The 66,746-nt window shown below is 37.4% G+C and overlaps 7 protein-coding genes and 3 long non-coding RNA genes across 16 annotated transcripts; 3 read left to right on the top strand and 7 right to left on the bottom strand.

The window, feature by feature from the left end:
* Window positions 1-1,568: 1,568 nt before the first annotated feature.
* On the bottom strand, window positions 1,569-7,474 carry LOC125477331 (ABC transporter B family member 11-like). The gene is made up of 12 exons (XM_048584302.1): window positions 7,166-7,474; window positions 6,826-6,880; window positions 6,570-6,745; window positions 6,256-6,477; window positions 5,943-6,181; window positions 5,073-5,598; window positions 4,674-4,947; window positions 3,754-4,583; window positions 3,344-3,610; window positions 2,922-3,185; window positions 2,525-2,818; window positions 1,569-2,102 (listed from the first exon to the last, which is right to left on the bottom strand). The coding sequence occupies exons 1-12, from the start codon at window positions 7,472-7,474 to the stop codon at window positions 1,749-1,751; spliced, it is 3,810 nt and encodes a 1,269-aa protein (XP_048440259.1). The 3' UTR covers window positions 1,569-1,748.
* Window positions 7,475-11,312: 3,838 nt separating this feature from the next.
* On the bottom strand, window positions 11,313-17,978 carry LOC103950333 (ABC transporter B family member 11-like). Of its 2 annotated transcripts, none has more exons than XM_048584301.1 (14): window positions 17,758-17,978; window positions 17,609-17,637; window positions 16,743-17,179; window positions 16,310-16,364; window positions 16,044-16,219; window positions 15,741-15,962; window positions 15,419-15,657; window positions 14,691-15,216; window positions 14,300-14,573; window positions 13,283-14,175; window positions 12,875-13,141; window positions 12,517-12,780; window positions 12,097-12,390; window positions 11,313-11,836 (listed from the first exon to the last, which is right to left on the bottom strand). In XM_048584301.1, the coding sequence occupies exons 3-14, from the start codon at window positions 17,061-17,063 to the stop codon at window positions 11,483-11,485; spliced, it is 3,885 nt and encodes a 1,294-aa protein (XP_048440258.1). In that variant the 5' UTR covers window positions 17,064-17,179; window positions 17,609-17,637; window positions 17,758-17,978; the 3' UTR covers window positions 11,313-11,482. The 2 variants fall into 2 exon arrangements, with proteins under 2 accessions (XP_048440258.1, XP_009359803.2); XM_009361528.2 differs by having other exon boundaries at window positions 16,743-17,090.
* Window positions 17,979-28,940: 10,962 nt separating this feature from the next.
* On the bottom strand, window positions 28,941-35,800 carry LOC103950331 (ABC transporter B family member 11). 3 transcript variants are annotated; one of them, XM_009361525.2, is made up of 13 exons: window positions 35,655-35,800; window positions 34,630-35,118; window positions 34,212-34,266; window positions 33,950-34,125; window positions 33,644-33,865; window positions 33,320-33,558; window positions 32,628-33,153; window positions 32,237-32,510; window positions 31,242-32,134; window positions 30,560-30,826; window positions 30,137-30,400; window positions 29,728-30,021; window positions 28,941-29,432 (listed from the first exon to the last, which is right to left on the bottom strand). In XM_009361525.2, the coding sequence occupies exons 2-13, from the start codon at window positions 34,948-34,950 to the stop codon at window positions 29,079-29,081; spliced, it is 3,885 nt and encodes a 1,294-aa protein (XP_009359800.2). In that variant the 5' UTR covers window positions 34,951-35,118; window positions 35,655-35,800; the 3' UTR covers window positions 28,941-29,078. The 3 variants fall into 3 exon arrangements, with proteins under 3 accessions (XP_009359800.2, XP_009359801.2, XP_048440466.1); XM_009361526.3 differs by lacking the exon at window positions 35,655-35,800 and adding an exon at window positions 35,468-35,648; XM_048584509.1 differs by lacking the exon at window positions 35,655-35,800 and having other exon boundaries at window positions 34,630-35,648.
* A 2,294-nt stretch (window positions 35,801-38,094) lies between these two features.
* On the bottom strand, window positions 38,095-39,253 carry LOC125477481. Its single transcript, XR_007258541.1, has 4 exons — window positions 39,186-39,253; window positions 39,004-39,100; window positions 38,781-38,846; window positions 38,095-38,163 (listed from the first exon to the last, which is right to left on the bottom strand). It is a non-coding gene; the product is annotated as an uncharacterized LOC125477481 (long non-coding RNA).
* A 226-nt stretch (window positions 39,254-39,479) lies between these two features.
* LOC125477477 lies at window positions 39,480-40,175 on the bottom strand. Its single transcript, XR_007258531.1, has 3 exons — window positions 40,085-40,175; window positions 39,920-39,988; window positions 39,480-39,540 (listed from the first exon to the last, which is right to left on the bottom strand). It is a non-coding gene; the product is annotated as an uncharacterized LOC125477477 (long non-coding RNA).
* Window positions 40,176-40,697: 522 nt separating this feature from the next.
* LOC125477472 lies at window positions 40,698-42,341 on the bottom strand. Its single transcript, XR_007258528.1, has 2 exons — window positions 41,580-42,341; window positions 40,698-40,860 (listed from the first exon to the last, which is right to left on the bottom strand). It is a non-coding gene; the product is annotated as an uncharacterized LOC125477472 (long non-coding RNA).
* A 2,491-nt stretch (window positions 42,342-44,832) lies between these two features.
* Window positions 44,833-50,007, top strand: LOC103950332 (5'-nucleotidase domain-containing protein 4). The gene is made up of 17 exons (XM_009361527.3): window positions 44,833-45,329; window positions 45,454-45,551; window positions 45,767-45,886; window positions 46,034-46,123; window positions 46,234-46,349; window positions 46,662-46,761; window positions 46,869-46,940; window positions 47,021-47,068; window positions 47,158-47,235; window positions 47,318-47,437; window positions 47,605-47,710; window positions 48,176-48,339; window positions 48,615-48,749; window positions 48,922-49,052; window positions 49,165-49,227; window positions 49,358-49,436; window positions 49,748-50,007. The coding sequence occupies exons 1-17, from the start codon at window positions 45,032-45,034 to the stop codon at window positions 49,829-49,831; spliced, it is 1,902 nt and encodes a 633-aa protein (XP_009359802.2). The 5' UTR covers window positions 44,833-45,031; the 3' UTR covers window positions 49,832-50,007.
* Window positions 50,008-50,651: 644 nt separating this feature from the next.
* On the top strand, window positions 50,652-53,076 carry LOC103950329 (protein TRIGALACTOSYLDIACYLGLYCEROL 4, chloroplastic-like). 2 transcript variants are annotated; one of them, XM_048584537.1, is made up of 5 exons: window positions 50,652-50,970; window positions 51,047-51,307; window positions 51,393-51,747; window positions 52,207-52,547; window positions 52,783-53,076. In XM_048584537.1, exons 1-5 carry the CDS (start codon window positions 50,728-50,730, stop codon window positions 52,978-52,980), a joined length of 1,398 nt encoding a protein of 465 aa, XP_048440494.1. In that variant the 5' UTR covers window positions 50,652-50,727; the 3' UTR covers window positions 52,981-53,076. The 2 variants fall into 2 exon arrangements, with proteins under 2 accessions (XP_048440494.1, XP_009359799.2); XM_009361524.3 differs by having other exon boundaries at window positions 50,653-50,970; window positions 51,055-51,307.
* A 32-nt stretch (window positions 53,077-53,108) lies between these two features.
* LOC103950328 (tRNA pseudouridine synthase A 1) lies at window positions 53,109-55,157 on the bottom strand. Of its 2 annotated transcripts, none has more exons than XM_009361523.2 (6): window positions 55,027-55,157; window positions 54,818-54,920; window positions 54,128-54,267; window positions 53,694-54,056; window positions 53,523-53,585; window positions 53,109-53,427 (listed from the first exon to the last, which is right to left on the bottom strand). In XM_009361523.2, exons 2-6 carry the CDS (start codon window positions 54,891-54,893, stop codon window positions 53,191-53,193), a joined length of 879 nt encoding a protein of 292 aa, XP_009359798.2. In that variant the 5' UTR covers window positions 54,894-54,920; window positions 55,027-55,157; the 3' UTR covers window positions 53,109-53,190. The 2 variants fall into 2 exon arrangements, with proteins under 2 accessions (XP_009359798.2, XP_009359797.2); XM_009361522.3 differs by having other exon boundaries at window positions 54,990-55,140.
* A 7,800-nt stretch (window positions 55,158-62,957) lies between these two features.
* On the top strand, window positions 62,958-66,332 carry LOC103950327. Of its 2 annotated transcripts, XM_009361520.3 has the most exons (3): window positions 62,958-63,106; window positions 63,646-63,995; window positions 64,231-66,332. In XM_009361520.3, exons 2-3 carry the CDS (start codon window positions 63,649-63,651, stop codon window positions 66,155-66,157), a joined length of 2,274 nt encoding a protein of 757 aa, XP_009359795.2. In that variant the 5' UTR covers window positions 62,958-63,106; window positions 63,646-63,648; the 3' UTR covers window positions 66,158-66,332. The 2 variants fall into 2 exon arrangements, with proteins under 2 accessions (XP_009359795.2, XP_009359796.2); XM_009361521.2 differs by lacking the exon at window positions 62,958-63,106 and having other exon boundaries at window positions 63,849-63,991.
* Window positions 66,333-66,746: the final 414 nt, after the last annotated feature.

Raw genomic sequence — 66,746 nt, 5'->3', positions numbered from 1 at the left:
TCAACCACTGAAGCAGAGTATAAAGCAGCAGCAATGGCAGCTCAAGAGAATGCATGGCTAGTACAGTTGATGAGTGATCTACATCAACCAGTAGATTATCCAGTACCATTGTACTGTGATAACCAATCGGCCATTCGCTTGGCGGAAAATCCAGTCTTTCATGCAAGAACTAAACATGTGGAAGTGCACTACCACTTTATCAGAGAAAAGGTTCTACAAGAAGAGATTGAGATGAGACAAGTCAAGACGAATGATCAAGTTGCGGACTTGTTCACAAAAAGTTTAAGTACAGGCAAGCTCGAAAATTTTCGCTGTCTGCTCAGCACAGTGCAAAGAATGAGAGCTGACATTGAGGGGGAGTGTTGAAAATCAATGTCAAAGTTAGGTATGGAAAATTAGGCAATGTTAGGCATGGTTGAATAAAAATAAATTAGGTGCAATTAATGTGTTTTGTGTGGTAATAAATAATCTTAGTTTATTCATTTGGTTTGCTATAAATACCCAAGTCCTCAAGCATTGTAAATCATCCAAGGAAAAACAAAGCCTAGAGCTAAATAAGAAAAGCTTTGCTAACTAGTTTGTTTTGTGAGCTTTCTTTAAGAGTGTGTTCTATTTTCTTCTTCTTGGGATCATTAGAGTTATCTTGGATACTCTTCTTATTCAACACCATCCATGCCTATAAAAGGAGAAGGCATCCACACCATTTGTAACAACAAATCAACAAACTAACCAAGCAAGCTTGTAATCAAGCAAGCAAGCAATCAAGTGAGAGTGAGAAGCAAGAATAGTCTTGTGGTAGTGTGAGTGATCTAGAGTTTGTCTCTAGAAAGTGAGTGAGTGTCATTGTTCTTGAGAGTGTCCTTTGAGAGTGTTGTAATATTTGTTTGTGTAATACAAGTAATTTGTTTACTTGTATTGTCTCTCCAACACTTGTGTTAGAGTTGTGTACTCTGAGTTTTTTTTTCACCCCAACAGGTTTACCTACACCTTGGTAAGCCATCGTGACTTTCTGAACAAATGCTGTAATATTATGTGTTTTACTTTTCTCATAAGGTATTGTATTATTGGTTTGAGATGTCATGTTACCAAAGATGTAGAGAAGTCTCTTTCTAAAAGATTTTTGTTCAGTGGAAATGGCAGTTTGAAATAGGTGCTGGGTCAGATCAGAGGTAGGTGGAAGGGTTCTGTGACGTCAATGGAAGTCTCAGTTACCAAGCTAATCATGTTTGCATGATGAGTTCATTGATGGAAAAAGAAATTTTAAGAAAGGATTTGATAAGAAATGAAATACCTACTATTATGGATTTTGTATGAGCTTGCAAAGCAAGAAACTTGGCTTGACTTTGTTTTCTATGATTTTTGGAGCAATGCTTGAGCCACTTTTGCTGTTTTGTGAATGAAAAAAATTGGGTTGTTGAGGGGGCACTTCAAGATAAAAACTCATTTGGGTTGAAATGCTGATAGTATACTATGTCAATCATGCACTGCTTTTTAACTTTATTTTACTAATTTTTTCCATACAATACGCAATTGGGTCCAAACATTGTCATTGTAGCATTCCAGGTGCAGGTAAATTTCTCTTACACTTTAGGGTTATAAGAGCAGGAAATTTATGGAAATCAAACAAACTTTACATACAGGAGGTTGCATTGTTCTACTGCATAAAAGATATTACATACTGTTCTTCCTTGGGTTTTTTATTTTATTTTTTTACTTGCAGTTGTTCGGAAGAAGAATAGAAGGGCTTTCTAAGATGAGGTACTTGCATGCACTGCAACCAAAGAAGCATAAATGCCATCCTGGATATTGAGCAACGTTTCATGCTTTCCTTTCTCTGCAATCACTCCATTTTTCACCACAGCGATTAAATCTGCAGTCTTAATCGTGGATAACCGATGAGCAACCACCACTGTGGTTCGATCCTCCATGACTCGGTCCAACGCTTCTTGAACCACTCTTTCTGGTTCAGCGTCAAGCGCACTTGTGGCTTCATCTAGTAGTAAAATCTTTGGTGCCTTCATTATAGCTCTTGCAATTGCCACCCTTTGCTTCTGTCCGCCGGACAATTGAATACCCCGCTCTCCTACGATTGTGTTATAACCCTGCATTGTTTCCAAACTTAACATGCATTAATCTTCAACGTTCTCAATATTTTTGCAAGTTTTAATCAATTAATCCTCGTTTATGCAACACCAAAAAGCGAAATGTAAACAAATGGAGCGGTTATATGCTTTGGTCACCAATGCTGGTCACTACACAACGGTAGTTAAATATTGGACTTGATAGCGAACACAGTTAAACACAATCACCAGATTGGTAAAATTAAAACGTTGGTGCCGAATGTGTTATTAGGTCTAAAACAGTGACCAAAATTGTGTTTTACGCATATTCTCAATAAAAATTTGATAAAAGCCGTATGTAAAACAGTGACCAAAATTTTAATGTCTTTCCAGTTCTATTTTTTTATTATATGTTTGAACTGGTCGTATTTCTGCACAAATTGACAAAGTCATTTAGTGCCTACCTGTTGTAAACTACTAATGAACTTGTGAGCATTTGCCAATTCTGCTGCAGCTATAATTTCAGCTTCTGTTGCATCCCCTTCCTTTCCATATGCAATGTTGGCTCGGATAGTTTCATTAAACAACACAGGCTCCTGGCTCACCAGTCCCATTTGCTGTCTCAACCACTTGAGCTGTAGCTTTTGGATTTCGATTCCATCCAGTGTAATATGACCCGAATCAGGGTCATAAAATCTCTGCAACAATGAGACTACTGTCGATTTCCCACTTCCACTTTCTCCAACCAGAGCAACCGTCTGAATAATATAAAATCAAGTTGTAAGTTCCGGTAGCTTAAATCTGATTATGAGGTCCAAATCTTATTATTGAGTAAATGAACGATGCAAGATGGTAAGTTACCTTGCCATGATGGATGGTCAAGCAAAGGTCCTGGAAGATTGGTACATCAGGCCTAGTTGGATACTTGAAACTCACATGGCGTAACTCAATTTCTCCCTTCACATTCTCTATAGTTGTTCCGAAGTTGTCACTAGAATCTATTTTTGATTTCCGGTCAAGGATTGCAAATATGGACGCAAGAGAGCTCTTTCCTTTACTTAAATCGGGGGCAAGGGAACCCAATTGAGACACTCCAACAGTTGCCATAGTGAGAACAAAGAAAACCTACAAACCAGACGAGCAAATTTGAGTAATGTATTGAATGGGCTATGAAGATTTAAATCTTTGGTAACAACTACTAATCTAGCAGAGTTTGGATATAAGCCGAAGATTTCTGTACTATTTTCTTCTTAAAGACTTGTAGTGCAAGGCAGAAAACATACCCGTAAAACATCAGAGAATGTTGTCTTGCCTTCTGCAACAAGTTGCGATCCAGCATAAAAAATATAGGCAAAAAGGGAAAATTGCAAAAAGAATGATAGACCAAATCCGATCCCACTGATTAACCCTCGTCTTATCCCTGTCTTAATAGGGCCTTCACATTTTCTCTGGTATAATTGCATCACCTTGTCTTCAGCACAAAAGGAAGCAATTGTTCTAATACTCCCTACAGCATCATTCGCTACTTGACTTGCCTCCTCGTACATTTTCTGCAAACATTTAGAATTTTCATTGTTAATTAAAAATTAGTCTTATACATATTCCGCATGTGAGATTGGATCATGTTTTGAACTGCACAGGCTACAAAATTGTATGTTGTAGATTTTTCCAAATTTGGATTTCGGAAATATACCTTTGCATCGGCACTAAATCCTTTCACGAACTTCATTTGAAAATAATCATTTACTGCTAGAGGAGGCAACAGAACAAGGGTTCTAAGAACGAGTGGCCAATTTGCCACAAAAGCAATAACCAAGCCAGCAATTGCGGTTGATGAGTTCTGAACATGCAAACCAAAAGCACCATCAACCAACCCTCGGAGATAAGCGATATCTGTAGAAAGCCTTGCACCAATTGCACCACTTGAGTGCTCAGGATCGTCAAACCAACTTACTTCCATGTGAACCACCTTCTCAAAACACATTGATTGGACTCGTTTTATTAACCTACCACCCACCACAGCAAAAAGGTATTGTCTTGATGGAAGTGTTATGCAAGACCCCACTCCAAGAACAGTGGAAATTAATGCCCAAAACTTGGAATTTTTGAGGAGTTGATGCGGCGGCTCATAGAAGATCTTGACTACACTAGCAATCAATAGCCCAAAAAAAGGGAAGATTAACCCATTGGCTATTGCAGCTATAGTAGCAAAAATTAAAACTGGGATCTCTGGCTTGTACAGGTAAGCAAGGCGGCGAAGTGAGACTTCTGGAGGTACTATTGATGATTCTGAAGCAGGAATATCGGATTCTTTAGGTGCTACTTCAAGGACACCTAGTGCAGGGGCCACATCAAATGAGATTGAGGGGGAATGATGGCTGCTATTCTGGGAATCCAATTCCACACTACTACGCCTTTCGTGATCATTCACATCAGTCTGTTCTGAAGCACTGCTCATTTCTTGCAACCTTATAAGCTGGCTATATGCTCCTTCAGGGTCCTTAACTAGCTCAGAATGTGGACCTGCTCAGTTTAAAAAAAAGAAGGGTATGTGAGGTAATTAATGAATATGATAAGAGTAACAACTGTCACACCAATGAACAAATACGTTACCTTTTTCAACGATTGTCCCTCTTTGTATAACAGCAATGGTGTCAGCATTCCTTACTGTGCTCAAACGGTGGGCTACAATGACCGTAGTGCGGTTAATCATAATTCTGTCTAATGCCTCCTGCACAACCCTCTCAGATTCTGCATCAAGAGCGCTCGTGGCTTCATCTAAAAGTAGAATTCTTGGGTCTTTCAAGATTGCTCTAGCTATAGCTACTCTCTGCTTTTGGCCCCCGGATAGCTGAGTCCCATGCTCACCAACCATCGTGTCTAGTCCCTAAAAGTATGTTACAAAACCAATAGAGGAAAATAAAAATCTGTAAGATCACTGATGTCTCAACAAGCTTTCATCGTTTAGGAAAAATTCATTGAAAACTATCAAAGCAAAATAGAGAATTTGACCCGAGGCAATTTTTCTATGAAGTTAGCAGCATTGGCAAGCTCTGCAGCGGCCCTTATTTCTTCTGTAGTTGCTCCATCCTTCCCATAGGCAATGTTATCTTTTATGCTACAAGTAAACAAAATGGGTTCCCGGCTGACAAGACCTATTTTCTGTCGGATCCATTTGAGCTGGTAATCTTTGAGATTAATACCATCAATAACAACTTCCCCAGATTCGGGATCATAAAATCTCTCAATCAAACTGATTACAGTTGATTTGCCACTTCCGCTCTCTCCAACCAAAGCAGCAGTTGCACCTCTAGGTATTGAGAGGGAAAATCCACGGAATATTTTTTCCTCCGGTCTTGCAGGATAGCTAAAATAAACATCCCTCAGTTCTATGTCTCCATGGATGTCTTGGCACTGCTGTCCATTAGTGTCATAAGAATCTATCTCTGGCTTTCTGTTAATTGTCTCAAACATCTTATAAGCTGCAGCTTGTCCAGCAGCAAATGCACTCACGCATGGAGAAGCCTGCCCAAGAGACCTGGAAAAGTATCAAGGAGACATGTTCAGATCATGATATTCTGAAGCATCAAATATTAAATTTTGAAGTGAAGAGTGGGAGTAGTCAATAACTTTAAGATATCACAACTTGAAGTGTATGCAGAAGTGAAAACATGTTTACTAGTGCAATTACGCAACTTACATGGAGATGTGTGCCCAAGAGACCTGAAGATACATAGACATGTTCATATCTTGATACTCAAGCATCAAATATTTAATTTTGGGGTAGTAGTAAATAAAAGTTGCATTCTTGCAGTGCACGTAAAATTAAACACGGACATATTACCAATGATAGTCATCAAATTCTATTGAACTGCAACTTACATGGAGCCAGTCAATACAGCGAAAAGTACATATATTACTTCTCCTCCTGTATATCCTCTTTCAAGAACCATCTTTCCGCCAAACCATATAGCCAAAGCATAACTAGACATCATAATAAGCATAACCAAGCCAAATCCAAAACCCGACGCCAAACCTTCTTGCACAGAAGAATTGTAAGCTTCAGTTAAGGAGGAGTTGTAATTGTCTATAGCTTGTTTTTCTCCTGAAAATGATGCAACCTGCATTACGAATTCCCATCAGTTTTAGTTTTATCGAAGACAATTTTATTCATTTTAGGGACAAGTAGGCGTACAGTTCTAATTGAACTAATTGTCTGCTCCACCACAGTTGCTGCCATGGAATAAGCAGCTTGTCCACGGGTTACCAACTTCGATGTAAGGATGCTCACGACCGCACCAGCGAGAACAAGAAGGGGAATAGAAGATAGCATGACAAGGGCAAGAAGCCATCCCTTAATAAATGCTATAACAAAGCCTCCCATAAATGTTGCAATTAACTGAATAACAGTTCCTACCTGACAGAAGAAAAGGAAAAATAAAAATAAAAGTTAATAGGTTACAAGAGAAAATGGCAATAACTTGAGGGTTTTATGTGGCATGTAAATACCTTCTCGCCCATGGCGTCTTGAATGAGCACAGTATCACCCGACATCCTCCCAACAATTTCCCCAGTGTTCGTTTCTGTATCGAAGAAGCCGACATCTTGCCTCAATATCGTTTTCAAGTATAAACTTCTTATTCGTGCAGCTTGTCTTTCACCCGTAATCATCCAGCAAGATACCTCTGACACATAGAAAACACTGGTTATCTCCGATAAGCCAAGTTATTTGTTTAATACCAGCAAGGAGTTCAGTAAAACTTACGTAGAAAAGCAGCAACACCAGCACCTAGAGCCAAGTAAACATACTTTACAGCCACCTGAGGATCGAATTGGACAAATTATTTATGATTCAACGGCACAAATATGAGAGTTGCTTAATTCAGAACTAATTTGGAGGGAGATGATCCTTTTGAGCAACCAAACTACAGATAGTAGAGAATCGAAAAAGCAAGTTCAAAAAAGGAATTGGAGAGTTCAGTTGACACAATTCTAATGGAACCGGATCAAAGAATTTTTATCTTTAGTTTGCTGCTGTGCTATTGTCTAGTTAACTTAGTTTCTATGCATATGTTGACTTCAATTTCTAGTCACACAACAATTACCTTGGGGACTGCATCCCCCACTTCTTTGATATTCCCAGTTCCTCGAAAAGAATTAATCACCTCTCCCAAGATTATGGTCATTAGAGGTGTACAGAGCCCATTTCCAATGGCACTGATTGTACCAACAGACATTAAGATGTAATCCAAGGTATCTGCAAAGGAGAAAAGCTTGTGAAATGGTACTTTTTTGGTGCCATCCTCCTTGTTCTTGCTTGTATCTTTCTTCCTGTTTTGGGAATCCTCCACCGCTGAGTGGCCTTTGGATGTTGCCGTGACCTGCTTCTTGATTACATCTTCATCCTCCGCCATTTCTTACAGTTTACTTGCTATATTTGACAAGCAACACCAATTCCGAAGGTTCAGTTGATTTGTTTTACGCAACACAAACAACTTGGGCAACTTGTACAATAAGATCAAAGCTGCAAGAGAAACAATTTATGGGTTTGAATTAGCAACGTTTTTTTGGAAAAAAAACAGATATACAGTTCATGAGCACTAAATTGACTTACAGTCCAAGGAACAGATGCATATGAAAGAAACAAAGAGAATGCATGCAACGACCAAAACTTTACATCTCGGCAGGCGGGGAAAATATACCCTCTACAAACAGAACAGGAAAGTCTGGACGGACACTAACAACAATTCTTTTGTTAATATACGGCAGTCATGCAATGTTATTGAAGAAGTAAAAGGATGTTGGAGAACAACACTTCACAAACACAATTAAAAAGGTAATTAACATTAATATCAAATGAAAGGACAAAGAGAAAAAACCAAGTGGGCGGCTAAAGGAGAAAAATTTTGAGAGCTAAGAGACATAACCACCAACATCTTAGCTGCAACTTTCAAAGTGTTATTAAAAACACTGATATCTGAAAAATTTTAAAAATACAATTCGTGTTCCTCCACTTCTGTCCCTGATTGGTTTCTCCGAGTCTCCGACCTCTGACTGGTTGCGAGCTACAATTATATTACTTTTACCTTAAAATTTTGCCAAACGATTTTTCAATGTGTTCATACTCACAACACATTTAAAAGAACAATACACTCCATTGCTTTATTTTACAGTTGGTTATTCTTGAAATACAGTAGAAGTATTTTTTTTAAAGCACAACAATCCCAAATTGATCCTAAGTAGTACGGTCTAGTGATATCCATATTCACTTGTAAGTGAATGATATTAGGTCGGAATTTCAAAAATGACGAGTTTTGCAACCAATTTATTCTTCTACTCTCTTAGTGTAAACATATTTCTCTATTAAAAAAAAAGAAAAAAGAATATGTCTGAAACTGCTTTTGAGGACTAAGAACAACTTAAAAACACATTATAAACAAATTATGAAAATGGTCATAAATCACAGTATAAACAAATTATCAGTTAACTCATCAACTTAAGGCCATAACGGGAAGTTAGTTGAGTGAGAAATATGCCCAATGAGTTTGTATTCAAACATAAGGGTTTTTCTTAAAATTTGCTTGTGAATGGGGGTAAATATAAAAGAGTGCTATTAGATCCACCTCGTTACACTATTTTTCACCCACCATAGAAACTTAAAAAATTAAAATGTTATTTCCCACCCACTATTATTCCCAAAATAACCTTCTTCTTTTTTATATATTACCTATGGCACTGCCTGAGCTGATTTCATTCCTCGAATGTGCTATTTGGATACCTAACAAGAATTCTCAGACCTCACCATTGGATTCGTCCAAGCACTTCGGCTGTATCCAAATGACAATCTTCAGAGAAAACAGCATGCCATCTTACAAATTCTGGTCTAATTGGAAAGAAAGCATCCAACTCAACTGTTGAAGCTTTCTTCATATAAAAAAATAAAATCAACGCCATTCTCTCTCACAACTAAGCATCCAAGATAAAACCAATTCAATCGCCTTCGGTTTTTCTTCACTAACTACAACCGTAGAAATTCAAATTAGATTTTTTCATTCGTCTTCGATTTTTTGAATAGAAATATTATAATAAATTTATAAACAGGGTCTAAAAGTCTTTTTTCTAAAGTATAAAAATGCCATTATCATTTTTATTAAAATGGGATGGAAAAAATAAGACAATGAGGTGGGTTTAGTATCACTCATATAAAATTTTCTATTTTCAATTTTACTTTTAGCTTTTCAGTTTTAAGTTTCTAATATCGCATCTGGAAGCAGAGATGAAGAACAAGTAGAGCTGGCCCTGGCCAAATGCGGGCAGGGCGATCGTTCGACGCCTCAAAAAATCAGTGCACCAAAAATATTAGGTGGTATATTCATATATGTTTTCAGAAGAGTATAAATTTATAAAATTTGGTTAAATAATCAAGTTTAATAAGAAGGGGTGGTTTCTCCTCCTTAAAATTAAAAAGGATGTTGCGGGTTCGAAACCCTATTTGTGGCTATGTTGATTGCAATTTTTAGAGGTTCATTCCAATTCAAGTCTAACCTTCAACAAGGAGTAATGCAAGGTAGATCAAATTTGCAAACCATATGACGTGTCACGAATAGAAAATAGTGCGTTAATCAACAATTAAATAGTAATCAAATCATCAACAATCATATTATATGGTTTACAAAATTTGATTTAAAATTTGGTCTCCTTAGTATTAGTTTTCAATAAATTAATATATGTATGTCTTTACCAATACTAGCCTACTAGGTTTAATTAGGTGCTCATGCATTGCTTAAACATATCAATTAAAGACTCGAAAATGTGAATAATTTTTTTAGTCCCATACTAACAAGGTTAGTAAATAAGCAAAAGACCTCACGATTTATGTAAAATAATTTAAAAGTTCACATAAAGGGGAAACAAAACCCATCGTCCATCTACTTGTACATCTGGGTTTTTTTTTTTTTTTTTTTTTGTTTCCTTCTCTCAATATAAAATAAATTGGTTTTTCCATGTTTCTAAATTATTGAGTTTGAAATATTTTTCTAAGTACAATTTTATCAAAATTATAATTGTGAAAGCTTATATAAAGTTAGGGCATATTTTTTAGCGTCACTCTGGATCTTAGAAATCTCAGGACCAATGCCGAAAACAACAGCAAGAATCCAGAAAAACAGAGGGGTACGGGAGGGGGAAGAATAAACTCCAAACACAGCACCTCCAACAAAAGCTTGAAATCATCCAAATCAAAGCCTGAAAATTACAGTAAATGAAAAACCAAAAATCCTCCAAAGAAACCGTTCTAGTCTTCCTCCTTAAAAAAAAAAGGTCAAAATTTTGAGATTTGATTAGAGAGAGAAATCATTTGGTTGACGAAGCAACAGTATTGAAAACACACGCAGGTGACATATTCATTAATATATTCCGTGTCACTCTCTAATTATTTGTTCTTTCTTTCTGTTGTCTAACGTTCAATTATTACTATTTCTTTACGTGTTATGTAAGCATATACGTTATACAGTACAAGAAAAAGCTGGGATTTAGACATATATTCATAGATTGACCAAAAAAAACAAAGACTTATATTCATAATTTATACATAAAAAGTTGTATTTTATCAAAGTGAGTACGTGGAAATGATAACCTAGGAATAAGACAAAAGTCGTAGCGAATAAAAACGATGGCGTCGATACGCCTTTTATTTTGCCACCACCACTACTGAGTCGTAGTGAATTCAGAAAGTCAGCAAAAGAATAAGACAAAAATCGTAGCGAAATAAAAACAATGGCATCAATATGATTATTTTTTGTGCCACCATCACCATTGAGCTGTAGTGGATTCAGAAATTTAACAAATGAATAAGACATGAATCGTTGCGAAATAAAAACTATGGCATAGATACGACTTTCTTTGTGCCACCACCACAACTGAGCCGTAGCGGCTTCAGAAATTTTTTCTTTGATTTTGCTTGCTTTAAATCGGTGAAAAAAATTTAGAAGAGACTTGTGATTCAAATAGTAAAAAGCGCTTGACACTAGAGTGACCACAGTCAAGGTCAGGTGTTCGAATCCTCCTCTCTAATCGACTTTATAATGGGTTGAGTTTATAATTGTTGTATTACATACTTATACATTTTACAAGATATAAAGTAAAACATAACAGGTACGCCTTGGTAATATACCTGTTTAAAAAAAACTAGGTATACCAATTGTTTAGATTAAATTTATAAACCATCTAACGTGTCACCAATAGAAATATATGTACGTTAATCAATACTTAAGTCATAATCCAACGCACAACCATGTTATATAATTTATAAAATTTCGTTTAAATAGATAGTCTCCTTAACATTACCCTTATATATTACATACTTATTCCTTGGATTTCCTATTCGACTGAAGTACTCGGAAGAATTACCGAAATGTAGATCTCTAAGATGAGGCACTTGCATGCAAAGCAACCAAAGAAGCATAAATGCCATCGTCGACGTTGATCAAAGTTTCATGCGTTCCTTTCTCTGCAATCACTCCATTTTTCACCACTGCTATTAAATCTGCACTCTTAATCGTTGATAACCGATGAGCAACCACCACCGTGGTTCGATCCACCATGACGCGATCCAGTGCGTCTTGAACAACTCGTTCGGATTCAGCGTCGAGCGCACTTGTGGCTTCATCTAGTAGTAAAATCTTTGGTGCCTTCATTATAGCTCTTGCAATTGCCACCCTTTGCTTCTGTCCGCCAGACAGCTGAACCCCCCGCTCTCCTACGATTGTATCGTAACCCTGCATTGTTTTCCGAAGTTAATATGTATAAATCTTCAACATTCTGAATATAATTTTGTAAAAATAAGTGATACAAACGTGCATTACAAACATAAAGATCGAATCTTCATATCTTTGAGTTGGCTCGATCTTCATGTTTTGCTACTGAACTTCTAAATCGTCATCTATTTGAGGTGGCTCAATCTTTATTTTCAGCTACGCATATTCCTAAATCATACCGATAAGAAAGAAATCGACGAAGTTTTTAAGTCAGTGCCTACCTGTTGTAAACTACTGATGAACTTGTGAGCGTTTGCCAATTCTGCTGCAGCTATAATTTCAGATTCTGTTACATCCCCTTCCTTTCCATATGCAATGTTGGCTCGGATGGTTTCATTAAATAACACAGGCTCCTGGCTCACCAGCCCCATTTGCTGCCTCAACCACTTCAACTGTAGCTTTTGGATTTCAATTCCATCTAGTGTAATGTGACCTGAATCAGGGTCATAAAATCTCTGCAACAATGAGACGACTGTCGATTTCCCACTTCCACTTTCTCCAACCAGAGCAACTGTCTGATAAACACAAAGTACATTTCCAAGTTCCAGAAACGCATATTAGACTACTAGACTACAAGGTCCGAATCTCGTGAATGAATTTAAAACGAGTACAAAGAAGAACAGTGCATGCTACTAAGTTACCTTGCCACGACGAATGGTCAAGCAAAGGTCCTGGAAGATTGGCACGTCAGGTCGAGTTGGATACTTGAAGCTGACATGGCGGAATTCAATTTCGCCTTTCACATTTTCTATCATTGTTCCAGAATCATCACTGGAGTCTATTTTTGATTTTCGATCGATAATTGCAAATATAGAAGCAGCAGAGCTCTTTGCTTTACTTACATCAGTAGCTAGGGAGCCCGACTGAGACACTCCAACAGCTGTCATAGTAAGAGCAAAGAAAACCTACAAACCAGAAGGGCAAAATTTCAGGCATATGAACAAATTTTCTGTGCCATTCACTACTTGAAGACTTGTAGAGGAAGGCAAAATAACTTACCCGGAAAACATCAGCGAATGTTGTCTTTCCAGCTGAAACAAGTCGGGCTCCGGCGTAAAAACTAGTGGCGTACACAGAAAACAGAAAAAAGAAGGATAGACCAAATCCTATTCCACTGATTAACCCTTGCCTAATCCCTGTCTTAATAGGGCCTTCACATTTTTTCTGGTACAATTCAATCACCTTCTCTTCGGCACAAAAGGAAGCAATTGTTCTAATACTCCCTACAGCATCATTCGCTACTTGACTTGCCTCCTCGTACATTTTCTGCAACCATTTAGAATTCAGTATCAATAAAAATTAGTCTTATACATATTATGTATGTGAGATTGGATCATGTTTTGAACTGCACCGGCAACAAGCTGCATACTATAATTTTTCTTAAAATTTTGGATTTCAGAGAAATACCTTCGCATCTGCACTGAATCCTTTCATGAACTTGACGTGAAAATAACCATTTACTCCTAACAGAGGCAGCAAAACAAGAATTATAAGTGCAAGTTGCCAATTTGCCACAAAAGCAATCAACAAACCAGCAATTGCAGTTGCTAAATTCTGAACAAGCAAACCAAGAGCATCTCCAAGCAGCCCCCTCAGAGAAGCTGCATCTGCAGAAAGCCTTGCGCCAATTGCACCACTTGAGTGCTCAGGGTCGTCAAACCAACTTACTTCCATGTAAACTACCTTCTCAAAGCACATAGATCGGACTCGTTTTATTAATTTAAATCCAGCCACAGAAAAAAAGTAGTGACTTGCTGGAAGTGCTATTAAAGATCCCACTCCAAGAACAATAAAGATTAATGCCCAAAACTTTGAATGCTTCCGGAGTTCTTGAGGTGGCTCAAAGAAGGTCTTTATTACACTGGATAACAATAACCCAAAAATAGGTAAGACTACCCCATTGGCTGCTGCAGCTATTGTACCTAGGAACAACACTGGGATCTCTGGCTTGTTCAGGTAAGCTAGGCGGCGAAGTGAGACTTCTGGAGGTACTCTTGATGATTTTGAAGCAAGAATATCAGATTCTGCAGGTGCTGCGTCAAGGACACCTATTGCAGTGGGCATACCAAATGAGATTGAGAAGGAATGACGACTACTGTTTCCTCTTCCAGATGATCCCTGGCTTATGGATCGTAAGAGTGAAAATCTTTGACTTGAATGTCTCCGAGAATCCACACTACTAATTTCTGGCCTATCATGATCATTCACAGTCGTCTGTTCTGACACACTGCTCATTTCTTGCAACCTTATAAGCTGGCTATATGCTCCTTCAGGGTCCTTAATTAGCTCCGAATGTCGACCTGCTCAGTTGAAAAAGTTCGGTATGAGAAGTACTCATTAATTAAGATTATGGTAACGATACTTTAAACTTGATGAAAGTAAGACTGGGAACTCGAATGGTAAGATAGAAAACAAATGTGTTACCTTTTTCGACGATTGCCCCTCTATGTATAACAGCAATGGTGTCAGCATTCCTTACTGTACTCAAACGATGGGCTACAATGACAGTGGTGCGATTAATCATAATTCTGTCCAATGCCTCCTGCACAACTCTCTCAGATTCTGCATCGAGGGCACTTGTGGCTTCGTCTAAAAGTAGAATTCTTGGCTCTTTCAGGATTGCTCTAGCTATAGCAACTCTTTGCTTTTGGCCCCCAGACAGCTGAGTTCCATGTTCACCAACCATTGTGTCTAGTCCCTAAAAAATTAATTAAACGAGCTGAATTAGGATATGTTTCCATCTTTGAATGTATTGAAATGGTAAGATCAACAAAGAAACACCCAAACTTAAAGAGTGTGTATAAACGAATTTAACCTGTGGCAGTTTGTCTATGAATTTAGCAGCATTAGCAAGCTCTATAGCAGCCCTTATTTCATCGTTAGTTGCACCGTCCTTCCCATAAGCAATGTTATCTTTGATGCTAGAAGTAAACAACACGGGTTCCTGGCTGACAAGACCTATTTTCTGTCGGATCCATTTCAGCTGGAACTCTTTGAGATTAATACCATCAATAAGAACTTCCCCAGCTAAGGGATCATAAAACCTCTCAATCAAACTGATCACAGTTGATTTACCACTTCCGCTCTGCCCAACCAAAGCAGCAGTTGCACCGCTAGGTATTGAGAGAGAAAATCCATGGAATATTTGTTCATCTGGTCTTGCAGGATAACTGAAATAAACATCCCTCAGTTCTATGTCTCCACGGATGTCTTGTAACTGCTGCCCATTAGTGTCATAAGAATCTATCTCCGGCTTTCTGTTAATCGTCTCAAACATTTTATAAGCTGCGGCTTTTCCAGCAGCAAATGCACTGAGGCATGGAGAAGCCTGCCCAAGAGACCTGGAAAAGTATCATGGAGACATTTTCATATCATGATATTCTGAAGCATCAAATATTAAATTTTGAAGTGAAGAGTGGGAGTAGTCAATAACTTTAAGATATCACAACTTGAAGTGTATGCAAAAGTGAAAACATGTTTACTAGTGCAATTACGCAACGTTCACAAAAAAATTTCATCAAAATTTATCGAAATGCAACTTACATGGAGGCAGTCAACGCAGCGAAAATTACATTGATTACTTCTCCTCCAGTATATCCTTTTTCAACTATCATCTTTCCGCCAAACCATATAGCGAAACCATAACTAGACATTATAATAAACAGAATAACACCAATCCCAAAACCAGAAGCCAAACCCTCGTGCACACCCGACTTGTAAGCTTTTATTAAGGAGTTGTTGTAATTAGCTATCGCCTGTTTCTCTCCTGTAAATGATACAACCTGCAAGGGAATGCTCATCGTTTTTGTTCTATACCAAGATAATATAGAGAATAAAATTAGAATCTGTAGACAAGTAGGCATACAGTTCTGATTGAACCAACTGTCTGCTCTACCACAGTTGATGCCAGTGAATAAGCAGTTTGCCCACGGGATGCCATCTTCGATAAATTGATGCCCATGACAGCACCTGAGAGGACAAGAAGGGGAAGAGATGATAGCATGACAAGGGTGAGAAGCCATCCCTTAATAAATGCTATTATGAAGCCTCCAATGGATGTGGCAATTAATTGGATGAACCTTCCTACCTGCAATAAGAACATGAAAAAAATTAGAGGCTGTTAGAGAAAATGGAAATCATTTCAGGCTTTTGTGTAGCATGTAAATACCTTCTCGCCCATGGCCTCTTGAATGAACACAGTATCACCAGACATCCTGCCAATAATTTCCCCAGTGTTCGCTTCTTTATCGAAAAAACCAACATCTTGCCTTAATATTGTTTTCAAGTATAGACCTCTTATTCGTGCAGCCTGTCTCTCTCCGGTGATCATCCAGCAAGACATCTCTGACATATAGCAAAAGATAATTTATTATCTCAGTTTCCAATTAGCCAAGCTATTTCTTCAGTACTATAAGGGAGCTCGGTAATACTTACGCAGAAATGCAGCAGCACCAGCTCCCACAGCCAAGTAAACATACTTTAGAGCTACCTGAGGATATGATCCTTTTTTAGCAACTAAACCGCAGACACCGGAAACCAAGTTAAAAGTTCAAAAATAGAAGTTCAGACACAAACCCTAATGGAACAACCATTTGGCGGCTGAAATAGAGAAGATTTGAATCGAGTTCATGATTCCAAGTAAGTCCTTTAAAGTGCACCCCTTTATGTGGGACTTATAAGACACGGAATGTTGGACTGTTGTCCAATTTCATAAGTTTAGTCTTAAAATGTATGAGTTCAACACACAACGCCATGACATTAGTGTCGTTTAATTGAAATAGTCGAGTCCAGGCCCCAGGAGTAATTCCTAGTGAAGATGTATTCGTAAAGAAAACTTTTTACCAGGCTCTAGCCACAGAATATTTACCTTAGAAACAACATCCACAACATCTTTGGTATTCTCAGTTCCTCCAAAAGAATCAATGATATCTCCCATGATTACAGTCATTAGAGGCATACAGAGCCCGTTTCCAACGGCGCTGATTACACCAACAGACATTAGCATGTAATCCAAGGAATCAGCAAAGGAGAAAAGCTTGTAATATGGTACTGTTTTGGTGCCATCCTCCTTGTTCTTGCTCGTATCTTGCTGGGTGTTTTCAGAATCCTCCACTGCTGCGTGCTCGTTTGTTACTGTCGTGCCCTGCTCCTTGACCACATCGCCCTCCACAGGATTTACCTCAGCCATGTCTCTCACAGGAGTAGTGTTAACTTGCTGTTTTACAACACAAGCAACTCAGACAAGTTGGATGATGAGATCAGAGCCGCAACAGGAACAATTTATGGTTTGAATTACCAACCAAACTGTCTTAAAAAAAAAAATTAAAAATATAGTTCATCAAAGAATGGATGGAAAATTTGTTGTAATATAGTATAGGATTTGATTATTCAGCCAAAAATTAAAAAATCATTCAGCAAAATGTTTGCCATGAAAAATTATTCTCCAAAAAAAAAAAAAAAAAATTCAAAAGCTTCACATAGCAATCATGCAATGCAAGGAAGCTAATTCTTGTGAGTATCATACATCAAAAGAAGAAATAAAAAGCTGCAGAGAAGAGAGAACAAATATTTACAACCTCAGCAGACCAAATTCCAACCTCCACAACACACAAATAAGCACTAATTAACATGAAAGCGAAGGATCAAATCAAAAGACAAAGAGAAGGAAAGCAATGCTGCTAAAGGAGAGAATATATCGTAACATAATGAGCAGTGAAGAAACAAGCTTCTTACCACTTTGTGAGAATTTGTTGCTTAATTCCCTGCCAAAATATTGGTTTTATAAGCCACGATCAGTCCAAAGTCAAAATTTCCAGAACAAAAGTTGAAAAAAAGTTGTTAATTTGAACTGAGTGGGAAGAAATACGATTCGAGTTCTCTACCTTTTTGCTTTGATAGGATGAGTTTTCTTTTTCCTTTTCAGTTCTTCTGGGAGTGTGGAAATGTGATGGTAACTTTGGGTTGGTTTGGCATTTGGGTTGTGATCGAATATTATCAGATCCTTTGTCTGCTCTGCTGTTTGTAAATGGCGACGCAGCCGTCCCATTTCGGTGATCCGGTGGTCAATTGTTCTCAATCGTCACGAGACTTTGGGAAAATTAAAATTAAAAAAAAAAAAAATTGTACTCAATCATCCTGCCCCCCGCCAAAGTTTTGGTTTTGTTTTTTTTAAGGGGAAATTAGAATGTCCTACATCTTTTCTATAGTTATTAGATTAAACATTCATAAGGATTTGATTAAGGTGCTTCTATCAATTGCCACCTCAATAATTTTTTATTTATTTAATTTCCATGTCATTAATTTAAATGCATTTATATAGAGGCATAAGGTAGCTTAACAACTAATTGCCTATAATATAAGAATTTAATTTCATCAATCCCCTTCTACACATTAAATGACATTTTTTTAATAAAATAAAATAAAAAATTAATTAACTAATTCCTCATTTCCTTATTATCAGTATTTAAAAAAAAAATACTCTTTCTATTAAAATTGTCTCTATAAAAAGTCTTCAATACATATTTTTTTTCATGTATAGATACATAAAAAAAATATACTTAAAACTTATGGTACATTTAAGAACAAAAGTATCGACTTTTGGTACGTTTAGATTTCAAATGTACCGAGAAACCAAATGTACCATAAAACCAAATGTACCCATTGTTATGTAACCTTTTTGGTATGTTTAGATTTCAAATATACAGAGAAACCAAATGTACCAAAATTTCAAATGTACCATAAAACCAAATGTGCCCATTGTTAGGTAACCCTTTTGGTACATTTAGATTCCTATTGTACCAAAAGACCAAATGAACAAAAAATCCCAAATGTACCACAAAACCAAATGTCTCTATTAGATAACCCTTTTGATACATTTACATTCCAAATGTATCGAGAAATACAAAAAATCAAATCCACTATAAAACTAAATGTGTCCATATTATAGGTAAGTAGACATAGCTATATAATCAAACAAATCTTTATTACGTGTTGGGTCTTCTAAATAATAAAATTTGACAATTTTTTTTTATAAATATTCTATTATATTCACAAAAAAAAGTAAAAATTATAACAAACAATAAAAAAATGCATAGAGATGGATAATAAATGCATAAATGTAGGAATAATAGGACAAGAAAAAAAAAACTGAAATGCCCAGGAGAAGTCGTGAAAAATTGAAATTAATAACCAAAATTTTAGGAAAATGTTTGATCAAATTTTCAAAAGGAGTATATGTTTAGTCTAAAAAAAATTAAAAAACGAGTCGCCTATATCAAAATGCCCTTTTTTCTAATTACAAGCTTTTCATTTCTAACAAAAATGCTACTCTTACCACATTTGCCATACCATAGTTGTAGCATGATGTGATCATGTGTTGATGGGCCCTACCTCTATTAGAGAGGACATATGAAGAGATTTTTCAGTGTGCTGGGAACACGGTCCGAAACATCAAATGTAATAATACAATTGGTTGAAAAACTTTAAAAAAAAATTCTAACCAATTGTATTATGACACTTGGTGTTCCGAGCTGTGTTCTCAACACACTGAAAATTTCTCGTACATATAGACAATGAAAAATGTAATAAGTGTAACATTACTCTCTTTCTAAACTTCGGGCATCATAGTGAGTTGAATAGAGAAACTATTAAAATAATTGATTTTGACATAGGATCATACATTCAAACTAATGCAATGCAGAATTGGATATGATTTCAAAACTTCAAATGTAGTTTGAGAAAATTGGTATGAGCTGACACGTAAGTCTCACATGCGTTCATTTTAATATGGGACTAACGGAAGTTTTATATGTATATATACACACACAATGATTTCTATTCTACGTGATAAGAGTTTGAACTAGGACACACAATAGGTCAACAATTAACAACGTATCGAACTTAATACAATTATATAATACATCATTATCATTTATGTGAGTCAAATCTGAAACTTGTTATTTGCGTGGTATCACCATAGAACCGAGAAAGTTTTGAATTCAACCACAATTGCCAAAAACTTTAGGGGCATTTAGACTTAAGGACCTAAAGAAGATCATTTTTTTTCATTATAACCGGGATGCTTTTATAAATCTAGTTTTAGTCCCTAACTTTAAAACTCATTATTAGTCATATTAAATACCGCTGCCCCCTTTTATTATTTTCAAATTTTCTTTCTAAAATTCCTAATTTAATCATCAACTAGACCTTAAAATAGGAATTTTTATTTCTACAAATCAAATTTAGCAATTTAAAATGGAAGACTTTTTAATACATTTTGCTAATGAGAATTACACTATATAAATCACAAAACCAAGCAAATAACTAATATGCAGACACAATAAATAATATACATAATAAAGGTACATGAATACACACACACACACACACACATAGGTTCATATGTATAAGTACACAAATGTATATATAGGTGCATATATATGGGTACATAAATATATATTTATGTACATATGCATAGGTACACAAATTATGTATACATATATATACGTGCATATAAACATATATGTATTGTTACCACTTAAGCAATTTTTTTACACGTATTGAATACACATTAAGTAAAAATCTTTAATTTATAATACTAAAAATAAAACAAAACAAAAGTTAATAATTATTAGCTAGATTTTAGGGGATATATAACCAAAATCAGTATTTAATCTTACACCCAACTTTAATGAAAAATGTATCTTATTATAATATAGTTTCCTAAAAACTTTGTTACCACATGTAAAACTGCGGTATCACCATAGGACCACAAAAAAATGTGGCCAAAACTTTGAACCCAAACCCATAATAAATAGCAGCCCTAAGAAAAAAAATGATAAATTTGGCTAAGACTTTAAAATCCTATAACTGTAATTAGAAATAACAAATTAACCTATTGAGTTGTTAATTAATAATCATTAAGGTTTGTTTAGTTTGATTTTACCATTGTATAATGATGAGATTGATAATTATGACGAAGATGTAATTGTAAAATCAAACTAAATAGATTTTAAGAGCAATTCCACGTGTTACCCAAGAGCGCAAAGGCAAGGACTTCTCTGTTGTCCTTTGACCTTAAAAAACTCGTCCACCAGCCCATAAATGTAACCACAAATGGCGAGCCAAGCCGAGTTCAACCCAGTGACAGTGCAAGAGTCACATTGTGGTCCACCTACTAACTTGGCTGACGTCAGGATGATGTCAGCCATGGCATACTAATGATGTCAGCCATGAGGTCAGCCAGGTTATACTATTTTTATGTGTCTAACGAGTGTAATACACACGCATCCATGTGAGTGGGCTGACTTGTTCTACCGTTGTAGGGCCCTCATGTGGTCCAACAACCTAGTTCTTTTTTGGTTGGTCACGTGGTGCCTTGCAAATCGTTAGATTTCAAACGGAAAAAACATCTCATGGCCTATATTATTCTTGACATAAATTTTTATTTAACAAATTAAAATGTTGAAAAATGGTTTTAAAACTTAAAAGAAAAATTAGAAAAAAGAAAATATTTTTAAAAACACCAAAAAAATGCAACAAAACATAAAAATAATGAAAAAGTATATTTGTGAATACTAAACACTGTTGCCATCGTCCAACAGATGGTGTTGCAAAAATACAATTACTTTTCAAAGTGAATAATAACTGTCATAGGGTTACCTTTTCTCTTGCCCTTGCCTAACTAGTTAAATTGCTTTTTTCTTTTCTTTTTTTTTAAATTGCTTTAATAATTACAAATTAACAACCTAATAGATTAATTTGCTACCTTAAACTCTAACAACCTCAAAATCCTAATAATCTCATAGATGACAAGAAATCAAATTGGTCACCTAGCAATGCATATGTGAAATATTAATTAACATATTTTATATGTCAGTCTCTAATTATTTGTCCTTGTTTTTTTGTTCTCTAGCATTCTATTAATATTTGGTCATGATATATATGCTAACCAAAGCATATCACCGCATTAGGTAGGATATGATGCTGCTTTAGCCCTTAACCACTGTCTACTGTCTGCATAATGGAATGAGTAAAATAAAGAGCTTGCATTTGGATTTATGTTCATAATTTGGACAATGGTTAAGTTGCATTGGCGGATTCAGAAAATTTTCTTTCGCTCCTTCTTGCCTTTCTTTATCCCGAAGGATTGTCAAACAGCTTGTACTAGGACAACGGTCGATGTACAAAATTGGATCAACTTAGATCCTATAGTAAAATCACACAAAGGCATAAAAACACAAATGTATCGTGATTTACTTAAATTTAAGCCACATCTTGTAGAATTATCAGAGAGACGGGCCGTGGGACGCAAGTAGTGGGTCACACATGAGAGATTCACACATCGACAACCACATGGATCCAAGGGGACCCACCTTACACGTGGGGCCAAGGGACCCACCATCATCGCGCGGGGCCAAGGGGACTCACCCATCACGTGGCAGTACAGTACGGGTTCGCTTTCTAGCTCTGATACCATGTAGAATTATCAGAGAGACGGACCGAAGGTCCACTTCCAACAACGTTGATACTGTTCCTAACTTGGTAATTATCACCTACACAATCCGTCAGGTGCGGGGTTTTATCACAAAATATCTCGGTGTTAGTTGGAGTGGGGTTAAGATATTTACACTCTTTTTTTTCCATTAATACGGTCAATGTGGGACATTTCAACATATCTATGTTGGTGTAGTTTCTGTTTTCATTGTATAACCAAAGCAGTTACATTGTACATAGAGGCTTGAGCCTTTAGCGAGTAAAGGACCTATGGTTGAGGCTACAATGAGAGACCCCCTCCCTAGGAGGGATTTTTCGGTGTACCCGGCACACCAAAAAAATTTGGTGTACCCTCACTCATAATGGTGAGGGTGCACCAAAAAAATTTGGTGCACCCTCACTTTTTGTACACCAAAAAAATTCTAATGAGTGAGGGTACACCAAAAAAATTTGGTGTACCCGGTACACCTAAAAATTTTCGCCTCCCTAGAATGAGTGAGGAGTCCTTTTACAGGACAAAGGGTTTTCCTCTTTTTTATATAAACAAGATTAAATAGTGATGTGCAAAGAAAAATAAACGGTGTAATCATCATGTCCTTGTATCTTAATATATGCGTCATGTTTCGTGCATGTTTGTTTAATAAAGGGATGACATGATTCTTTTTACGGAGACTAATTGGCCTCTCTCCATTTGCAGCCAAAGAGGAAGGAGCTAAATATAATCTTTTTAATATAACTCACTAACTCATAGCTACGTTAAGAAAAGAAAAAGAAGCAATCTGACATCAGTCATGACAAAGGCAACTCTCAGCTGTGTTTTTTCCTCCGTCGGATTAAGCTTTTTGAATTTGTGGATTGGTTAGGGTGGAGTTGTTGTCTTTGATATTTGCTTATTGGCCCAGTTTCTTTTTTATTTATTAAAAAGGACTACCGGCCAACTCACTGGATGATAAATCGTTATGCAGATTTACACATCAGTTTCTGAGTAGATGATGGTGAATTTGGTACTGTAGAAACAGAAGAAAATGACCAGCGTGATTATAGTATTTGTAAGTCGTAACGGTCATGACTAATAGAAAGGCTTTCTATGAATATTTGAAACGGTCATAATGGATATATTTTGTATTATTGTTTAGTAGTTTGAATCAGAAGACCTTTCTTCGTACTACAAGAAGTCTGATGAGTCGTTCAAGTGTAGGGTTTTTATATCACAAAGAACATCGGTGTTATTAATATTATTATATGTGGATCTCACTTATATTAGAGGATTCATCTTTCAACACGTTCTTTGTGTATGGACGATGAAGTCATTAGAGTCAAATACATTTTGAGCCGATCACACAAATAGTCTACTATGCTAGAATGCTAGAATGAGCATTCAACACAAAACCAATTGGCTACAGGTGCTTCAGGCACTTGCATGCAGTGCAACCAAAGAAGCACAAATGCCATCCCGGATATTGAGCCAAGTTTCATGCTTTCCTTTCTCTGCAATCACTCCATGTTTCACCACTGCTATTAAATCTGCACCCCTATTCGTGGCTAACCGATGAGCAACCACCACCGTGCTTCGATCCACCATGAGGCGATCCAATGCGTCTTGAAACCATTTGTTCAGATTCAGCGTCAAATGTAGAGCGCTTGTGGCTTCATCTAGTAGCGGTATCTTTGGTGCCTTCATTATAGCTCTTGCAATTGCCACCCCTTTGCTTCTGTCCGCGGGACAGCTGAATCGTGCTCTCTATTACTCTAAAACTTTCTCGACGTAATTTTGTAATTTCATCAACTAGTCCTAATTTAATTATGCACACAGGAAATATGCACAAATAGAATCGCTTATATACTTTTGATCAAACATACAACTAGGGGACAGTAAACAGACAACAAGCCGTATACATAGTGTGCATGCGTTCCTTGTCTGTTTAGTGTCCATACAGTTCTATTTTTGATCAAAAATTTGTGACTGGTCATCCTTGTGCACAGATTGACAAAGTTTTTATGGAAACTTCTAATGAATTTGTGAACATATGCCAATTATGCTGCAACTATAATTTCACGAAAAAGTGGAAGAAAAAAAATATATAGGGTTCTTTAGATATAGACCATTGCAACTCTTATTTCCTATATAAAAACCCCACCTAATTATAAACATCCAAATAAAACCCAAATTTAAAAGTGATTGTCATGTAGGAAAGTAATTGACCTATTAATACAAAATATTTACAACTTGTACCACAATATTCAAAATAAATCAATAAATATTAATACTCACCTTAATTACAATGAACAAATAATTTATTGCATATTATTACCCCTAACACACACATATATATATACATATAAACGTTTAAATGTATATAGTACTACCATAAGCTCTCTCTCTCTCTATATATATATATATAGTACTACTACATATACGTTCAAATATATATATATATATATATATATATATATATATATATATATAGGGTTAATCTCTGTTTACTACTCTGAATTTTCGTGAGTTTCAACATTTGGTACATGAAGTTTTTTTCATCCCAGAGTCAAACCTCAAGTCTTAATTTTGGGGCAATTTCATACATCCGTTAAGTTTTTCGTTAAAAATTCTGTTAAATGATGATGGGGCGCCCACGTGGACAATAACTGAGCGCCACGTGTCAATATGGGCCCACTTTAATATTAAAAAATACAATAAAAAATTTAATATTAAAAAAAAAAAGTTTCTGGGCCTTAAAGTCTTACCCGTCTTCTACCTCCCCCAACCCCTTGCAACCCACACCCAACCCTTCTGCAACCGGCACTAAACCTCCTCCCTTCTGTCTTCTATGCCATTGTTTTGATCGCCGGCGACCCCTGCAATCCTCGACCCCATTCATCCCCCCTCTCCTCTGCACACCCTGTCATCTCCCGACCTTCCTTTCTCCGACTAATCAATTCCTTGTTGTCCATCACCTTTGCTACAAATACGCACCCCTGTGCCCCACCAAGGGACTTCAACTCGGCCAAGTAGACGGAGCCGAGGTTAAAGGGAGAGTTGCCAGATCAGGATTTGGATCGGATCTTGTAGATTGCGGACCAAAGAGGGTCGGAGGAAGAGGATTGGGGTTGGGACTTGGGGACTACGGAGGCGAAGAGGCGAGCGGAGGAGGAGGCGGAGGGCGGGAGTGTGGATTCGGAGTTGGTTGTGTAGCCAATTGCTCTGAACAGCTCGAATATTCCCATTCTCTCTCTTTAGGGTTTTCTGAAACTTGTTGAAAGACAATAAATAGAAGAGACAGAGAAGAAAATGGAGACGCCAAGCAACGAGGAGAGGGACTGAGACGGGGAAGGAGGGTTTAGGCCTAGAAACTTGGTGTGGTGGTGGAGGTGAAGCTCCGGCTTTGGAAAGAAGGGAGGGAGGAGGTCGGGGGTTGAGGCCTATAAACTTTTTTTTTTTTTAGTATTTTTTAATATTAAAGTGGGCCCATATTGACACATGGCGTTCAGTTGTTGTCCACGTGCGTCACGTCATCAGTTAACAGAAGTTCTAACGGAAAACTTAACGGATGTATGAAACTGTCTCAAAATTAAGACTTGGGGTACGACTCTGGGATGAAAAAAACTTCATGTACCAAATCCTTCGTTTTTGTTGCGCAAAATAATCTCCCGCGGGATCGTGTCTTTAATTTTCTTGGCTATTTTGTTTGGAGTCCCTCTTTTCACAAAATTGGTGCACATCTGTAAAGGTTTCTATGCTTTTTCCGACCAAAATCAGGCTAACCGGACCTCGCCGTTATCACCAATCGGCTTCCTTTCATCTCTGGAGCAAAAACCACTATTTGCATGCCTGGATCATTACGATTTAGGTGAATCATAGTAAGTTGCTGTCCAGTTTTTATGGCGAGGGTTTCCGAGTTTTTCGTTGAGTTTCTTATTTTATTTTTTGTTGTTTTAAGGAACTAGAGCCTTTCCATGCTCGAGCTCCACAAGTATGGCATTGCTCTTTTTACATGTTTTTGCTTTGATTCCTGTTTTTTCCAAGGCTGGTGTGGCGATTCTCTGTGAGGATTGCAACGGGAGAGGGTGGTTGCTCTGTGGTTTTAGAATTGGTCCTACGCCGGTGTTCGGAAATGTTTCCTCAAATGCAGTTGGGGATGAACATGGATCTCCTACCATTCAAGAAATAAGGGTAGAAAATCTGTTTCCGGGTGAAGCTTCCATACCTAGGGCTACAGGATGAAACAAGGCCCAAAAATTGAAGAAAAGGGTAAGGTAAATGATGATTACGCCTTTCAATAGGAAATGGTGTCCTCATTGCGATTAATGACGGAACAAAATATCTTTGCCACAGAAGAAAGGAACCGTAGGCACGAAGAACGGGCAAAACAAATACAAGAAGAGATAGACGATAGGAACATGCAAAGGAACACTTCGGATTACACTCCAATGAGTAAGGCATATTTTGATAGGAAAAAGAGGGAAATTATGGCCCAACGGGAGTTATTTACATTCGACTATACTCCTACAATGACGCGTGAAGATGATGATTATAGTCTTTAAATTGAAGTTGTTGTAGTCTTAATATTTAAGTTGTAGTTTTTAAATTTAAGTTGTAATTTTTAAATTAAAGTTGTTGTAGCCTTTAAATTGAAGTTGTAGTTTTTAAAATGAAGTAGTTGAATCTTTAAATTGAAGTTGTAGTTTTTAGTATGTCTGAAAACCTTATTTTAATAAGGTAGTTTAATTTAAGTAACCATATTAATTCAATTAAAATAATAAATTACGTTTAGCCTATGGCCCTTTGGTCCCTTGGTTGTAGATGATTTTTTGTCACAGGACTATGTTTGGCCTATGACCCTTTGACCTCTTCGTTTGGAGATAGTATGAAATATGACATGACACTGCTCATTAAATTATAATTTCTTTGAGGGCTATAGGGCTAAAGGGGGCCATCTGGCTCTCCTTTGGTTGAAGATGACCTTAGTGCAAAAATATCGATGTATTAAAAAAAAAATTGAAGGAGAGAGGAAGAGAGTGAGAGAGAATGTGGGAGTGAGGAGAGAGGGAGAGAGGTTGTTTTTTTATTTTTTTTATTTTTTTTAAATTAGAGATGATAAATTTACATGTAGGTGAAATAGCAAAATTTTGTTTTGTGAAATTACGTTACTGTCCTTAACTTTTTTTGTTGTGAAAGAAGACAAATACGTCTTTACACCCTCTTTTGGTTAATAAAAAGGGTTTCATTAATGTAGTTTTAGATTATGTAATTGTTATTTATTATTATTATTGTTGTATGATAGAAGACTACTTTACTCCCTATGATTTTATTTGTGATAGAAGACTAAATTGTTTTTCACCCTCTTTTGGTTGGATTTCATGTTTTCCTCATCTCCTCTGACACTCTCTATTTGTTTTCCCAACAAAAAATCCTAAGCCCTCTCGTGATTTCGTCCCTCTCATCTTGTCGGCAACTTCATCAATGTTTCTCCTGCTTTCAACAACTAAAAGTGTATTAGCCGTTAAATTTAATTTCCAAAATTATTACTTCTATTTTCAATCTCCTTGAAAAATAATTACAACATGATATGAAAAATATAATAAGTGTAACATTCTCGTGAATTGATATTTGACATTCGACATAAAAGTGACAGAGTTAAAGTTGGTTCGAGTTTCTTTTGTAGCATGTGGGCGTTTTTGGGTATTCCGATAAGAGGCAAGCAATCAGTATTATTTCGAGGCAATTCGCGTGCACCTCTTGTTGCCAAACAGTCGAGAAGATTTCGTTCAATTGGTGGATGTTGTGTGTTGAAACTTGAAACCATTTGGACGTTAAAATTGATGCAATTAAGGATGGAGTTAGAAATTTTTTTTGGTGGAGGCAGGTTTAAAAACAACTAAGAAAATCTTATTATAGTATGGTTTATGATAATAGGTATGATTTCAAATGATGATGTATCACAATTATAATGTTAAAAAATGTCAATATAGTAGCAGAAAGTGGCAAAGTGATTGGAAAAATATTAATACAGGATAGGGAGAAGAGGGGTTTTTCGGTTTGAATGACAAAACAAAAGTACTTTTGCTCATATAATATTTGATATTGAGTATAAGTAGTATGATACATATACATTTTTAAATAATAACGCGTGTATATTATATAACTGTAATTTGTAACTAAATAGATGAATTACTTGAGTAGGGTATCTACCCCAGTAAACCTTCATTCGCTTCGTCCATGGATGCAATCATGCATGCAACCACCCAGTTGGACGTTAAAGTTGATGCAATCATGCAACCACTCGTCAAATTTGAGCCGATCGTAAGGCCTGGTATCCAGTATAGCGAAAGACTCAAAAGTGCCGAAGACTTTGTGGAACGGGAAAAAGGATCTAATAATGTTGTCGAATCTCTCTTGCTCCACGTGAAATTGGATGAACCTTTATCTAATGAGTTTAATTAGAGTAGAAAATTGGAAGTGGATCTTACTTTAAGCGGTTTAGTACATTTAACAATTCACATCAAGTCCTGTGTTCGATTTTTCTTTCCCGAATACCCTTAGTAAATTATATAAAAAAAATTGAAGGGGAAAAACTAATGTAAACAAATCCAACATTATTAAGGGCTGTATTCATAAGTGTTGTATTACACTTCAGATTCCAAGTGAAGCTTTCAGGAAAGAAGAAAAAAATGGAAACATGCCTCTTGCTAATTTACCTCTTTGCAAAGCTCTCTACGATGAGGCACTTGCATGGAGTGCTACCAAAGAAGCATAAATGCCATCCTCGACATTGAGCAAAGTTTCATGCTTTCCTTTCTCTGCAATCACTCCATTTTTCACCACGGCTATTAAATCTGCACTCCTGATCGTGGATAACCGATGAGCAATCACCACCGTGGTTCGATCCACCATGACACGATCCAATGCATCTTGAACTACGCGTTCGGATTCCGCATCAAGCGCACTTGTGGCTTCATCTAGTAGTAAAATCTTTGGGGCCTTCATTATGGCTCTTGCAATTGCCACCCTTTGCTTCTGTCCACCGGACAACTGAACACCCCGCTCTCCTACGGTTGTATCATAACCCTGCATTGTTTTCCAAACTCTATGCATTAATCTCCATCATTCTCAAGATATTTTCGTAATATTTCATCAACTAGTCCTCATTTATGCAAAATCATGGCAAAAGTGAAATACGTACATATACAACCGGTTATATACTTAATCAAAGATAGAACCGGGGGGAAACAAAATAGACAATAAGTTGTATAGTGTGCGTTTATTGACAATTTAGTGTCCCTTCAGTTCTATTTTTTATTAAAATTTTGTGACCAGTCCTATTTGTGCATAGATGGACAAATGTGTTTAAGTTAGTGCCTACCTGTTGTAAACTACTGATGAATTTGTGAGCGTTTGCCAATTCTGCTGCAGCTACAATTTCAGCTTCTGTTGCATCCCCTTCCTTTCCATATGCAATGTTGGCTCGGATTGTGTCATTAAACAATACAGGCTCCTGGCTCACCAGCCCCATTTGCTGTCTCAACCACTTTAACTGTAGCTTTTGGATTTCCATTCCATCTAGTGTAATGTAACCCGAATCAGGATCATAAAATCTCTGCAACAAGGAGACGACTGTTGATTTCCCACTTCCGCTTTCTCCCACCAGAGCAACCGTCTGCATAATGTAAGTCAAAATGTAAGTTCCGGTAACATAAATCAGACTAAGAATTCCAAATCTTTATATTGATTGAAAAGGAGGAGTAAATGTACAAAGCATGCTAGTAAGTTACCTTGCCAGGATGGATGGTCAAGCAAAGATCCTCAAAAATTTTAACGTCAGGTCTGGTTGGATACTTGAAACTCACATGTCGAAATTCAATTTCTCCCTTAACATTTTCCATAGTTTTTCCTGAGTCATCACTGGAGTCTATCTTTGATTTCCGGTCGAGAATTGCAAATATGGAAGCAGCAGAGCATTTTACTTTACTTACATCAGGGGCTAGGGATCCAGACTGAGACACTCCAACAGCTGTTATAGTGAGAGCAAAGAAAACCTGTAAACCAGGACAACAAATGTTAATGGACTGAATCGAATAATGAAGATTTATATCTCAAATAACAAGTATTTATTTAGCAAAGTGCGCATCCTGCAGTTATGTTTCCTGAGCTAGGTAGTAACCTGAAGACTTGTAGCATAACGTAGAAGAACTTACCCGGAAAACATCAGAGACTGTCGTCTTGCCTGCTGCAACTAGTCGGGCACCAGCATAAAAACTACACGCGTACACAGAAAAAAGAAAAAAGAATGATAGCCCAAATCCTATCCCACTGATTAACCCTCGTCTAATCCCTGTCTTAATAGGGCCTTCACATTTTCTCTGGTATAACTCCATCACCTTCTCTTCAGCACAGAAGGAAGCAATTGTTCTAATACTCCCTACAGCATCAGTCGCTACTTGACTTGCCTCCTCGTACATTTTCTGCAACCATTTAGAATTTTCAGTATTGTTAGAAAAGGATTAGTCTTATACATGTTATGTACGCTCACCAGCCACTAGTTGTAAGAACTTGTTTGGTATCAAGGATTGGATTGGATAACTGATTAGGTTCCACGTATATTGAATGAAAACATGGATGATGTTTTGCTCCTGATCACCTAGTGAAGATGGGACTTTCTTGCGCAACTGTGTATCAGGAGTTGCTTGTTCCTCCTATTTTCATAATTGATATTCTTGGCGACGACAGGGTTGGTTTAATCAGACCCCATCTTGTTTCTGTTTGAGTTCTGCTGTTGGTGTTGTCTCTTTCCATCCGAAAAAATGGTTGATGTTTTGAGGTGCACCAGATAGCGGTTGTAAAGTACATATTTTTTATAGTTTGAGATTGGAGAAATACCTTTGCATCTGCACTGAATCCTGTCATGAACTTGACTTGAACGTAACCAGTTACTCCTAACAGCGGAAGCAGAACTAGGATTATAAGAGCGAGTTGCCAATTTGCCACAAAAGCAATCACCAAACCAGCAATTGCCATTGCTAGATTCTCAACAACCAAAGCTAGAGCATCTCCAACCAGCCCTCGCAGAGAAGCTGCATCTGCAGAAAGCCTTGCACCAATTGCACCACTCGAGTGCTCAGGATCGTCAAACCAACTTACTTCCATGTAAACCACCTTCTCAAAGCACAGAGATCGGACTCGTTTTATTAATTTACAACCAGCCACAGCAAAAAGGTACTGTCTTGCGGGAAGTACTATGAAAGATGCCACTCCTAGAACAATGAAGATTAAGGCCCAAAACTTAGAGTCCTTTCGGAGTTCATGAGGTGGCTCAAAGAAGGACTTGATTACACTGGATATCAGTACCCCAAAAGTAGGTAAGATTGCCCCATTGGCTGCTGCGGCTATGGTACCAAGTAATAAAACAGGGATCTCTGGCTTGTTCAAGTAAGCCAGGCGACGAAGTGAAACTTCTGGAGGCGCGCTTGATGATGCTGACTCAGGAATATCAGATCCTGCATGTGCTGTTTCAGGGACACCTACTGCAGACGGCACATCATATGAGACTGAGAAGGAATGACGACTGCTACTTCCTCTTCCAGATGATCCCTTGCTTATGGATCGTAAGTTTGAAAGTCTTTGTCTTGAATGTTTCCGATAATCCATACTTATAATTTCTGGCCTTTCATGATCATTCACAGAAGTTTGTTCTGACACACTGCTCATTTCTTGCAACCTTATAAGCTGGCTATATGCTCCATCAGGGTCCTTGATTAGCTCAGAATGTGGACCTGCTCAGACGAAAAAGATCAGTATGTGCAGTACGATAAATTGTAAGAAAACGTCGAACTATTGGCAGTGAGATTGCAGACCCATATGGTATAATAGGATACCTTTTTCGACAATTGTTCCCCTGTGTATAACAGCAATGGTGTCAGCATCCCTTACTGTGCTCAAACGGTGGGCTACAATGACTGTGGTGCGGTTTACCATAATTTTGTCCAGTGCCTCCTGCACAACTCTCTCAGATTCTGCATCAAGAGCACTTGTGGCTTCATCTAATAGTAGAATTCTTGGGTCTTTCAGAATTGCTCTAGCTATGGCAACTCTCTGCTTTTGGCCCCCAGACAGCTGAGCTCCATGTTCACCAACCATTGTGTCTAGTCCCTGAAAAAAGAATTGAACAAGCAAAATGGTAAAATTTCACCTAGTGGAGTTAAAAATTGACAGCAAATATTCAGCGACGAAACACCCAAACTTAGAGCAACTATAAACAGAATTAACCTGAGGCAGTTTGTCTATGAATTTAGCAGCATTAGCAAGCTCAGAAGCAGCCAGTATTTCTTCATCAGTGGCACCATCCTTCCCGTAGGCAATGTTATCTTTAATGCTAGAGGTAAACAAAACGGGTTCCTGGCTGACAAGGCCTATTTTCTGTCTGATCCATTTCAGCTGGAACTCTTTCAGATTAATACCATCAATAAGAACTTCACCAGCTTGGGGGTCATAAAATCTCTCAATCAAACTGATCACAGTTGATTTACCACTTCCGCTCTCTCCAACCAAAGCAGCAGTTACACCACTAGGTATTGAGAGTGAAAATCCATGGAATACTTGTTCATCTGGTCTCGTAGGATAACTAAAATGAACATCCCTCAGTTCTATGTCTCCACGTATATCATGCAACTGCTTCCCATTAGTATCATAAGCATCTATCTCTGGCTTTCTGTTAATCGTCTCAAACATCTTGTAAGCTGCAGCTTGTCCAGCAGCAAATGCATTCATGGATGGAGATGCTTGCCCAAGAGACCTGAAAATTTATCGCATTAACTTTCATATCTTGATATTCTGAAGCATCACATTATCCAATTTTTGGAGTGAGAAAGGAGGAGGAGGAGAGGAGGAATAGTCTAAGTTTTTTAATATCGCATTCTTGCAACGCAAAGATGATGCCAAATTTATGGAAATGCACTTACATGGAACCAGTCAGCACAGCGAAAATTACATTTATTACTTCTCCTCCTGTATATCCTCTTTCAAGAATCATCTTTCCGCCAAACCATATAGCCAAAGCATAACTACACATCATAACAAGCAATACCGCTCCAATTCCAAATCCAGATGCCAAGCCCTCTTGCACACCAGAATTGTATGCCTTAATTAAGGAGTTGTTGTAATTAGCTATAGCTTGTTTTTCTCCTGTAAAGGATGCAACCTGCATTGGGAACGCCTGTAAGATTTAGTTCTATAAAAAGACAATATTATTATGAAAAATTTATTTTAAAGACAAGTAGGCGTACAGTTCTTATTGAACCAATTGTCTGCTCTACTACAATTGCTGCCTGTGAATAAGCAGTTTGCCCCTGGGATGCCAACTTCGATATAATTATGCCTATGACGGCACCAGAGAGGACGAGAAGGGGAAGAGATGATAGCATGACAAGGGTGAGAAGCCATCCCTTAACAAATGCTATAACAAAGCCTCCGATGAATGTTGCAATTAATTGGATAAAACTTCCTACCTGCCATAAGAAAATGAAACGGAATCAAGATGTTAATTAGAGATAATGACAATAACTGAAGGCTGTTGTGTGGCATGTAAATACCTTTTCGCCCATTGCCGCTTGAATGAGCACGGTATCACCTGACATCCTCCCAACAATTTCCCCAGTGTTCGTTTCTTTATCAAAAAAGCCAACATCTTGCCTTATAATTGTTTTCAAGTATAAACTTCTTATTCGTGAAGCTTGTCTCTCTCCAGTGACCATCCAGCAAGACATTTCTGGCATATAGAAAAAGCTAATTATCTCATTTTCCAATAAGCCAAGTTATTTCCTTAATACCTGCAGGGAGTTCAGTAAAACTTACGTAGAAATGAAAGAGCAGCAGCTGCCACAGCCAAATAAACGAACTTTAGAGCCACCTGAAAAGGATATTAAGTTGGCCTAAATTATTTCCCACTAAACCTAGTAATAATAGTTGCATATAGCACAATTTACAAATATGAGAATTTCTTAATGCAGAAATTTGGTGGAGGGGCAATGATCATATTTAGCAACAAAACTGCAGGCACCAGATAACCGGAAAAAAAAAACAAAAAAAAAGTTCCAATAAGGAAGTTGAGAGCTCAGTTGACATAAAAATTCGGATGGAACTGTATCGAACAATGTACTGCATACGTTGTTCTTTGCTTTCCTTTTATGATATTGCTCGGTTGACTTAATTTCTAGAGATGTTGCACTACCAGAGAGAAGTATTTATCAGGTTTTAGTCACAGAATATTTACCTCGGAAACTGCATCAACCACGCCTTTGGTATTCCCCGCTCCTCCAAAAGAATTAATCACATCTCCAAGGATTATGGTCATGAGAGGCATACAGATCCCATTTCCAATGGCGCTGATTGTACCAACAGACATTAACAGGTAATCCAAGGAATCAGCAAAGGAGAAAAGCTTGTGAAATGGAACCGTTTTGGTGCCATCCTCCTTGCTCTTGCTTGTATCTTGTGCGTTGTTTTCAGAATCCACCACTGCTGAGTTTCCGTTTGATGCTGTCGTGCCCTCCTCCTTGATTACATCTCCATTAACAGGATTTTCCTCAGCCATGTCTTTAACAGTAATAGTTTTAACTTGCTATAATTGACAAGCAGCAGCACTTCCGAACTCTTCTTCTTTTTTCCCTTTTGTTTTCTTGGAAATTCAACACTTCAGAAAGCTTAGTTGCTTTGTTTTACAACACAAGCAACTCAGACAACTTGGATGGTGAGATCAGAGCTGCAGGAGAAACAATTTATGGTTTGAGTAAATTGTACTTAAAAAAACCGCATTAGTTCATGAGCACTAAATTGACTATACAGGACCTCTTGCAACCAAAGTTCTGCAGTTTTGGTAAGCAGTAAAGAATACAAACCCATATACGATTCCGGCATTGAAAACAAAAAATTTGGCCCCATTGAAACAACACAAGTAGTAACTCAATAAATAACGAAGAAGGGTGGTTGTTATTCTGCAGTGAAAGATTATTACAACAGAACTAAACTAATCATTAAAATACTTCACAAAGCATGCAATATAGGGAAGTTAATTCTTCTCAGATTTTCATATGAACAAAAAGAATAACCACCTTAAAAACTACTAGCTTGATGAAACGAGGAATCAAACGAAGGAAGGAAACAAGTGGGCAGCTGCTAACGCATGCTAATTGATAAAGGACTGAAACTTTAAGGAAGAGACAGTTTTACAAACATCAGAGGTGCAACCTTAAGAGTGGTGCAGGAAACATTGTAACTGCGAAAGATGAAGTTTCTTACCAGTTTTTGGGAAATGGGTTGATAAAGTTTTTTGGAATATTCCCCGCTAACCATTGCTTTTTATACATCGCAGCCCTACAGATGAGTCAAACGTTCACATTATGGAGAAGATTAAAGAAAATAGATACTTTTAAACTTAGTTGAATGAAATACAATTCAAGCTCTGACTTTGATTAATTTTTCTTAGTTTTTAGGAAAATTAATGAAAAAAATTTAAAAACTTTAAGTTTTAATGATAAAGATAAAATTAAGAGTAAAGTGAATAATACTAGGATTGATTTTTTAGTGTAAAAATATAATTTTTCGATAAAGTAAACAGTACCGTGAACTTTTCGTTAAAACTTTATTCTTTCTTTTTTTTTTTTTTATTTATTTTTTTTTTTTTTGTGGTTTTCTTCTTCTTCTTCAAGTAATGAAGTATCTGGGAAACTTGGGTTGCTCTGATATCTGGCGGTCGTAGTCCAACTCCGATATACCATTTGATCTCCTGGGTCCGTTGTGCTGCTCGTGGGTTGCGATTTACGATGTAGCCGTCGTGTCCTGATGTACGGAGGTCAACTGTGCTCCGACCACCCTATCCCACTGTCCTGTTGGCTTTTAATTTTTACACGGACGACGAGTTTCTTCTTGTAATGTCATTGGGTCCATGTTTGCCTTTCCATTTTTTGTACCACTTTATCCAAAAAAAATCTTCGTGGCAGTCCAAGTCCAACCAACATGCACTTCTCTCTTTAAAATGACTTGATGGATTTAGAATATTTTTTTTCTTAAAGTAATTTTAAAAAAATATATGTAAACTATCTTAATTTAATTTTATGAATATTTTAATCTAAAAATTTTTAGATTTCAATAAATATTGAAAAATCACTAAACTAACACCATGAAACTAGTGAAACACTATGAAAGAATATGAAATGCATGAAAAAAAAATTTAATTTAGACCGTTGGATCTTTTATTTACTGTTGATTTGATCACGTTAGGTTTCAGCCGTTGGATTCAATGAATTTAGAAATATAAAATTGAAAAAAAATACACATATATGGTGGGTAAGCCCACTAACCTAGGGGTTTGACCTAAGTTTGTCTCAAATATGAGTTTTGGGTTAAAACTCATATTTGGCCCAAAGGTTGGAGCAAGTTAAAGTGGATTTAGAACCTAAAATTTGAATTTTACTTCAAGAGTTTGAATAGGTCTAATGAGTTTTTTTCCAAAATCCAAAGGACCAAGATTGAATAATACCTAAAATCTTGACCATATTCTTGGCCAATAATATGGGGCGATATGGATGCAACACATTATCATTTTATCGAATGTCTCCGAAGGGACTATGCAATATTGTTATATTTTTACACGAGCAAATAATAATGCAACGAGTATGTCCTTTTGTTTTAGAAAACAAGGAATGTGTTGTTAATTACTGTTAAACAAAACAAGAGACCATGACAACATCTTATTAGGTCATGACGTGAATGGAATGAGATTCAAGCTTGTTTTCCTGTATCACCCTTATAGCGTGACAAGTCTAAGCATGGAGAAAAACAAAGAAAAAGAGATTTACACTATGTTATGTACTTGCAAATTCTTTTTCTCCAGAATAATGCCTATTTTTCTTTGTGTCTCTTGCTCTTTTTTCAGTCACAGAGAAATGAATTTACTTTGTTATTCTAGTAGTAGAGAGAAATGAATTTATCTTGTTATTTATAAGTTTTCTCTCTATATGATAGAGCGATATCAATTTCTCTTACACCTCTCACACGAAAATAATAAACATAAATGAATTTATTCTGTTATATGCAAGTTTTTTTTCTGTCTATAAACTCATCGGTGTTTATTGTCTACACAACAAATTGAGTAAAACAAGAAGCTGGTGTTGGAATTATGTTCATAAATTGAATAATTAAGTTGCATCTTAAAAAGAAACACCACAAGACTGCAACAAAACACAAATGATGGCATCAAATGTGGCTTGTATGGAATATTATTGCACTCATGAAAATAAAAAATGCTCGAGCTTATGCTATAGAAGAACAATTTCAATATGACTTTCTAGGGAGACTTTTTCTTGGGTCACTACCATTTTAGGGAGACTACTAGCAAAATGCCCGCGCGTTGCTGCGGGATTTGAATGCATCAGCCTTAACTACATGAATAAGACACATTTAACCTGAAAAAAATTCAACAAAATCATGAACGAACAAAAGGGATAGAGGAGTGAATGGTGTAGGTAAGATAAGTAGCTTGACTTTTGTATACATTCAACCGAGCTGATTACAAAAGATGTGGTTGCAAAAAATGCTCTGATTCCCTAAGCAACATGCATTTTACACATATATTACCCTTGAAGTTAAGATGGCAAAATATATGTCCTGCAAGCCAATCACCTGTTTTAGCAGTTAAACAAAAAAAAAAACATAAAAAGTGTTTCGTTCCTGTTTCAGCAGCTAAGCAACTAAGTAGAAGAATGTTTGTTCGAGTTGATGCAATGAGAGTTCTCCTTATACGTTAACGCTAAGAAAAATTTAACTGGGTTAGTTTGTTGATATGCAACCCAAAATTAACACTAATAAAAAAAAGCACTTGAATCAAATCCATAAGCAAAAATAGATGTTAAACATGAGAAAAATTACATGGAAAAGAAAACAATGTTAAATATCCTAGGTGCTCCATTTATAATTATTCTCTATTTCTATATATTTAAACTACCAATTATTAGCACAAATATTTCATCTCCTTGCAACTACCACAACTACATATAAAACATACTTGATAGAGCATGTAATTGCTTTAACGTCTTTATCAAAAAATTCGTTGGTTAGGAAATGCAGAGTGTTGCAATGAAAACATGAAGACCGAATACAGGAGTGTGAATTCAGTGTGCCGTATGCTATATCAATGTTAACATTTCATTTTTACTTAAAATAGCCCCAAAGATTATATAATAATATAGAACTCACCAAACCACCAAACCACTTACCCTAACAAAAAAATGCTGAGAATAAACATGTGTCAATATGTAGCTAAAGGGAGACATAAACTGCAAATCAACAGTGACTAAAAACAAAATCTCAGAGACCAAACATACATAAACATGCAGCAAAAAGAAAAAAAATGTCGGAAAAACTAACCTTTAATTGTGATTCTAACGAAAACAGCGAGGTTGATTGAACCTACAGATCATGCGCAACCATCTCCTAAAACCAAAGCAAACGCAAGATAAGCTAAAAATAAATAACTTCATTCAATAAATTCACAAAATTAACTCCAAATCACTAAATTAGCCTCTTGAATTCAGCTAGAGATCTCATTAGGAAGCCCAACATTTTTTTAGAATATGATTAGCATTCTCACCTGTCATTTTCAATGTGAATTTCACACTTGCTTTCGACTCTAGCATTGTCAACCACTTTTGTTCCAAATCTTGTATTCCAGTAACGGGTCCCAACATCTTGCAATTTAATAAAGGAGCATTGTAAGATTGTATAGATGCATAGAACAGATAAAGCTAATGACAGAGAGCTAAGCTAATTCACCTCTTCCAAAAGTCCATGTCTCCACCCAAGCCTAAACATCCCAAAATTGCCCCGATAAGTGTGTTGTCTTGACCTGCAAGATTTATAAAGAAGAAGCAGAGAAATTGATGCATAACCACAGATTAAAAATTGCAGACATAATAAAAGGAACAAATTGAAAACACTAAAAAGAAACAGCCAACTGACATCAGAAACCTTTACCTGTGCTTCCCTTTTACATGCTGCTATAGTGTTTATTTTTCCTTTTCGATTTAGAAATCTGCAATTCTGCTATAGAAAATGAGAGAATTGAATTACATATATTTTAGAATGACATTCCACCCCCTCCTGCCAATATCCTTTTAGAATGACATTCCTACCCATTTGCAAAACAAATTACAAACAAATCATAAGAGTATCTTCATTCATAAAACCTGACTTCTAAACATGTCAATGTCCAAAATTCTCCCATTTTCAACATGCATTTTTCAAGAAGAGACATACACTGGCACACATACAATGAAAATCATATGAAAAAAAGAGCCAAGAAATCACATAAAAGTATCAATCTTTGAAATTTTATTTTCCTTTCCCCCATCACAGCCAAAAAATAAAGGGTAAGTCTACAAATATCAATTTTCATGCCACAAATTTGTGATACATTACAATCTAAAATCACACACATACATCATACATACACATACATCAGAGGAAGGGAAGCAAATATTTTCAACAAACGCGATGTAATTCCTTACCTGAGAAAGGTTTGGCCCGGTGATGTGTACTATCCAAACTTTGCACATCCAGAAAGTGAAAAATATGACCTACCAAGGAAATCAGAGCATGCATGTGTTAGGTTTATCATTTGTCTGTCAAACTGTGCAGTAGAGACCAAAATCAAAGAGATTGGTGTGTTTTACCTTTGAATTTTCCAGTTTCCAGACTGATTTGCAGTGGCGGACTGCATACGAAGTTGCAGGCCTCCTTGATTTTCTTTTCCTTAGCGGGAGAAAATGAGGCTCTGGGTTTATTGGGGAGATGATCGAAGCCTATGGAAAACTTATACAGCTACAAAATGGAAAATTTAAGAATAACAAACAGTATTAGGCATAAAAACAGACTAAAATATAGAATCAATCCAGAAACTGGTAATGCCTTATTCAAGGGTTAAAAGGGGAGTTAAACTGATTGAAATACAAATAGTCACTACTCGTGACATGATTAGGGCTAACGAATATGATCAATCATTCTAACATTCTTCCTAGGTTATCCAATCTAGATGACAAAAATGGCTAATTTTGTTGACCAATTAACTGGATTAGCTAACACTTCCTAAAGAGATATTCTTCATGCTTCACATCTCTTAACTGGACCTGTAATAGAATTCTAGCATAGTATCCCAAATGGTATTGAATTGGATGACGAAAATGTCGAACTTCTAAATAGCTTATCGTATACTTGTGATTTGTGAATGAAGGTTTTGGATTGTTTTGTATTCATGAATAACGATCATATGCTTGATAATTATCATGCTAAGAAATTACCAATCACATATTTAAAATCTAGGCACAAAAGTTTTAGAAAGATAAATAAAAAATCCATATAACTAAATAGGCTTTGAATATGCTATCAGGGCACATGATTATATACCTAAAAATGGCAACGAACCAGCTTCTTCCTCCCACGACCCAACTTTCTGAAATTTCAAAGAAAATAAATCCATTAGAAATTGAGAGAAATTTGGCATATATACAAATCAAAAAGCAGAGGAGCAGAAGGTTCAAATCCTAATTTCAGAAGCATGTTACCTAGGAACATAACATACTAAGCAGCAAACTCTAAGCAAAATTAACTTGTTTAGGGTAATAACACATTATTCATTAAAAGAAATCCTTTTTCGTAGACATGTAACTATAATATTAACAACGATCACGAATACGAATGAAATGTTTACTTTGTTTGAATTAATCCAAAAGACACGATTTTATCATGTCAGACATGCTAATGAAAACCCCTTTTAAAGAAGTCAACATGAAATGCAATCAACTATAAATCCGTGATCAATGTGAACTGAAAAATGAGTAAACCTAGTGACATGCAGGATAGAGACCTAATACTGTTAAATACACTGCAGAAAGTTCGAAAAAAATCTTGTTGCAGGCACAAATCAGTTAAAGAGTTCAAAGATAAGCGAGCTTGCTTAGAAGAGAATTATCTTTACACCCAGAGTACAAAACAAAAGCAAACCAGAATTGTTTTGCTTCTTCAAGCAGTACATAGAAATGCATTTAAGTTAGACCAAATCCAGATTAAAGCAAGTGGTCCAGCAAAAGGATTCTAAAAGATCACCTCAAACCTGATTTCATCATAAACATTATTAATATGACTATAGAATGGAGAAATAATAATACATACTATTCCATTGCCAATGGCTGACGTATTTGATATTAACAGATCTTCGTTTCTTTGAACAGATTTGCGGCTTGCTTGTAAGAGTTTTTGTCCAATGACAATACTTTCTGTAATCAGAACCATATAAATCCACAGAAACTAAAATCAAGAAACGACAACATAAACAAAAAATAAATTTAAAGAGTAAATAGAAGTACAGTTTATAAACTAAACTTTACAAACAAAATGACATTTACAATAAGAAAGAACAAAACAATAAACTCGATCACAATCGAAAGGGGGCAAAGAGTGGCAACCTTGCACAATTCCATATAAGAATACAAACTAAAGGTCATATATCAAACAACTTTGAAATTGAAACATAATATAAAAGTATTTCTTGTACATGCAACCAACAGGCCTCTAGAAAATTAAAGATAAATTGAAAATCAACTGTTCGTATCGAGATGTTCGATCAAATTGAAGAAAATTCACAGCAAAACGGAAAATGAAAATATCAACTCACTGAAAGCCCACAAAAGAAAAACCCAAAAAAACAAAAGAAAAGAAAAGAAGAAGAAAACTGACCTTAAAACAAAGAACAATACACAGAATAGAGAGATGCATCCCCAAAATGAGAGAAAATGACAGAAAATGAAATAAATAAAGGAACCCCCACAACTTGACCTAACAGTGCAACAAAATCCGGAAATAATTCACAGCAAAAGGGCTGAAATGATGACAATCTATGCTAACAGTAAAGAATCCAATAAAAAATGGAACTTAGCTTTCGAAATCTAGCCACTCATCCGACACGCAAAAGGGAGAATAGAGAGAGAGAGAGATCGAAGTACCGTTAGTTAAAGAGTGGACGGCGTCAGTTCTTAGAGCACAGTAATCCTTGAAGATCTCTTCCGCCGTTGGCGGACTCGAACCCATCTCCCTGCTCCTCTCCTTCATCTCATCGAACCTCTCGAGGTACAGAAATGGAGGGCAGTTTGTGTGGTTTTGGTTTTAGGAAGCAGGAGCCGATGCTATTCCAGAGACGGTGTTGTGGCTGCTAGGGTTTGAGTAGGAGCGAGTGAGGAAGAGTGAGAGATGGGAGGAGAGCGCACGCTTCTAACCCAGCAATCCGTGCCAAACCAAACGGACAAAATTACCCTCCCAACCCAGCCCCATCTGCCTGGTATTGTTGTAAATAGCATGAAATCGAGTGGTTCCGTGCTAAACCATTAGGACAAAATCATCCTCTGAACTTTTGAGAATTACCCTCCCAATCCAGCTTAATTTGACTGGCATTTTTGTAAATAGAGTGAAATCGAGTGTCATTTTCTTGACTGTAGCCATGAACAGGCCAATTCCCCTCCAACTTTAGAATAGATAATTTGTGCACGCATGTTTATAAATATATTCTTTTTATACACTGATGTTGATGTAGAAGAAAGGGTTTTGGCTAAACCGCTTGGCAGATCAGTAATAATTAAGTATCCAACTAGTCAATTTGAAATTCTGAATTTCGAAATGATAATTATCATTAGATCATAATAATAACGACATGTTTATAAAACTTTAATCAAAAGATATGTCATAAATATTTTCTCAAGTTGCTCACAATATAGAACCAAAGAGATTCTCTGATCTGTTGAATTAAGCTTTGCTTAGTGGCCAAGTTAGTAAAATTAATGAAAGGACTATCTGGCCAGCTCATTGGATGACAAATCTATGTGCACGTGTACTAATTAAGCAGTCGTAACCAATAGAAAACCTAGTAGGAAATCAAGTATTTTGTTGAAAATTCAAAACCTCTAGATTTTCAAGGGGATGAAAATTCCTTATGTCACGCAGCCAAAAGTAAAACTGGAATCTATAGATTATTGGGAGTCAGAGTTGGTTGCGGTCGAACATTGAGTTGCATCCATGTCATATTGGAAGGAAATCATCGTCATGTTCTCATTGGCATTGTTTGTTTGCACAGAATCAAGGTCAAGAATCGATTCTGTTAATGAGACTCAATAGAAATCGGATGAAGATGTCGTGACTACCTTGAAGAAACGAGAGAGTTTCATGTCTTTGTGACAGGTTTTCTAAACAATACTTCGGAAGGTTGTATTACTAAGGCAGCTCTCACTTTTATTAAACCATGAGGGTCGAGTATGATCAAAATACATAAGAATATCATGCTTTCTGTGAGCGACATCCCTGAACCAAACATTACTTGGAGAACTGTCCAACTTGACCAAAGGTTGTTTGTTCAAAATTTGGCTCTTAATTGGAACGACATACATGGAAATGGTAGAGAAAGTAAGGTATTTGGCCTCCAAAAAGGACTGGGGTTTTAGACCCTCAGGAAATCCCCAAGTAGTGCGGAATAGGATAATCACCGGATTGCTCCCTATAATGTTTTTGTAGATTCTGAAAATTTCATGGAGGTCAATGCACCAGCCAGCCAGTGTGATGGCGAACACGATGAACTAAAGCGAGTTTAATACTCATTCTTGGGACAGTGAATTGGCAAAATTGTTGAATAATCATTTGCTTAGACGTTTAATTATGGTGGATTGTTAAGCATAATTGTGTTGCAGCTGCAAACAATTTGATTAGTGACTCCGATAGAGCGATGTGCATTTCAAATAGGTGATTAACAATCGAACAAAAAAAAAAAAAAAAAGGGTTAAAAACATTCACTCCTGCACACAATGTCTTGTATTCGAAGTGTTGCTTGTATCCTAAACAAAAAACAGACCTAGGATCATTATGAAAAGGTTTTGGAACTTAAAACAGATTATCATCCATAGCAGTTGACCAACCTGAGAAAAATATGTGATGGGCCTCATGATTGAAAAAGCCCAAAAGAAGAAAAAAATGATTATGCATAAATAATTTCCGTTGCATATGAACTTCATATTCAAATGATTAATTGTGTTTTGTTTTAGTGTATCCTCGTTCTACTAGAATGATGATTATTAATTCTCTGATCTTGGAATGTGAGTAGTTTGATTCTAAACTCGTGTGAATGTGATTTCTATTCTTAAAAACATCATGTAAGTACTTTATTAGAGAAAATTACGAGTTTAAATTTCACTTATTTGCTTCGATGAAAAAGAAGTTTTATATAAAACGTCATAAGATAATACAAAATGTTTTTGACACGTTGTGAAATGGACATTGAATATCTTCGAAAATTTAGACATGTTTATATAATTTTAGTAAAGTTAAGCAAGCCAAAGCTAAAAATAAAAATTCTCTGACGGGGGTGCCCCGATAGACCCGACAGCGGTCGCAGCAGCTGAGCGACAAACCAATCAATCTCTTCCACAAAACACTTAAAAGGCAAACCTTCACTTGCACTAGTGCTTTTCCTGTCGTTGTACGGGACTTAAAATTATCAGATATTTTCAGATTCCACTCTTCTTCTACTCCTCTCGCGCTCCGCAACTGCAACTGCAACTGCAAGGACCCAGCTTTCAGCTTTAGAGATGTACGCGTCCGAGGCGTTGGGGAAATTCTCAGTTTTCAGAGAGACCCCTGTTTCAATGGTGGCTTCCAGCTCTCTCAGAACCCCGTTTCGAATCCGACCCATGTCCCAGAACTTCATCAGCAGCAAGAATTTGCTCCGGAATCATGGAATGACGTGCAACTGCAGCAGCGGCGGTGGCGGCGTTGACGAGAAGTCAGCGTTTTCGTTGACTTCGTCGAGCAAGTACGAAGTGGATTACTTGGGAGAGAAAACCAAAGGGGATTTGAATGTGAAGATGGAGCATCTCCAAGCTTTTGGTAACTTTTTATTATTCCCCTATCCAAATTCCAGTTCACTCTTTCAATTTTCCCACTTGTGAAACTGCAACTGCATTAGCCTGCAATGTGTAAAGTTTTGATCTTTTTTCGAAAACCCGCGTAGGAATTGATGGTGATGTAACTTTGAAAGGGCCGATTGAGGAAGTTGCCAGAGTGGAGGCTGAAGAAGCTGGAGACTTGCTCAGAGACTTGGGTATTCGGGTGCTGTTATTTAATCTTTTTGTTGCATACATTTGTTTTCAAGTGACAATTTTCGATTTTCGCACTATAGTTTTAGCCATCTGCACCCCAAATTGAATAGCTTACAATGTTTGAATGAGTGTTTAATTTACCGGTCTTGTTCCAGTGAATGTCGCACTGATCATTTGCTTATGGTGGTACTTGTGCATCGAACTTACCAGAACTTTTATGTGCAGAGCCCTTTTTCATCGAGGCAGTCACCTCGTGGCATTTTCTGTAGCCGCACGTTGAATCTCCGATCAATCAGTGCCATCGGATATGATATGGACTACACCTTGATGCATTATAACGTGATTGTAAGTTTCCTCAGTTTCTGTTTTTGTATAATTTTGCATTGGCAGTGTTGGAGCCAGAGTGCATTAGTAACCATTACTATTCTGGTTACTGCTGGTGCTGGAGGAGGTGGAATTGAGGATTGTCTGACATGGATTTGTATCTTGCAGGCTTGGGAAGGAAGAGCTTATGATTACTGTATGGAAAATTTGAAGAAAGTGGGCTTCCCTGTTGACGGTCTTGCATTTGACCCTGACTTGGTACCATCTATAAACTTGGTGAAAATTTAACGAGTATTTACATTTATGCAAGCCAGCAGATCTTCAATTTACTATTTTCTTCCCCACCTTTGCTCTATCTTTTCATATAGGTTATTAGAGGCCTCGTCATAGACAAAGAGAACGGAAACTTGGTGAAGGCTGATCGATTTGGTTATGTTAAGAGGGCTATGCATGGCACATCCATGCTGTCTAATCGAGCTATAAGGTACACTTGGAACCTTTTATTCTGATTATAGAGAAACAATGGAGAATGTGACTCACGTATAGTGTCAGCCCATGGATTTATGTTTAGTCTCGCACTGCAAATGCAAATTCAGTTTTCTTTTCTGTTATAACTAACAATAAGATTTTCCAAATGAATGTAACTATATATCATATGTATACTTGGTCTGCCCTTGTATTGTAACTTTGCGTATGCGGCTAGGTTCATCAAGCATGTAGCTCCTTAGAATATCATTTTGGGAAAAAGCTGGAGTAGTATATTCTATAGTGTGGCCTAACTTCCTTTCCATTGAAGTGAGATGTACGGGAGGGAACTGGTGGACCTCCGGAAGGAAACTCGGTGGGAATTCCTTAATACACTGTTCTCTGTCTCAGAAGCTGTGGCTTATATGCAGGTATTGGTGTTGTTTTAGCTAGATCACTTTTTTACACAACTGACTCATTTTGTTGCTATCATTTTGCAGATTTTACTTATGTAGATATTGACTCTTCATTTTTTCAGATGGTTGACAGATTGGATGATGGAACCATAGCCGCAGAACTTGGTCCACTTGATTATAAAGGGCTCTATAAGGCAATATGCTCTGCCTCAATTTTGTAGAGCTCTGGCATTGGTTTTTTCTTGCTCCTTTTTAACTCTTGACATGATTTCAGGCTGTTGGAACAGCCCTCTTCTGGGCACATGTCGAGGGTCAACTAAAGGTTAATATATTTGTATGTTTAGTATTTGTTTATTGAATAAGAATCAGATATGGGTTTGTGAACATGAACTGATTTTGGCATATATGCAGAGCGAGATAATGTCTAAGCCCGAACTGTTTGTGGCACCTGATCCAGAACTGCCACTAGCGCTTTTGGATCAAAAAGAGGTATGTCTTATAGCATCTCATCTTTGCATAGCCTGTGGCTATTATTTAACTCCTAATTTACTTGGACTTATTTGTGCATTAGGCTGGTAAAAAGCTTCTGCTCATTACCAACTCAGATTATCATTACACAAACAAAATGATGCAGCATTCCTTCAACAGATTTCTTCCCAATGAGATGGGTTGGAGGGATCTATTTGACATTGTAAGTAAATGTCATCCGTCTAGTTTTAACTTCGTGCTACATTAAATAACAATTCTCCTTTTGGGCCTCTGCTCTACAGAAGTCTGATAAATAGTTATGATCTTTAGAATTGTAACCAGGCGTCAACAGCAGTGAGTTGATTTTTTGTTTATTACTCTTATATGCAGGTAATAGTCTCCGCAAGGAAGCCAGAGTTCTTCCAAATGTCACACCCAATGTACGAGGTAGTGACGGGTGAGGGCCTCATGCGTCCATGCTTCAAGGCTAAAACAGGTGATAATGGCTATACTTCAGGGTTTAGGTGAAAACAGGTGATAGTGTGGCTATAGTTTGGTACTTTTGCCTGTTTAGCACTGAATTTCTTGTATGTGGTTGAACATGCTTTTAAGGTGTCTAGGATAAACAATTTTGTAATAATATTGCGTGTGATTCTATGGACAATAATGTCTTCTCTTAGTCTTGAGCAATGGATGGTGACATAGTCGTCATGACTCATAATTTGTAGTGAACTTTATATGCACGGAAGAAATACAGTGAATGAGCAGGGATAATACCTGAGGATACACATTTTCATGGCAATAGTAGATGAATTTAGGTGCATGTAATAAGGGGCACTGCTTGCCAGGATTGCTTGAATATTCATCTGTGCTTTGCATTGATCTGATTATTCGATTCATCTATACTTTGTTGACATCTATTTATGAATCTCATTCGCATTCCAATGTCTTCTTTCTGCAGGGGGATTGTATTCAGGAGGAAGTGCTCAGATGGTTGAGAATTCCCTAAATATCCATGGAGATGAGATATTATATGTTGGTGATCATATCTACACCGATGTAAGTCAATCCAAAGTTCATCTGCGATGGCGAACAGCATTGATTTGTCGAGAATTGGAAGAAGAGGTTTGTGCAGTTGATTTCGCTTTGCATGCTAGAGTTCAGAAAGGGAAATGCAACTAACAATTTGGCATTACTCATAATATAGTTTTACCTAGAAAAAAAAAACATTGAGACTCCAAACTGAACCCGCGTTTATATAAGTATTCCGTTATTCCACAGACCGAACACTGTGAACTAAATTTATAATTTGGTGTCCTAGAAATTGAGATTTTAATATACTTGAGCTGTTGAATGCTAATGAGGGCCTCAATTTGTTTCATGAAAATTTTGAACTGCAGTATAGTGCTTTGATTCATAGCCGGGGTCATAGAGCAGCACTAGTAGATCTTATAAATCAAAAGGAGGTCGTAGGGGATCTTTTCAACCAACTTCGGCTCGCCTCACAAAGGCAAACTAAAGGGCGTCCTGCTCAAGTAAGTTATCTTATGATCTCATTGCTTTTGTTTTTAGTTAGCTATTAGTCTAAATTGGTTTCGTTTTGAATCATCAGCATTGAATAAGCAATGTGAATGCCTTGAATGCCTAATCTAAGACTTATGTGATGTAGTGCTTCTTAACCTTATCTGGATTTTTCTGTACTTTCAGACCCTTGCTGCAACAAACTTGGATGATCAAGAACTCTCAGAAAGCATGCAAAAGCTACTTATTGTTATGCAACGACTAGACCAGAAAATTGCTCCGATGCTAGAAGCAGATGGAGAGCTCTTCAACAAAAGGTAAGATACTTACAAAGAATACGGAATTGTTTATTCACTACTAGTGTTTTATTTGTAGAAAAAGTTTGTCATATGAACACACAGTTGACCTCTTGAACCCACCTTGCATCAGGTGGGGATTTCTTTCACGTGCAGGGTTCTGGGATAAAAGCCATTTGATGAGGCAAATTGAGAAGTATGTTCTTTCTTCTGACATGTTCACTTTCGTTAATGTGAAATCTGGTCACGGCTGTGACAGATGTCAAAATTGAAATTATGAATGTCCTCATTGACATTGATGCTCTCAATTCCTTTTCATCTTACAGGTATGCTGATATATATACCTCTAGGGTGTCCAACTTCCTACATTATACACCGTTCATGTATTTCCGCTCACAGGAACAGGTAACTCAACTATCACGGCTTTCTTTATCATGCTTTCTGTGTTTGACAACCACTAAAACACCAAAGCTTAAATTGTTGGAGAATAAGCGAAACTGTCTTCTTCACGTGCAACCCTGCACGATAAATGCTGACATAGAAAAACATATAGGTGTAGCTCCGCTCTGCATTCAAACTCAGGATTTCTATGCAGACGTGATACAAAGTAAAGAAAATGCAAATAAGCAATGTATTACACTCGCACACAATCCTATAGTCTTCATGGCAACGGCCTTAGAACTAACGCTTATACGCCGTGCCTTTTGTTTCTGCAGACGCTTGCTCATGATTCGTATTCATACTACTGTTCGAGGTTTAATGGATCTGCCATGGACGACGAGGTGAACTGTATGTCGTAGAACTGCATTTTTGTTGTAAATATTGATCATGGCGGCCAAGTTTACCATATTGATTTTTATTTGAATATCCTAACTCGAGTATTGATCTGTATGATGATCCGGCACGTTACAACTTCAAGGTTTCAAACTAATAACAATAATGTGTGATTACTAATTAGTAATCAGTGCTTCTCCAATGGTCATGGCTTGTGACGGATTTACGACACCAAGGTGTTCATCACCTTTATCATTTCATCTATGCCAACCCTCAAACGAATGACGAAAATTATACGTTAAAATTCAATCTCTCACACCTATGTGGCCTTGTTTGAGAGAAATTTATATGAAACGTGTGTATCACCACGTGGCGTCTCGCTTCAATAATATAATGTGTTGATGCTTGGTTTTTTTTTTTTTTTTTTTTTGTCAAAGTAAACTTTATTAAATTTTAATATTAACGATTACATCTTCAGCTAAAATATTAAATAAAAACTCATGACCAATACCATCCCAATGGAAAGCATCTCTATGTAATGTGTCGATACTTGTTAGGGTTCGTAAAAACGAAGAATTAAAAATAAGGAAAACTAATGAAAATGACTTGAAAAATTTTGAGTTTTAACAAAAAGAACAAAATAAAGGATAAAGTGAATAGTACCAGAATTGACTTTTTAATGTAAAAATGTGGTTTTTCGTTAACATAAACAGCATCGGAAACTTTTCGTTAAATTTCCCAAAAAATAACACAAAAGAATCACAAAATGGGACCTATCCCACTCGAAGCACTGTCGTTTCCAAAGTTAGACGACTTGTCGTTCATAAATTTGTCAAAGATCAAATGGGTTTGAAGAAGTTGCAGAAGCAGCAGAAGAAGCTGAAACAAGAACCAATCTGGGAATGGAGATGAAGAAGCTGAGATGGGCAATGGACGGCAGCTTCTGGAACCTCGACATGTCGACACCGAGGACCCTCGATGGACTGGTCCGGCCGGTTCCCGGCGACCCACTTCCTCTGGGCCTCACCCGTGGCGCCAAGCTCTCCAGGCCCAAGCAAATCGACTTCATGCAGCGGTTCATGCCCTCCCCCTTGGTCCCTTCCTACGCCCCCGCCAACGGCTTCACTCTCCAGCGAGTCCTCACCCTACCCATTGGCGACAATTGGTAGCCGCCGCCAAATTCCACTTCACTTTCCCTTTTGCATTTTTCAAGTTGAATCACTAATTCTCGAATTGAAAAGCTCTATAGGTTCGGGACGTTTCTGGGTCAGTTCAATGTGCAGCGGTTCATCTCCGCTGTGAAAAAGAGCGGGAAGGAGGCGCCGCCGGACTCTGTATCTTCGTGGATGCAAAGCATTGGAACCCACCTGCGTGAGAAGTCGTTGTACGCCCTTTCTTTCTGCTCTGAGTTTTGGCTGACACCCGATGACACATTGGTTTTGAGTGTGGACGGTTATGGCGATGACAAGAAACCTCGAAAGAAAGCACTTTTTCAGCACAAGGTGCCTTTTTTCATGGAAAATTCTCAGTTTTTTGCCCTTGTTGCTGCGTTTGTAGTAATGCTGTGAAGAATCATGTACATTGCAGTTTCCTCATCATAATTTGACAGTGGAGGCAGTTTGGCCGGGACTTTTCGTTGACAAACCCAGAAACTATTGGGATGTGCCATTCTCAATGTCACTTGATCTGGCTTCGGTTGCTTCTGACTCCGGTGCCAGTTATCATGTATGTGCACGTCATAATTTGGGGACTCCTGAGCGGTTTGACAGTGGTCAGAGCGATGGAGTTCCTGCTACTCTGCTTCCTGGTTTGTCTGTCACAAGTGCATTTTCCTTTAAGAAGAACTTTGAGCTTTGGAGGAGTCATGCTCAGAAGTTGAGAATGGTCCAACCATTTGATATATTCCTTTCAAATCCTCATGTTTCAGCTTCAGGGATTATTGGTAAGGCACTGCATTTGCAGAATTATACAGCTAGTTGATAAGGAAGGACTAGGGAAGGGAGAAGATGATGAGGTTTTCTATAAGAACTAGTTAACACCCTTTTGCTTATATAAAGGAGGAACGCTTTTTCCGGAACTTACTAGAAAAGAAACGATCTGTTGTAGCATTAATAATAAAACTGTTTGCTCGTAAATTGGGATCAGGTAGTCCGGTGCGCTTTGCCGTCGAATACAATTTTTGTCAGATTTGTCTAGGACTGTACTCTTACGGTGCAGAGTAGGGGATGGTTGTGTGCAGAAATTGCAGTATAATATTGCTTATGTTCATTGTTAACAAACCTGTGACAATTAGGTTTAAGGTGAGTTGGGTCGAGTGGTTTTGTTGCGGATGCTTATGTTGCCAAACTGATGTATGCAACTCTTGCTAATTGATACTTCAAATTCATTATTTCAAACATAGGTGCTGCTATGACTGCCTCATTTGGTGATAGTTCGGTTAGGTCACAAATTGCTGACGATGGTCCTCAGGGTTTTAGAGGTTTTAGTTTTCGGGCTCCTGGAGTTAAGTCTGCCTTTCTAGCAGATATATTTGCATCAGCAACATTTACAGCCCAGCATGGAAACTTCCAAAGACTATTCCTAGATCTTACTCGCTTTCACACCCGCCTGGATTTTCGTTCTGGCTCTAAGTTTCTTTCAGGTGCTGCACATCTAGCAAAAGATTATTTCAATTCTCAGCAGCCAAAGTTGGAAGCTATACAGGACATTTGCCCCAATGCCACACTTTCTCTTCAGCAGCAGGTATTTCTCTTGTATTAATTTTATCTTCCATTTTGGCAGAAAAGACGTCAATTTGTGATTTCAGAATGCAAGTTTTTAAGTTTGGAAACTTGTTCTTGTTACATTTTCATGAGTTGAACTTGAGCTGCACATCGTAGTAACTAGGATCGCTTCTCTTTGGGATGTTGAACCTGAGCGGTGTTGACATGAATGTTAGCTCTGAACTGCGTGTTACAATTTCTGCAATTTGTTGCAGATTTGTGGACCTGTCAGTTTCAGGGTTGATTCAGGAGTCGTAGTTGAACTAAAGAACCGAGATTGGAATATACGCGTGGATGAGCCCGTCTTTGCGCTTGAATACGCGCTGCAAGTCCTCGGTTCAGCTAAAGCCGTCGCTTGGTATTCCCCAAAGCACCAGGAATGCATGATAGAGCTTCGTTTTTACGAGACATGAAACCATGTCCTACGGTGCAGTGATAGGGTTTGTATTGTTGGATCATTTTGAATCTTTGAGGGAGATTTCCCCATTAATGGAAATTTTCATTCACCATTTCTTAAGTGCTGTGTTGTTGGAGGGGGAACTAACAAATTGAAGTTAATATTATTTATTGAACAATCATGTTATTACTTGTTGTATATTGTTTGGTTGGTACAAGTGAAATTCTTAGTAGAATGGAAGCTTACATGAGCCAATAGTATAATGCCTACCAAAACTGGTCGTGAAGGAACCGAATGGAAGCCGTAGATGCGCCTCGTTGTACTTGACCGTCACAAGACAGAGCCCGTGAGGTGGAGCAAACATGGTATATTTGGCAAGCGCTCTCCGATCTCGTGTTGCCAATATCTTGGGAACAATATCAGGAGGAAGTGCTTCCCTTCCAATTTGAACCAGCAGAGCGACCTGCAGAGGTGTAAAAATGCAGATGCTTATACTTTTGTTGCTTGGAACTAAAAAGACATTAACTTTTGACGAAAATGGTTCAACGAATGCTTCACCATGTTCTGGACTTGTCTGTATAAGAAGCCGGAGCCTTCAACTTCTAGCCGTACAAGAACTCCCTAAACAAGGATATGACTACAGAATCAGTTATCAATCAATGAACAGTAATGCACAGAACTCTAAAATTCAACTACTGTTGAAGAAATCTTTCGGGGTTTGATTGTTACCAATTCAATGACATCAAAACGGAATATATCCTTCACTGGATCACGCACTCGTTCCTTCTGGGAAGCATTGACAAAAGCAGAGAAATCATGCTTTCCAATAAAATACTTTGCAGCTTCTCGCATAACAGTGGCGTTTAGCTTATGAGCACTATGGTAAGCATAGTGGCGCTGAAATGGATCCATGAATGTGTCGTTATATATTTTGTAATGATAAATCTTACTTTTCGCTGAAAAACGAGCATGGAATTCAGGCACTGCAGGGTTGATCTCCCTAACTCGGATATCATCAGGAAGAAGACCGTTGAGAGCAGCGTGAATGCTTTCAATGCTGTCATAGCCGAAAGGTGTGACAAAGTGTGCAACCTGAAAGCACAACTGAATGTAAGTCTGTGATATGGTTGATTGTGAAAATGCTTGTTGTGAGAAATTCCGACCTGACCCCAGGCATGTACTCCTTTATCCGTCCTACTTGCACCAACGAAATGAAGATCGTTCCTTTCCAGCTTCGTAGCGCTCATTAGAGCTTTCTCCACAAAGCACTGTACGGTAGGTGGTGAACTCTGATATTGCCATCCTGTAACATTCATTGAGGTGTTGGGAGATGATTGATGTAGAAAGTTGAAGCTTAACATCAAGTTGAGAGCTTTTGAAATGGGCGTCTTAAATATCTCAAAATGGAGAGGTCCCTGGGTGTCACCGGCTATACAACCATGAGCCTATCTCTCATGGCAGACACGTGGTTATATATAACTGCTGATACGACAGATTTTCTCCTAAAAATTAAAATTGACAGAAATGAGGACAGAGACCCGTGGCAGACACGTGGTTATATATAACTGGTGATACGACAGATTTTCTACAAAAATTGACAGCAAAGAATGACCTTCATGGCCATAAGGTGCTCGATTTACAAAGTTGGAAGTTGAGGAAAATGTAAAATCCTTCTCAGCGGCATTATGTCAAATATATCATAGAATCACATATTAGCAATTGGGTTCCTCATGAACGTAATACTCAGCAAAACCCAAGACTTGGCGCTGACTAATAAAGCAAAGCACATCAAAATTGAAGCGGAAGGAGGGCAAAGCTCGAAGCTTTAAATTTTAATGGAAGAAAGAAAAAACCTGCATAACGGGTGCCGTCATAAGCAATAACCAAGCGCCACTTGTACCCACCATCCCCTGTCTGCTTCATTACCATTTGCTCTCCAATTCCATCCTTTCTGTTCTGTAAAATTTACCAATTTCTGTTATCACCAGTTAGAGAGAGAGAGAGAGAGAGAGAGAAAGAGATTACCGAGCTGCTATTAGTGGGAGTTGGAGAAGCAAGAGACCCGTTAAGAATAGGGGGAGAAGGAAGGGCTACTACAACTGCAGCACTAGTCATCTTCTCATCTCTCCACTCAAACCCCCAAATGTCCGTCACGATGTTTTACTCGTTACATTGCAATTCCAAAGGGTTTAAGAGTCGGGAAATCAAATCTTCAGCCGTTCAAAGAGTCAAAAGCAAGGAAGTAGCAAGATGAACGGTCTAAAGACGCGGATGTACGAGACATTTTCTCAAGCCTCGGCTGTTCAAGCAGTACTCTACATGATTCAGGGCTGGTTTAGTATTGTTGTGCCTTGAAAAAAATTTACTTCTACTGTGCTATGAGAACAAACAGCTATGAAATAAAGCAGTAGAGTGTTTGGTAAACTTTTCTGTAAAAGCGGTGTTAAAATGTTTGGTAAATTTTTATGTAAAACCGTTGTGACTGTGTAAAATGACTAAAAAATATATAATGTTGAATATTATATAATAACTTTTTTATCTTTTATTTTATTATAACATTTATCTCTACTAATTAATGAAACTCTCTTTATCAACCAAAAGAGGGTGAAAGATAATTTAATCTTATATCACACAAAAAAAAAAATAATGGGCAATAATGTAATTTCACAGGTCTAAATTTTATTGTTTTTTATTGAAACCTCACCTATAAGTGATGTTAAAATACCTCCAATATTAAAAAAATAAAAATAAAAAAAAAACCTCCTATTCCCCCCACATTCTCTCTTTCTCTCTCTCTCCCTCTCTCTCTTTTCTTCTCATTTTCTAAAAAAATGTGTTCATACACACAAAGTGTGTAGGCAAATGCTAGTAAGATTTATATAAACTATTTATACACGAAGAGTGTACTTTTACCTTTTTTTTATTAAGATATTTATAATTTTTTATTCTATTCTTTTCTCTAAGAGTGTTTCTTCTTTCATCTTGTCCTTATTGCTCACCGAAACTCTTCTCTTCTTCCTCCACTCCCTCTCCACCCTCCTCCGCCTTCAAATCCACCTTCTGCAACTCACCAGCTCCATCCTCCTCCACCTTCAAATCCACCTTCTTCCACTCACCAGCTCCATCATCATCTACCTTCTTTATTGAATCCAGCTTCCGCACCTCATCAGGCTCTCCATCGTCCTCCCCCTCTTCTTTCAAATCCAGTTTCTGAAGCTCATCGAGGACGGCATGATCGAGATCAGACGGTGCGAGATTGAAATCGGGAGAAGAAGGCAGAAACCCTTGGTCGGAATGAGCGTGGTTGGTGTTGGGGGTTTCGGGATCTGGGGGAACAAGAGAGATACCTTTAGAGATTGCCATTCTCCCTCTTGCAAAATCAGTTTGCGTGGAAGCTGGGCAAGGAAAAAAAGCCAATTTTTCAAAGCTGGGTTTTGCAACTTTGTGTTTTTGGCTTTTTTTCACCTAAAACTGTGAAAAAAAAAGCCGAAGTTGATTGTTTACCAAGCACAAAAAATCTCCCAGCTTTTTTTTATACCCATTTTTTTTTTAGAAGTACGTCAATACCAAACTAGGGCTCATTAGCTTCTAATTAGCTAGGCAGTGCACGAATAGAAATCTTACTAGTGAATTGAAACTTATTTTCAATTCTCCTTTTAGTAAAATTTTTTATTGCTAGTGTTCAGAGTTTCTGCAAATCATGAGTAGCATTTTGCAATATGTCATGGTTACCCAAGCTAAGTAGAAGAGGTGGAAAACCTATTCAGTTTGGGACTACAATGCAATATAGCTATTCTCTATACCAACACTATTGATCACATTGTTTGGTTGATAGTTTATCCATGCTCACTATCCAATGTGATTCCTTTGTTTATATGATTACTTTGAATGTGATTTGGAATGTACTTTCCAAATCGTACTTCCTATGGCACGTTTACTTAACTGTAATACCTTGAAAATTTAAATATATGAATTTCATATTCATAATTGTGAATATGTGAAGAAAATCGAAATTAAATCAATGTACGGTCCCAAAAATAGAATTGGGAAAATCGTAAAGTTTTGTTCCGGGAATTATTATAATGTCGTATTCGTGGTATTGAGAGTTTATATTAATTTATTTGAGTTCAGTTTTAAATTAAATGGCTTACAAGGTTTAAAGTTTGGAAATTAACTATTTAAAATCCATAGACATTTTCAGGTCACAATTTATATTTTTGAATAGGGCTTGAACTCACGAAAGCGTAGGCGCAAACCGTTGGTAAAACGGAATTATAACGAAGAAGTTATTAACGATAGAAGTTGAGGCTAATATAGTCATTTTGACATTAATGAGAAGATTCCATAAAATCTGAAATAAAAGGGAGTGCCACGTGTGTGGCCATGGTTGAAAGGAAAGGAGAGATAAGGGAGAGACGGGGACCAATGGAAGGGGAGAAAAGAGGGAAATGAGAGAAGGGGGAAACGGGTCTTTTGACCCGTGAGACACAACCGGCGGGATTCATGGTCTCCCAGCCAATTTCTGACGAGATGAAGGTCCTCCACTACTTGAAAGTCATCTCTCATCATCCTTTCTACTTATTCCACCCCAAATTGGAGTGAAATTGGTCTTGGAATTGGGGAACCCACACCATAGGTGTTACGGGAACCCTTGCTCGAATTCTAACAATTATGAAAGGTTTCCCCCCAATTACCACCATTGCTAGACTTCCCTTGAGGCCTAGAACAAAGCCCAAACCACTGTAGGGGCGGCGGAGCACCGGAGGCGACGAATCGAAGCACACCTATTCTAGGGTTTTCGACAGATTTGGGTGAAATTGGAGCTTTTCCCGGCCAAATTAGACTTGGCCACAAGTATAAAGTTTGCTCTACTATTTGAGATATTCATTTATGTATTTTTTGAGAATTTTTAGAAATAGTTGAATTTTCCAACAAGCCAGGGCGGTTGGCCGCCACTGGCAACAGCGCACGACCAGGGAGCCGATTTGCTATTTTTCATGTAAATTTCGATATTATGAATCTATAATTGGTAACCATTTGATATGAATTGGAGTATGAAGGTTAGTGTTGACTATGGTGGTTACTAGGATACGTTTGGAAATTTGTAAATAATGAATTGTGAACTACGAATGGCTTGATCCTTGTTTAGGGTACGTAGGCAGTCTAACGAGATGTTAGATGCAACCATAAAACAAGTAAGATTAAATAATCAAGAATTAAATACTGTTAAGAAGTTTAGTTATTAGAAGTAAATTTTGACTAATAGAAAGCCTAGGCACATGCCTTATAAATTAATATGTTTATATTTATGTTTATTGAGAGGGAGTTAAGGAATTTAAATAAAGAATCGTGATTTAAAATTTTGCGAAATAAAGCAAAATTTTTGGGCCGTCACCAATATCTTTTCCCGAAATTAATATTTTCAGGCTGGGGGCGTGACAGTAATCGTAATGAAAATATGAGGAATTGAATTGAGGAGGAATTGGAATGAGGAGGAGTTAGAATTGGATTCGTGTTGAAGCCATTTACTTACATGTTCTGGAATCGGAATAAAAATGACACTAATTCCATAAAGTTGTTTACTAATTTAGCAGTATCGAAATATAAACCAGTATGATTACTAAAATGCCCTTGTCCCAAATCAAATATTATATATATTTTTTTTAATAAAATTTGATAAAATATATAATAGTGAGAAAAAATTAAATTGTTTTTTTATTTCATAGACACATTAAAATGCTTTTGTCCCCCCACCTTTTTTTTTTTTTTTTTTAAATTTAAGTATGTACTTTAAATTTGGGTAAATTACACTTTACCACCTCAGGTTTAAGGTCTATTGCAATCTCACACAATATCTTCAAAACATTTCACTTTCATACTTCAAGTACTATTTTATTTCAATATAATACATCCGTTACATTTTCCGTTCATTGATTCGTTAAGAGCTAATGTGGCTTCTACATTTGTGCCACATGGCTGCCAAATTTTGCCACGTGGCAACAAAAATAAAATTTAAAAAAAAAAAAAAACCCGAAAACCCAGAAACCCTGACCACCTCCCTCTCCTCCACTCTCTTCACCTCCCCTCCCATCCAAAAACCCACCCCATCCCACCCCCACCTTCCCCAAGCCATTTCTCTTCTTCACCCCCACCCTTTTTCTCCATTCTCTCATCTGCAACCCCACCCACCATGGCATTAGATTTTTCCAAAAAAATTAAATATAATAAAATTGAAACATGTGTGTGTGTGTAGGGAGAGAGAGGGAGTACTGATGGCCGTCGTCAAAAGCAGAGGTAGGAGGTTGCTCGGTGGTGTAGTGAACAATGAGAGTATCGAAGCAGTAAGGGCTCAAGGAAGGTAGGGGTGGGGTAAGGGGTGAGGGGTTGCGGGGGAGGTGGGGGTGGGGTGGGATTGGGTGGGTTTTTGGATGGGAAGGGAGGTGAAGAGAGTGGAGGAGAGGGAGGTGGTCAGGGGGAATGGGTTTTTGGGTTTTCAGGTTTTTTATTTTTATTTTTTATTTTTTATTTTTTTGCCATATGGCACAAATTTGGCAGCCATGTCAGCTCTTAACGGATCAATTGATGGAAAATGTAATTGATATATTATATCGAAATAAAATAGTACTTGAGGTATGAAAGTGAAATGTTTTGAAGATGTTGTATGAGGTTGCAATAGACCCCGAACCTGAGATGGTAAAGTGTAATTTACCCTTTAAATTTTCTCGCTCAAAATTGTAGTTCATTCTCTTCGGCATATGCATGGAGTTGTGCATAATGTGAATGAGTATGGAGTTGTGCATCATGTGAATGAGGGCATAATAGGAAGAAAAAATGCATTCCTGATTCCTTCACCATCCAGGAATCCAAATACGTCATCCATGGAAGGAGTCTAATTCCTCCAATTTCAAGAATTGAATTCCATTTTTCGTGTAGGTCCCACACGCTGTTGATTCCTCCAAATCGTAGTAAACACAAGAATTATCCATAATCGGAATCAGATTCCTTATTTTCATTCCGATTACGGGTGCATAAACACACCCTAGAGTATTCTTCTTCAACGGTTTGAAGGCTAGAGATCCCTTGTTATACACTCACTTACCTCAATGACTAGGTAGCTTAACCCTAACGATTGTTGTGGACACTCTCAAATAGAATGCCTTTAACATATAACAGGCAATGTTTCCTCCCGCATTACTTGATATTGCACCTCTTCCTGCTTACATTGTGCAGTAAGCAAGTAAACTACCTTAAAATTAGCAAGGTCTAGAGTCTGGGATGTTTTCAAGATGAAGATGTGATGGATGCTCCTTGCTTGTGGAGCGGCATACCACATAAGTTCAAGTATGTACAGGTCAAGCTCATTGATTTAGATCTTTGTTTGGAAATAGCTATGGACACATTTGAGTCTTTTTTATCCTTAGTTGAGCTACCGAATCGTGTGGCGCGGTGAAAGGTTTCTAATTGGGGTTTCTAGCCTCACTTCGTTCGCAACTCTCGTTTGTAATCACTGGTGCCCTAATCGGCGCAATAGTAAATCCCACACCGACTGGAGCACCTGGGCCCATTCAATGAAAGATACCCCTGTACTGGGAGTAGCTTTGAAATTTAGCGTCTTGTTGTTGTCGGGCGACCATTAGGTTAAAAACCCAATGCTCTACCAACTGAGCTATTAAAGATTAAGGAATTGATTGTAAAATAATTGTGGTGTCTTAGGTTAAAGGACTACTTTGCATTATCCCAATTGGTGAGTTCTCAAATGACATGAGTATGAGAACTCTTGGTTTATCGTAATCAGTGGACTCACTCTCTATTGAGCACTTACATACTTGTCTTGGCCGCCAATGACTCAAGACCAGTCACTCTGTGAAGAGAAGACATAGTATGAAATGATCTATCTGGATTGTCAATCTTCAGTTGACAATCCTATAATCATGAACGTTTAGGATATGTGTGAAATTGAAAGGTCTCATGTTTCTAACTTATTTAGATCACATTCTCTTCACTACATATTCTTTGGATTTATCGTTTAAGCACATAACATTTAATGAGATGACTTTTAAACATTAATCGTTGCCTTTATATTGAACTAGATTATTTTAACAAGCGAAATGTTTGTAAAGTATCATTTCATGATTGGTTTTAAGGCACATTTCCAATAAACACATAGTTCACATTATTAGCTCGGGATGCACTATGTCACTCTAAGGAGTGTAGGTAAGTTTGTGACCATACCCACACTCAAATGTGTCATTGTAGGTCAGTTGTATTCCTCTTTGTTTGTAAATAAAATGTTTTATATTTGAATCTCATGGAGTTTATATCAATTTATTTTTCCATCTCATAGTGTGAATATATTGTTGTATTAAAAAATTCATGTAATAAAGGTTTTTTAGCCAAAATGGTCCATGAGATTTGCATAACACATTACTTTGGTCCTTGAGATTGTCTACCATCCATTATTTTGGTCCTTCTGTTAAAAACTCTGTAAAGTGTCCCGGAACTCTTGGCCGAAAGTTTGGGCAATTTTCAAAGCTTCGTAACTCAATCGTTTCTTAACCAAATTCAACCCATAATATATCAAAATGAAGATAGGAAAGTGTAGAATAAGATATACCTATTTGGAAGCCCAATGGTTTTTGGAGATGGCCGGAAAATAACCTGAAATTTTAATAATCCGCCGGAAAACTGGAAAACTCACCTAAAACTGGGTAAACTTTAAATATTCATAACTTCTTCAATACTCAACAAAATCAAGTGATTTAAAAACAAAAATCATACTTCTCGATGAGATGAAGAGAATGGTACCTTTCTCGATGGCTAACTCGCCATGTTTTGGCCGAAAAACAGCTTGAAAGTGGCTGTCTTGGTCTCGAGTTAGCCACTTTCAAGCTGTTTTTGGCCAAACCACGGTGAATTAGCCATTGAGAAAGGTACCATTCTCTTCGTCTCATTGAGAAGAATGATTTTCGTTTTTGAATCACTCGATTTCATTGAGTATTGAAAAAATTATGAACGTTTAAAGTTTACCCAGTTTTCCAGCCGGCCAGTCACCTTTCAGGCTATTTTCCGGCCATTTTTGGCAACTATTGGGCTTCCAAATAGATATAATCTTGTTCTACACTTTCCTATCTTCATTTGATATATTATGGGTTGAATTTGGTTAATAAACGATTGAGTTACGAAGCTTTAAAATTACCCAAACTTCCGGCCAAGAGTTCCGGAACACTAAACGGAGTTTTTAACAGAATGACCAAAATAATGGATGATGGACAATCTCAGGGACCGTTTCGATTGATTTTCAATCTCATGAATCAAAGTGATGTGTTATGCAAATCTCATGAACTATTTTGACTATAAAGCCTTCAAGAAATGCCATGTCCATAATTTAACTGGAGTCTCACAATTTGAGTAACAAATGGCTCCACATGTAGGTATTCATTGTGTTTGTGTAAGTGTTTACATGATCACGTAACAATTTGAAATGAACACTGTACTTTTGGTAATTTTATGTATTTAACAAAAGAAATTTAAGTATGACTGCTTTTATAACAAATTTTACACCCTAAATAAGACTGACGTGGAACAGTTCGAGTGTATAAGATGGTCGAGATACCCTACCTAACCCAATATCCTACTGTACATAACTCGATGAAAAGTACGGGATATGTGCAATCAGACGATAAGAAGATCAGGATACAATGTGCGCACGGTGTACCTGATTGCTAAACAGTGAAACATCGTTTCTCCAATTACGTGAGGCCCACGTCGATTTTATGTGGGCCCCGTCATTCTGATTGGACAAGTAAATTTCCTAAAGCAGCATTCCCGATACGATCACACACACCGCGTCGTTTTACCGGATACCGTACAATCAGAATAATATATCTACACCACTAATCTACAGCCATTCAAAAAGTCAAATCCGAAGTAGTATTAACAATCAACGGTTTATGACGCCAAGTCAACAAAAAGTAATCTATACGCGGATGCAGCCAATTACAAGGGCAAGGTCATTATCCGGTTCGCCCCTCTGTCTACGCCTTGTGTATCGGTCTGCGGAGCTTCTTCGACTTTCTTCTGTTTCAGAAGCTGAAGGCCTCTCATAGTTCCACCTGAGAAATTCATCTCAGTCTGGCTTCAAGGTTTGATTTTTAATTCCCCCAAATTCTAGGGTTTCGGTTATACTTGTTTATATTTACAATTCCTTCGTATTAGGGTTCTTGTTTCCCGCTCTCGCGTAATTGTTTAATTTATGTTTACTTTATAAATGATTTTTTTCTTTTGCATTTAATTATACGTTCGATTTTATTGACTTTTTATTATTATTATTTAGGATTAGGATTTTTCTGAACATTTTCCTTCTGCAGATGGAAAATTTGATGTTTTTTATATGCAAAATAAGAGATTGGGGTTGTGTAATTTCAACATTTAGGGTATGGATATGTGCAAAAGTTTTAAAGTTTAGGGTTATTTTTGTGAATGTGGCTGGAACTTAGTTTCTTATCAACTGTGAAATTAAACCTGCTTATGTAATTTGAGAAACTTGGCTTCAATCTGTGTAATTAGTTTCTTATGAACTACGAAATTTGACCCTCTTGTGTAAACTGCTTTGAGCAATTTGTAGTTTTCGTTATGATTTCTTGTGCATAAACATAAAAAAAATGTCTTTTTGGGTGGGTAGGCCATGGCTGCGAAGAAGGTTATAGCAATATGTCAATTGGGCGGAGAATTTGTGACGAATAATGATGGAAGTTTATCATACTCTGGGGGTGATGCTCATGCGATTGGCATTGATGAGAAAACACTGCTTGGTGATTTCAAGTCCGAAATAGTGGATGTGTTTAATTGTAGTGCTGATACAATGTCCATCAAGTACTTCCTTCCCGGCAATACGAAGACTCTCATTACGATCTCTAAAGACAAGGACTTGCAACGTATGGTCAATTTTCTCGGGGATACAAACACTGTCTATGTTTTTGTGATGACAGAGGAAGCTGCTATTAGAAATTTGTCCAACATGCCTGCTAGTAGGTACATTTTATTTTTAGTTCATCTTATTTCTTGCTGTTTCGGTATCTGCTTCTGTGTGTTTTGCCCTGTATGCATAATCTTATATGGTTCTGTTTGGGAACAATCTCAATGTGCAACAAAGGCCATGGAAGTGTGTTTATTATCGAATTTTTGTTTACACGGACTGTTACAAGAAGTGACATTTTCCCTGCATGTGTTTTGCATAAAAATTTAATTCAGACACTTGGACATGCAGGTCAAGCAGGACAACTGTATCGGAAGCAGTGGTTCCTATTGTTGACCCTGTTGATACGCGAATTGATACCGACAATAATGACAATGCCGATGGCCAGATTGATATGGAACTCCATGAAATCCCTTTGCTTTCTGTTCCTGGCTGTTCCAGTGATGATAAGCATCATAAGGCTGCACAACAGTGGGAAAACACCATCACCGGTGTGGACCAAAGGTTTAATAGTTTTAGCGAATTCCGAGAAGCATTGCATAAGTTTTCAATTGCGCATGGATTTGCTTATAGGTATAAGAAAAATGACAGTCACCGTGTCACTGTCAAGTGCAAAGGTCAAAATTGCCCATGGAGGATATATGCATCAAGGTTGTCTACTACCCAGTTGATTTGTATTAAGAAAATGAACACGGATCATACATGTGAAGGAGCTGCTGTGAAAGCTGGGTATAGGGCAACAAGAGGTTGGGTGGGAAGTATCATAAAAGAGAAGTTGAAAGTTTCCCCAAACTACAAGCCAAAGGCTATAGCAGAGGACATTAAGCGAGAGTACGGGATTCAATTGAATTATTCTCAGGCATGGCGTGCCAAAGAGATTGCCAGGGAGCAGCTTCAAGGCTCCTATAAAGAGGCCTATAATCAGTTGCCATATTTCTGCGAGAAGATAAAAGAAACTAATCCAGGAAGTTTTGCTTCATTTGCAACTAAGGAAGACTCGAGCTTCCATCGTTTCTTTGTATCTTTCCGTGCATCAATTGTGGGTTTCAAAGAAGGTTGCCGCCCTCTAATTTTTCTTGATAGTGCTCCTCTGAACTCAAAATATCAAGGAGTTTTGTTGGCTGCAACAACTGCAGATGCTGATGATGGTGTGTTTCCAGTAGCATTTTCTATTGTGGATGCTGAGACTGATGAGAACTGGCATTGGTTCTTACTAGAACTGAAATCGGCGGTGGCAACATCTCAGCCGATCACATTTGTAGCAGATTTTCAGTATGGATTGAAAAATGCATTGCCCGAGGTATTTGATAAATGTTACCACTGCTATTGTTTGAGGCATCTTGCTGAAAAACTTAACAAGGACTTGAAGGGGCAATTTTCTCACGAGGCAAGACGATTCATGATAAGTGATTTTTATGCGGCTGCTTATGCACCCACTCGGGAGGCTTTCCAGCACAGTGTTGACAACATAAAAAATATTTCACCGGATGCTTACAATTGGGTCATACAAAGTGAGCCAGTGCACTGGGCAAATGCATTCTGCGGAGGAGGCAGGTACAACCACATGACTTCAAACTTCGGACAGCAGTTCTACAGTTGGGTATCAGAGGCGCATGAGTTGCCAATTACGCAGATGATTGACGTATTACGAGGCAATACGATGCAAGCCTTCTATTCACGTGGGGTGGAGTCCAATCAGTGGGTGACAAGATTAACACCATCAAAGGAGGAAAAGCTTCAAAAGGAAACGGAAATTGCTCAATCACTTCAAGTGTTACTCTCACATGGTAGCACATTTGAGGTTCGTGGAGAATCTGTCGACAGTGTTGACATCGACCATTGGGATTGCACCTGTAAGGGATGGCAACTCACTGGTCTTCCTTGCTGCCATGCTATTGCTGTCTTTATAACTATTGGCAGGAACCCTTATGATTACTGCTCCAGATACTTCACGGTGGAGAGTTACCGTTTAACTTATGCAGAATCAATTCACCCTGTTCCGAATGTAGACAGACCACACACAGATGAATCAAACCAAGTAGTAGTTACTGTTACCCCTCCGCCCACCAGGCGGCCGCCAGGGCGGCCAAAGATGAAGCAGACCGAATCAGACGACATAATAAAACGCCAGCTGCAATGTAGCAAGTGCAAAGGGCTCGGCCACAATAAGAAGACATGTAAAGATTCTAGCATTGTTCAAGGGACGTTGTTAAATTAGGGTGTTTGGGCTTTCAACCTCTGTATATTTTTGACAACTTTTATTGGCAGTTTAGGATTCTGTTTCCAAGCTTTGAAGTAGAGTTTTAGGATCCTTTTTTTCTTCTTAATTTACTTGGAGAACAAGGTAATGACTTTCCTGTCACATTATTTTAATAAATTTTGATCCAGTGCTATACCTTTTGACTTGCTCCTATGCTCACTATCATCATCTCTTGGTTGATGATTCATAGTTACAACATGCTTAGACCATCTTCAAAGATGTTAAATTTTAAACCTAAAATTAAAATTTGACGGTACTTTTACTCTCCAACTGATATGTCAAATTTTAAACATAAAATAATAATTCATATGTATTTCCTTTGCATTGAGAACGAAAATAAACAAAAGGATAATTCTTTAAACTAATAAAAAATTAATAAAAAGCATTTAACAATTAATTAAAAAAATTTGAAGGTGCTGCCAAATTTGGCAGCAAGAGGGAGATCGGTCAATCCATGTCATGCCATATCAGATTTCGCTTTTCGGTTGGAAAACATTAATGTTGTATTTTGTTACTATTATTGCTGATTTGAACAATTTGACATCTC

The sequence above is a fragment of a genome, unplaced genomic scaffold (assembly GCF_019419815.1).
Source record: "Pyrus x bretschneideri cultivar Hongxiangsu unplaced genomic scaffold, Pyrus_bretschneideri_v1 Contig21, whole genome shotgun sequence".
Lineage (NCBI taxonomy): Eukaryota > Viridiplantae > Streptophyta > Magnoliopsida > Rosales > Rosaceae > Pyrus > Pyrus x bretschneideri.
Note: the sequence above shows the minus strand (reverse complement) of the source record. Positions and strands in the feature narration are given on the sequence as shown.

Coding starts and splice junctions, on each gene's coding strand:
- LOC103950332 (XM_009361527.3), top strand. CDS start 45,032: ATGTACGCGTCCGAGGCGTTGGGGAAATTCTCAGTTTTCAGAGAGACC. Junction 45,552..45,766: donor TCAGAGACTTGGGTATTCGG/GTGCTGTTATTT, acceptor TTTTATGTGCAG/AGCCCTTTTTCATCGAGGCA. Junction 49,437..49,747: donor ATTTCCGCTCACAGGAACAG/GTAACTCAACTA, acceptor TTGTTTCTGCAG/ACGCTTGCTCATGATTCGTA.
- LOC103950331 (XM_009361525.2), bottom strand. CDS start 34,950: ATGGCTGAGGAAAATCCTGTTAATGGAGATGTAATCAAGGAGGAGGGC. Junction 32,135..32,236: donor GGGAACAATTGTCGAAAAAG/GTATCCTATTAT, acceptor TCGTCTGAGCAG/GTCCACATTCTGAGCTAATC. Junction 30,022..30,136: donor TGACCATCCATCCTGGCAAG/GTAACTTACTAG, acceptor TACATTATGCAG/ACGGTTGCTCTGGTGGGAGA.
- LOC103950328 (XM_009361522.3), bottom strand. CDS start 55,079: ATGACTAGTGCTGCAGTTGTAGTAGCCCTTCCTTCTCCCCCTATTCTT. Junction 54,921..54,989: donor CTCCCACTAATAGCAGCTCG/GTAATCTCTTTC, acceptor TAAATTTTACAG/AACAGAAAGGATGGAATTGG. Junction 54,268..54,817: donor TGACGGCACCCGTTATGCAG/GTTTTTTCTTTC, acceptor TGAATGTTACAG/GATGGCAATATCAGAGTTCA.
- LOC103950329 (XM_009361524.3), top strand. CDS start 50,708: ATGGAGATGAAGAAGCTGAGATGGGCAATGGACGGCAGCTTCTGGAAC. Junction 50,971..51,054: donor CTACCCATTGGCGACAATTG/GTAGCCGCCGCC, acceptor AAAGCTCTATAG/GTTCGGGACGTTTCTGGGTC. Junction 51,308..51,392: donor AAGCACTTTTTCAGCACAAG/GTGCCTTTTTTC, acceptor TGTACATTGCAG/TTTCCTCATCATAATTTGAC.
- LOC125477331 (XM_048584302.1), bottom strand. CDS start 7,474: ATGGCGGAGGATGAAGATGTAATCAAGAAGCAGGTCACGGCAACATCC. Junction 6,478..6,569: donor AAGACGCCATGGGCGAGAAG/GTATTTACATGC, acceptor TTCTTCTGTCAG/GTAGGAACTGTTATTCAGTT. Junction 4,948..5,072: donor TCATAGAAAAATTGCCTCGG/GTCAAATTCTCT, acceptor ACATACTTTTAG/GGACTAGACACGATGGTTGG.
- LOC103950327 (XM_009361520.3), top strand. CDS start 63,649: ATGGCTGCGAAGAAGGTTATAGCAATATGTCAATTGGGCGGAGAATTT. Junction 63,996..64,230: donor TCCAACATGCCTGCTAGTAG/GTACATTTTATT, acceptor TTGGACATGCAG/GTCAAGCAGGACAACTGTAT.
- LOC103950333 (XM_048584301.1), bottom strand. CDS start 17,063: ATGGCTGAGGTAAATCCTGTGGAGGGCGATGTGGTCAAGGAGCAGGGC. Junction 16,220..16,309: donor TGGTGCTGCTGCATTTCTGC/GTAAGTATTACC, acceptor GCTATATGTCAG/AGATGTCTTGCTGGATGATC. Junction 12,391..12,516: donor TGACCATTCGTCGTGGCAAG/GTAACTTAGTAG, acceptor TGTGTTTATCAG/ACAGTTGCTCTGGTTGGAGA.